The sequence below is a fragment of the Hakea prostrata genome, chromosome 4 (genome assembly GCF_041222555.1).
Source record: "Hakea prostrata isolate BN-2017 chromosome 4, UWA_Hpros_2, whole genome shotgun sequence".
NCBI classification, from domain to species: Eukaryota; Viridiplantae; Streptophyta; class Magnoliopsida; order Proteales; family Proteaceae; genus Hakea; species Hakea prostrata.
In genome coordinates this window covers 42,964,047-43,036,135 of record NC_142603.1, presented here as the reverse complement: position 1 = coordinate 43,036,135, position 72,089 = coordinate 42,964,047, and the positions used below count along the sequence as shown (strand labels likewise).

The following is a 72,089-nucleotide window of genomic DNA, read 5'->3' as shown; positions in this document are numbered from 1 at the left end:
AACCCCCTGCCATGGTTTGTCCTGAGGGATGCCGGACCCACTACCAACAGGAGCCGTACGCGTGACCTACCCAAAGAAGTACGGTGCTATGACTTAAATCATGTTTGCCAATAGAGACCAGCATACATAGAGTTTAGATGCATACATACATTATTTATTTCATATTGCATTGCATCTTTTTATGGTTTGCTTTTATGTTATTTATGTTGTTATGGATTAACTACCTTACTGAGTTTCTTCGAAACTCATTCCTTTTTGTACATTGTTTTGTTAGACTATTCTACATACTGATTACTATGGCGAACAATACGATGAAGCGCAAGCCGATGAAGCGTACTACACGCAAGGTGTTGGCGACAATCAAGATTACTCTAATGATCCTTCAATTGATCAAGTTGCGTACCACGATTAAAGACAACGTGGAGGTGGAACGTCTCAAATGGATTGATGAAGTCCATTATTTTGAAGATGTCATCTATAGGATAGAAAACTCTTATGTTTAGTTATCTTTCTTAGTTCCTTTGATTTAGTTGTTATCTCTTTTAGACTTACATACTGCGTTCCGTTGTATTTTGTGGAGTGAGTTTCTGCCTCTCTCTACTTCTATTGATATCTTTGGATATCTGGTATCATTTTCCGCACTCTGATTATATTGTTTATTCACTTCTTGTTTTGAACCTTATTTATAATATTAAACCTTGATTATTTCCTGTTTATGATTATGTTATTGTATATGTGGGAGGATGATTTCCTCAATACTTGATCTTCGGGGCTGTGGATCACACTCTCGGGTATGCCAGTTAGGGTACCGGCTGGGAGGATGTGACAGGTATAGTTTACCTTAAAATTTGAGTCCTCTAGCATCAGCTGTCGAGCATGCAAAAACTATTTTTTATGCCTTCTGGACTAACTCTCTCTCCTCTTGAATTCCATTAGAGTGGTCGGGTCTTCATCGTGGTGGTTATCCACTTCCATAAGTTCGATTTCTGAACCTTCGGGTTCAATTCTAATGGACCAAAGTTGTCGTCTACTGGAGCTCTAAGTTCACGGTCCTAAAACCAATGGGTTAACAGGTTAGGATTCTAGGGGATTTCACACTAAACCTCTGGAGAGTATTCTGACTAAACACCAAGGAAAACTTCTTGAGATTTATTGCCTAGCCACTAGTTTTGTAGTAGACTTCCACACATTCCTTCAACATGTGCACCTTCTCCAAATTAACCTCGATAGATAAGAAGCAATCATCTGCAAATAATAAATGGGAGATGGGGGGAGCCCTCCGCCCCCCCCCCCCATCCCCTTTTTTTTTTTAACAATAATACCCTATACCAATCTTCCTACCTCAGATGTGGATATGATCGATGTGAGCAAACATAAAATAAAGATAAATGGGGATAGGGGATCAATACTCCTAGATAGAGTAAATGGGGATAGGAATTTTTCTTACCCTTCTTCTTTTTTCCTTTTTTCTTTTTTATTTATTTATTTATTATAAATTTAATGAAACAACTAATGGGCCATGAATATGTTATCAAAGATCAATATATTAGGAACAAAGGCTACTGGTAAGGGGAAAATAATACCTGTAAGTGATCCTATCAACCTTGTTGCCCTGATTTTTGTGATGATCTTCACCGTGATGTTGCATAAGCTAATAGGCCGATATTGATCTGCAGTTTTAGCGGCTTGTGTTTTTGGGATCAAATATATGAAAGTCCTATTAAGGTCCCTGCCAAGTTCATTTGTTTCAAAAAAATTCACCGCAAACCATACTACATCCTCATCCTCCTTCACTGTGGGCCAATAGAGATGATAAAAGGGGGGGGGGGTATCCATCTAGGTCATGGCTCTTCAATGAGCCTATGTCCTTAACAATAGCAATATCTACTCTTCCCTAAGCATAGCGCACAACCAAGCATTAGTTGCATCGTCAACTACAACATGCACATTCTCAAGAGCTAGCACCATGCTTTGGGCATCGCTAACCTCCAAAGTTACTACATCTTGAAAGTGGCAACTTCAAAATAAACTTCATGAATCCATCCCTTGAGTAAACTCTCCATTGCTCAACCGAAGCTTCTAAATTCTATTTTTCTGGCACTGATGGATGGTAGATGCATGAAAAAAATGTAGTATTAGTGTCACATTCATGAAGCCATTACACAAGAAACTTTTGCTTCCACAAAACCTACTCCTATTGCAATTCCTCTAGGATCCTTAGTCAACTTTTCATCAAATTGCTCCTTTCCTTCCCAATTATGTTGAGCTTGCACTTCAATCAATTGATTTTTTAAGCTAATATATTTGGATACGCCTAAATTAAACTTTGTTCCACTACTTTAGTCTCTCTATGCTCTATCAAGTTTGCCACTAAGTTTAACTGTAGCTACAAAACTCCAAATAACCCTGCCAAACTCGAGAAATTACTACATGACGTTGTGGATGCCTAACCCACATTACCTCAAAATGAAAGGGATGTTTCCCCTAGCCACTCCTCCATCCAAATAGATCACGATTGGATTATGATATGAGCTCAACATTGGTTGCACAAAAACTACAGCATTATCATTCTTAATTCTCCATTTCGGATAAGCCAAGGCTTTATCAAGTCAAATTGTGATGTTGAAGGCTCTGATTCATTTGTTGTTCCCAGTGAACACCAACCCTTTAGCCCCTAAGTCCATCAAAAAACACTTATTCACCATCTCTCGAAATGCATCTATATCATGATGTCCTGTCAAATTTCCCCCAAATTTCTTTTGCCAAGTTAAAAAGGAATTGAAATCCCCTGCACATAACCATGATTTTGGGTTGAAGCCCAGTGCAATAATCCATTCCATACCTCCTGTATCTTACCTTTTTCTGGATAAACATGCACACAAGTTAAAAAGAAAAGCTCCCCAGAAGGTCCATTAACCTCACTGTCAATTAGATGATCATCAGTATGCAACACGGTAACTCGATAATTATCCTGCTAGAATAAGCATAATCCACTTGCATTGCCTCTTGAATCAACTGTAACCAAAATTTGAAAACTAATAGGCCTTTTACTTCATCTTTTCTCACCAAAGTGCACTTTGTTTCCATCACAAAAACCAAATCCATGATATAGGAACAAACCAAGTTCCTAAGAGAACGAACCATGCGATTGATTCCCTAAACCATGACAGTTAAAAAATAAGAGCTTCATGGGTACCCGTGGGACTTATATTCCCCCAAGTCACCACAAGTCCAATCTATATATATTTATAATAAAAAAATAAAAAAAAAAAAAAAAAAAAAAAAAAAAAAAACAAACAAACAAACTCCCCTGCATAGCAAATATCATTGATGTCCAATAAAGCCTTTGTTGGTCTCTTCTTAGATCACCCCCTTCTGCTCTTTTTTGAGGCCTTTGCATTCTTAGAGACATTTAAAGCCCCCAAAACTCAGCTCTGTTTGATGTTGTTTGGACACTCCTCCTCTTAACGACTGACCCCCTCTGATAGCAAGTTGCTTGGTTTGGTGTTGCTGCTAAAGCTGGCTTGGAATAACAGTTAATTAGAAATTCAAGCGACTAGGAGTAGGAGACGAAGGTAGAAATTCAAATGAGTGGGAGACGGTGGTAGGGGAAGGGTTTCTTGGGCTTGGACTGCTTTGTGAATATGGTTAAGTGGGTTGTATCAAGAAGGTGTCAGCAAGAGCAGAAATAACGGTTGGGCCTAATTGTGGACTTTGGTTTCGGGGTATTAGTTTATAGTTGGGTTAGGAAGGGTTGTGGTTGACTTAGAAGTTGAACCAATTGGCTCTAGTGAAGGGAAAAAACCAATTTGAAGCTGTTAGGCTAATTTTGCCATGTGTTGAAGTGAGTAACTTTTAAGATACCTCTATTTGTGACCGGATCGGTAGACTTATTTTCCATGCCATGTTCGACCATCTGTGGTGGGAGCATAATCTCAAGCGTTGGTCATCCAAATCCCGTTCTATTGACTTGATTTGGAATGCTATTCACTTTGATGTTTCTGCTAGGATTATCACTATTCTCCATCCCCTGGCTGTTGATTCCTCAAGGAACAGGCTCATTGTTGTCTCCTAGGGGCTCAACTCCCAATTCCATTTCTTTCTCTGATCCTTCTTCCCCTTTTGGATCCTTCTTGTAGTTTGGTGTTTCATTTAATTTGATTATTTATTCACCCAAAAAAAAAATAGTAAGTACTTTAATTATATTTTAACTTGTGTGATAACACTTAAATTTTATATTACAGGGTTACAATCGAGGCTGGTATTCAGAGGCTGGTATGATGAAAGTTTACAATACAAACCAACAGAACAAACATGTAAGGATATTGCAAAACATATAACAATGAAAGATTTAACTGAAGACTCAATAGATCTCTAAGGTAAACTTTTAGTGACCAAATTATTTTTTAAAATTATTTTATTCTTAAATTTGTTATAATATTATATTATAATTTGCATCTTTATATTTATTAGTTCTACTAAAATATATGCATTTACAGGAGGGATGTTATTTGTATATTAAATGCATAATTCAAAATATCCAAAACTAAGAACAATGGTACAATGCTTGCAACTCTTGCAAAAAAAATATACATTTAAAAGCAAAAGAAACAACTTGTGATAAGTGTGGAAACAATAATACAAAATACACACCACAGTAAGATTCTAAACTTCAATTTCTATTAATAAAAATTTATAGTGTGACTTTATTAATTAACAATAAATTATTCATTTGCAGGTCTATGGGAAGATTGAAAGTGTCTGATTCTACAGGGACAGTAACAATTACAATATTCTGACGTTATTCATAGTATTGTTGATTGTTCAGCAACTGAATATGCATCATTGCCAAAAAAGATAAATATAATATATATTTATTAGCATTATAAATAATATATTTATAATACCAATTTAGATAACTCAATTAGAAATAATCTATTTTTTTTTTAAATTGAGTTTTACAGCATAAAAGCAAATTGAATCATTGTTATGGTTAGATGCATTCAAAATACTTCAAATTCGATAGTAGAAACAAATACCACATAAGATCGAAGGTTATTGTTGCAGATATAATAAAATATGAAGATGATAAGCTGAAGCAAGTAGTTGATTTAGACGATATGAAAACGTAAAATGTAAAAAGATCAAAACAGATAAATTAAATATGATAAGTTTAATTAATTTTCTTATGTATTGAATACTAAGATTTCTTTTCTTTTCCTTTCAATATCAATTTTTATCTGAATGTACTATTTAATTTATTTATTTCATTATTATAGCACTATTTGTTTAGCATATAAAACACAACAAGCGACGTGCATTTGCACGCTCAATTTTTTACTAGCATATATATTATTAATAGAAAAACGTGGGTTTAGGGTGGAAGAAGAGGGGAGGAACACCTCACCACTCCCCCCACCTCCCCCACTCACTCTCCTTCTCCCCGTAGAGGAAGTGGAGGGTGAAATATTTGAAACATATTATATTATATTAATAAAAATCATATATTATGAAAATTTAGGAGATGAGAGAGAATCTTCATGGCAAAAGAGAAGGGAGAGAGAGAGAGAGAGAGAGAGGATTTTTTCCATCAACTTAAGGTAAAATCGCATGCCTCTTCTTCTTAATTTTAATTTGAACATATCTAGGTTTTAATTAGAGAAAGCATGCAAGGAATTAGATGATTATCATATTAGATTCTTATAAAAATCTAAAGATACGTATGCTAGAATTGTGTACAATTCGTACAATTCAGCACAGATCATAGAGTTATGTGAATACGGCTTGTTATGTAAACACTCCGATATTACTCTGAAGGATCACCCAAAATTAAGTAATCCAGACCAAGAACCCAAAATTTCAAACTCAAATATGGAATTACGTACAAGCATTATTAGTTTTGGTGACTTTTTGTAAATGAAAGCCTAAATTCAGGACTTCGATATAGACTGAAACCAAATTCTAGGTTGAGTGTAGGATCTGAATGTACAAATTCAGTATGATCATAGACACGCATAACCCACACTCAATAATGGTAAGATATGATCAACTTGAATGACCGAATGAATTTACTGAAATTTTAAAATAGAACCTAGTCTAGCCTTAATGAGCTGTATAAAAAGAAGCCCTAAAGTTTGGATTGAAATAAAGGCTAAATAAAAGACTCTGGCTGATGAGTGTAGGATTCGAGTGTAAGATTCACTTGGGTCAGACAATCACTGTGACTCTACAGTTCTACTTTATAGAATGATAAGATATTGTTAGATGACTGAACCACTTTTAAATAAAGCATAGTCAAAGAAAGGATTAAGTCGAATCATAGAAGATCCTAAAACTCTATCCTAATATATAAAGTGTACAATGGAGAAGTGTAGAATGATCCTGAGTGTAAGGTTAGTCTGATGTTATTCAGAGACTGATCGGATCATGAACAACCTCCAAGCGAAAGGAATACGCTTAGAAATAACAAGTAAATGACCTAATATATAAATAACAGTAGCAATGAAACTTAATGGTTTATGATTTTATGCTATGATGATTACTTCATGTAAACGCATCTTTGAATTTATCGAAGTAAAATGACCTACTTATGATTATGGTAGAAAAAATATATGATTATGTTAAGGAATGGAAATTATATGACATGATGATAATATGGAAGATAAATGATATGATATGGCTATACTTATGAGGCATGAAAGACACGATGATATCACGGCATGAAAATGATATGGCATGACTATGACATGATGATATTAGGACACAGAAATGATATGACATGGTTATGCTTATGAGACATGAATGAACATGATGATATTATGGCATGAAAATTATATGACATGATGATATCATGGCATGGAAATGATATAACATAGTTATACTTGCTATGTGTATGACATGGCATGTAAAAACCATGCTAAAAAGCATAGTAAGATTATATGCTTAAGGAATGGAAATGACATACTTATACCTATGAAATGAAAATGACATATTTATGGATATTATACATACCAGTGGTGATGGAGTGAGGGATATTGTAGACATGTGATGGCCCATTCGGTGGAAGTGTATGATAGATGTTACAATCATGGATCGTACACTCGGCATTCCTACACTCATCACTACCATATTGATGAGGGGTATGAAATGAATGTGTGATGAACGAATCAACGTTAAGCTTATGAGATAATGTAGAGGAACTATAATGAATGTTAAACATGCAACATGCCCATAGGGCTAAAGAATTGAAAATATGATTAGATGATTGTATCACCACCTCAGACTAAAATCAGTCATGTGATGAATAAGGAAAACAAACCCTGACTAGGTTTGTGAAATATCAACCGTCCTTTGTAAGACAGTAACACGTTCCAATACATCGAGATGGCATACTCTTGTGACGGGATCTTTCTGGCTTGAGTTGGGATGAAAAACCTTCAAGGGTTGTTGGTAATGAGATGTAAGTGCAGGATGTGGAAGGTCTCAATCCTCCTTAGTACGACAGTGATTCGTTTTGATACAAGAAAGGAATGGTTATGCAACAGGATACGTTTTGGCATAAACTAAGATCGAAGAAGGATTCAGGTAGAAAGAAGGATAAATGGAAGAAAGATGAAGTCGAAGGTCTCAACCCTTCTTAGTACGATGATGATACGTTCTAGTATAAGAAGGGAATGTGTATGCGACGAGATCTATTTCGGTATAAATCAAGACTAAAGAACTCATGCACTGAAGAATAATAATGGAAGACAATAATAATCATATATGAAAACGAAAAGCAAAGTATGAAAGAGTGTAGTTTTCCCATGACACACTTCCTATAAGATTCTATTTTAGATGGAAGGTCCATATTAGAAGGCCAATAAATAGGAGAAAAAAAAAGAATACAAAACCTACAAGATATTGTGTTTGGAAGTAACTTTTAATGTGTTGTGTACATGTATTTTTTCATGACTAAACTCATGTTGTAATCTAATGTTTCTGTGCATGATCATTGCCACTGTGTGTATGTTTTAGGGATAGTTTAACTCACTAAACTTAGTGCTCATTAAAGTTCATTATTAATCTAGACATAGGTACAAAGAGAAGGATAGAAGATGTCACTAGCACAGGTGAGAACAAATGACCTATGGTGTATTGTTGAGTAAAGTTTAGATGCCAACAGTGTCCCTAGCAATGTGCTTGTGGGGTTTATATATATATATATATATATATATATATATATATATATATATATATAATGGGTATCTGGTCTTTAACCAGAAATATATATGGTCTGTTATTAAGGTTGTTTTGGTTTGATGAATAAAGAAAAAGTTTTATTTATGAATGCCATTAAGGTAAGCTTCTGCATATTATAAAAATAATTTTTAATAAGGAGACAATGGAGTACTTGCATGTGTCTAGTTAGACTATAGTGTCATGCACCCCACTAGGTCTAGGAAACTAGAGCGTGACATCATAACGCGATTAGGGTTGGGTTCAAGCGGATGAAAATACCTCATTCCTTATCAACCATATACTATAACAAGTGAGCATCATAATTGAGAAAATCCAACATAATATTAGTTTATCAAGGTTCGAATGATAGAATAAGAAATAGCATAAATGTAGAAAATCAGTTTGAGGAAGAGATTATGTTCATACCCCTAGTGGTCCAGTCGCCTAAATACATTGAGCCTATTGACAACCCACAAATAGATGCCAATTTGATTCAAAGCTTCCACCACCATAAATCACATAATGGCGTTGAATTGTTGTCCATTTGAATAGCATCTCCTTTACTGGTAGTCCTACATTAATCAACCGCCCAAAAACATTTTAAACTTTGGGTGAATCTCGATCTTCCAAAAGAGAAGCCACCAAGCACAAAAATTATTATTTGCATCAATGGATTGTCCATGACTTTAATTATTTATAAGCAAGCTTTGTAATGAAACATCCATTTGTGGATAGCAAAAAAAACCAAGAGTCATTTTTAGGGGAGAGGGAAATGTTATTGGTTGCCATAGCAACAGGGTTAGTAGAGGTTTGCTGGATATTATGGCTAAATAAGATCAACTTTCCACTACATCAATAAGCTTGGATTTCCTTGGTTGAAAATGGGTATAAACCTCCCCAACTCTATGATTCGAGGTTGATGGGACCCAAGGATCAAACTAGAATGAGGTATCACAACCATTTCCCACTTTTCTGATGACCATACTTGCAAGAAGAGGAAATTTTTGACAAACTATTCCAACAATTCGATCATAAATCAACGTTAGGGAAATATTTTGCTTTAATACATTAAACCCAAATGGAATCAGGCTTGGTTAAGAGTCGCCAACCCAGCTTCAAAAGAAGGGCAATATTCACCTGTTCCGTCTTCTTGAAACCCAAACCTCCCTTTTTATTTTGGTTTACAGCATTTCTCTCAAGCAATAAGAATTAAATGTTTACCTATATCAATATTTTCTAATCAGAAATTCTGGTAGATCCAAACCAATTTCCTGCAAATTATTTTGGGAAAAACGAGTGTACTACATATAATAAATGGGCGAATAGATTGCAATAAGACAACTCTTCTAACATAAGATTGCTAAATGGGTACTCTAATCAACTAAGTTATGTTGGAATCTTTAATGTCATGTTTTCCATGATTATATATGCATTCTCTAAGAGTTGAACTCAAGACCACCCACTTACTAACAGATTTTTATTTGCGGCAGCAGGCAAGACGGCTCTGATGTTGCCACATGAATAAATTTTGATCGAATGGTTGAAAATCAATAGACTGGATTTATTTGTAAATATTTATTTTTTATTTTTACATTTTAAAGGTTTAGAGATTATTAATTTACAAAATGAACCCTCGTATACCCACCCCCAAATCCCATATATCCATTCGGTGAACAGTAACAGAGCGTTGCGTATGTCCATCCATTCTGCAGATCAGTAAACAAGTAGCTCGTCTTCGTTTATTTATGCATTCATTCTTTTTGTGATTTTTTGCTTTTTTGGTTCCTTTGGTTTAAGGGTTCCGCTGTGGTATTGATCTTGTTCCATCTCTTGTGGGTTGGCCATGGCGGACATCTGAAGGAGATCCTTGCGATGCCGATTCAATTGGCGGATCAGGTGATCAAATTCGCCGACGAAGCCCACCATACCTGGAAGGATGACTGTGCATGGTTTAAATCCAAAACGGAGAAATCGCTGCCCTACTCTGTCAGGCTGCCTGTGCTAGCTCCGACTTATACGAGCGCCCAACTTGCCGGATCATCGATGACACAGAGCAGGTACTCGACAAGGCCCTCGCTGTTGTCTTCAAGTGTCTGCCCATGGCCTCATGAAGCTTGTCTACACCATCAACCCCGCCGCTGCTTTCGAGAAGATGGGTTCTCAGCTTGAAAACTCCATCGGTGACGTTTCCTGGTTCCTCTGTGTTTCCGCCTCTGACAACAACCGCGATGATGAGTTCCTTGGTTACTGCTCACTCTTCCTCCCATCCAACGAACCATTCTCTAAATCATTTGGAACCGATCACTACCCTCTACAATGGATCCATCGACGACAGCTTCTTTCATAACTTTTGCCTGCGACAACGATCATCGAAGAAGGTACCGGCGAAGTCTATAGGTGGAGGTGGCGGTGGAACGATGAAGAGGCGAAGCGCACAAAGGGATTTGGGAATTTGGGGATTGGGTTGGTTGGGGGATTGATTTTGTAAATTTCAAGACTTTTAACCTTTTAGATGAAATAATAATTATTTATATTTACATATATATTCTTGCTTTCTATTTTACAACCGTTGGATATAATTTTGATTACGTGGCTGCATCTGAGCCGTCGGCGGCAGCAGGCAACTGCTGCCGCAAATAAAAATCCGGGGTGGGGATGCACTCAAGAAAGATAAAAACGACTAAAGAAAACTCCGTACGCTTTTGTTGACAGTTGAATTCAAGGCCTTCCTTGCCAAAAAAAAGGAATTCAAGCCTTCCACCTACATAACGGGTGCTCTAATCAACCGAACTAGACAGCCATTTATATAAAATTAATTATTAAATATTGATAAGTTATATGTTTATTTTTGTTACTATAAAACGTCTCAAACTTATTATAAAAGATGTCTGGGTGGTGTAGTCGGTTATCACGCTAGTCTCACACACTAGAGGTCCCCGGTTCGAACCCGGGCTCAGACATGTATTCGTATTTTGTTTTATTTCACTTTTCAGATAACATCTTTGGTTGAACTTCTAAATTTTATCTGTCGTTTTTTAAGTCTTGAAGTTATAATTCCAATCTCATTATTCAACAATTTTTCATTTTCGTGTATACTTGGCATCTATTCTAAAGCCTACTTTTACATATATTTTTTTTTTTTGGTAATGAGCCTACTTGTACTTTAGAGAATAGAAAAAATCGAATAACCATAGTGAACTATTATTATGGATTTTGGTCTAAAATTTATTCTTATCATTTTTGTAATAGCTTTAATAGCATGTGCTTCTATGATTGGAAAACAAAGGGTAAGTGTTGTTCCAAAATCTAATTATGGGCTATCTCGCTATTGGACCAAGCCTGACTCCTGAGGAACAAATAATGTAAGTGTGGGCCGTCTCTGAGGATGGGAAGTCACCTCCAATGATTAAGTCAGAATCTAGAAAACATGAATCCTCGTAGAGAGGAGTAAATGCTCCAAGAATACGAAGAAGGAATGTCTCCTTGGGTAGTTGCAAGAAGAGTAAATGACCGAGTTACTGTCCCTGGACTTACCTCCGTATGTACTATGTAAGAGGCTTATATATCAACTACATACCTCAAAGGTGGCCAAGGTGAATCATGACCCTCCAAGTTGTCAGCTCACGATGAAGGGTTGAGATTGCATATAATGGGTTACTTAATCACCAAATTAACCCCAATCTTCCAAGAGAAGCTTCATAATACAGTTACACCTTACCCCTCATTAATTAGAAGATCATAATCACATGGGTGCATATGTGACAACTATCCCTTACTTTGGCAGACAAAACGTAAGGAATAGAACTCGAGGAAGCTCGAGCAAATGAGAAGCTTCCTGATAAGTGTTGGGCATTTATTAAGCCCCAGAGCATTAAATGTTGAATTTAATGTCTTGATTAACGTCCAGATAAAGATATGCCGAATCCTCTTACAACGTTACTTTTTGCCGAGATGTAGCTTCTTGGGTGCTTGACAAAGGTTATCGACAAGTCCACTATGCCAGCTAGCAGTCACCATGAAATGTTCTTCTCGACAAGTGTTCTATCGAGAAGTGCCCTGTTGAGAAGTATCTAATGAGTCCTTTGAACCAAATCTGAACCAAGTGGTCTGGCATGTGTGGCTCACTCCGGTTCAATGCATTGAACCGTAATGTCTATAACAGTAAGAAATACCATCATTTACTCCAAAATTATAAAACATATCCCTTCCCACCTATTTTTCTTCTAAATTCCATTATGTTTTATAGAATTTTTCCAACTTCTTGCTTCTTCTTCTTTTTTTAATGTCTTTTGTATTTTGCATGTTCATCATTTTTCTCTAAGAATTGATACTCTCACAATGTATTGTTTTCAAATCTGACCCTTCAAGTGAACCTTGACTAAACCTAGGGGCAAGTACCAATTCACATAGATAAGATTGCAAGTGGGCCGACTAGGGTAGTTAGGTAGCCGCCTCTAATGATAAAGTTATATTCAAATACAACACGACCTCGAGGATGGGGTTTTAGAGCTCTAGACTAAGTAGCTAGAGAGCAGTGGGAGAGTAAATGAGTATTACAAATTTACAGTTAAAATGAGGTAGGTGAGGGGTATTTATAGTGTAACTTAACCGATTAGGATCATTAGATTGTCCAACTAGCTTGAATCTCCTCTGAGGTCGACAAGTTAAATGTGTGAACTAATCTCCTTGACACATTGGCTCCTACAAGTGTCAATGGGGGGCTTGACAAGCTAAGGCCTACCTACGCTACCAACAATCTGACATGTGCATTTTCCAAGATGGATATGGTGTTAGGTAAACATATCTTCCACTGGAATTGGCTCGGGATTCTTCGAGTCGATCAATCTCCCTTCTGAGCCCTCTCTGCTTTCTGTAAACCCGTCATGAAGGTTATTGTAAAGTCTTGATCATTGGGGGTGATATTCAGGAGGTCAACCTCATGTTCTGAACTAGTCTTTTGCACTATCCAATGAACATATCGAGGTTAAGGTTTGAGCCTCTAGACTTGAGCATCATCGTGATGATTAGCTTGTACCTCGAGATGATCCATGGACCCAAGGTCAAGTCCCCCGGCCCACTCTTGAGATGTTTGAAAGAATGAGGCCAGCCCGGTCCGGTTGTTGATCTGTGACTAAGCTTTATTACTCAATATAAATTGGCCTACCACAAGGTAATAACTCTTAGGTTCTTTATAGAGGAAGAGATTGGTCAATGTTGCGTTAGAGATTCTCAAGAGTTCAAACTCAAGTGGAACCTTTCATTACCAAATTTCTAGATGAAGAAGGGTTTAATAATGCATATGTTCTTTAATCTTATTGTCCTTTCTACCATAGCGTTGAATTTCTTAAGGAAATACTTCCTAGCAGAGTTTCATCAGATGGAGTTGTAGTCTTATTTATCACTTTGTGCAGTTAGCAGCTGGAATCAAAAGATCTAAAGGCTTGTTTCTTAGGACAATAGGCCAATCAAACTAGGCTTCTCCATGAAGCTTGTTTCATCATTATTGACAGTCTTAGGACCCATTTGATCTACTTTGAGAAACACAAAAAATAGTTTTCAGTGTTTTTAGATGTAAATACATGTTTATATGCATTTGATAAAACTTGCTTTTAAAATCAGAAACAGTACCACAAGGCACTAGGGTTGAAGATTCAAAACAAACAATGATCACTCTAATGGATTTCAAAAGAAGAGAGAAGATCAGTATTGAAGGCATAAAAAGGATGTTTTGGCATGTCCACGAACCAATGCCAGAGGACTCAAAATTTAAGGTAAACTGTACCAATGATAAGCCTTTGAAATGACATTTTTACCCTCGAAAGCCTATCGCGATTGGCTTTCTCATGAAGGAGATGTAGGTCTGGTTGGTCGGAGGCGGTTGACTAGCTGGACCAACCGCACCTGCCCAATTTTGGGGAGATTCAGAATTTTGGGTTTAAAACCCTATTTTATGATTCTCTAATCCCATAAATGCATTGTTTATGCAAAAGGGAGGCTGAGAACGTGGGAGCGAAGGAGAGCTCATGATTTTGAAGCTTCTTCACTCCTTGGGTGGTGCTGAAGTGTGAGAAAGAAAGGAAATCACGCAATAAGGCAAGAATACTCGAAAACCCCTTCACAACCTCTCTTTTGAATGCAATTATGATAAAATCTTTTGTATTGTTGAGGTGGTTATCATTGTTGGGTTACATTGAATGCTTCCTATTGTCCCATTAATGCTTCCCAATCTTTGTGAGAGTTAGTTCATATAGTCCTTTGCATTCAAAACCAATTCAAACCTCTTAGAGACGCTCGTAGGCAGACACCGAGACTATAAATTGGGGGTTTCCGTTTGAGAACCAATTGGGGTATTTGAAAGGTAGTTTGGGGCCTCTAATACCGTCAAATTGAAGACCCTATAGTCCGTTTCAAGTTGATTTTGAATTGGGGACAAAATCAAATTTTTTGGCCGGAGCCCTATACTGGGCAGTCGACCAGGACCAATCGACCGGCCCTGTATTTCCCCAACCCCCTGCCCTCTATTTGGGTGTGTTTTACCCCTCTTTGATTCTGGACGATTTCCAATCATTGCACATTTAATTTCTTATGTTTCTAGGGTTATTTTCTGTCAATTACACTCTTTTTTTGGTGGATTACTTTGGGATTTGGAGATTTATATAAGCTTGAAAGGTGATGAATATACTGAACCATATCTTGTATGAATGATGAGTTATTTAAACCTTCTATACTTTGATATCTTGTAATCTCTTATAAATTTTGTGTGACTTTGCGCGAATGGAAGGTAATGTTATTTTATATTTGATTCTATTTCAAATTTCATAAATTGTTATATGTGAGAATGGTATGAATGTGTGGGAATGATTTTGGGACTATGTCCTTTTATACTTATATACGAACTAGGGTTGTGGGTTCTCCCATTACCCTAGTTACCTTATATATATATGCACTTAGACCTAAGTACATGAATGCTAGGTGTCTAGAAGTGTTTGGCTAGGAAACCCCATGAGTACTATTACCCTTTCGGTAGGGGTATTGAGCAAGTTAAACCATGGTGTCAATGGCTGGGTCTTGTGAGCATCAGGCAAGCCCAATATCATCATTAGATAGTAAGGTTGCATATAATAGACATGGGCTCATGAGCGCCTAAGACCGGTAGCCAACGTGTGAGAGGGCGTGAGAGCTTCATGTCCATTATATGTGGATGACCATAAGGTTGAAATGGACTCCAACATATGCCTCCCGTTGAGGAATGATATCCAGACTATATGTAGTATGAGACCGTGTGACTAGGCAATGGGTTGTGCTTGACACAAACTAGTTCTTGTGTCAAATGGTGATGTGAGAGAGTGGTAACTTATATTCCCAGCCATGGATTGATGTGACTTGACCCAACAACTACGGAGAACCCAATAGATGTCTATTGTTGAGGGAGAGTGATTGAGACCGCCCAGAGGAGACTGGTATATAGCTTAAAGTGTGTCTACCATAGAGACCTCATGATAGTGTTAGGAGCATAATATCATATTCATTCATTAGTCATATTATTGTCATTATACATATTATCATTATTAATCTTATATGTGTGATGTGAGAAATTTTGTGGATGAAGGCTTGATATGTTGTTGAGTTGATATCACTGAGTTTTGTTGAACTCATTCCTTTTATATGTTTGTTCTGTTAGAACTTACTGTAGGTTATGAGGACACCATTCAAATGGAGGATCCATCGTCAACAAACTATTTTGAAGGAGTGACTTGCGAGGAGGTAGACTCGCATGGAGCTTCATGCCGTGCCAGGACTGTTCCTATGGAGCTGGATATTTGTGGAGAGTCGACGATACCTTCTGAAATGATAATGTCCCTCGTACAATTATGTTTGATTTTCAGTCTTAAACCTTTAGAGAAAGGCAATGTCGTCTTCTACCAAAACAATTAGATTATTCTCTGCTGCAACAAACCATTCTTTCCTCTAAACTTTGATATTCAATTTTGATTAACTTTAGTTTATGTTTTAGCTTTAGTTAATGGATAATTATAACCTCATTGATAATTTAGATTTTGTAACTTTAATTAATGATCTTAATTTATTATTGTCCTTTGATTACACTATATCATGTGATTGTATGGGTTTGTCACTGAACTATGGTCCTGTAGTATATCACCCCCAAGGGTATTCAGATATGACTGGATCCGGTTGGGTGGGGTGTGACAGACATAGAGTCACATTACTACCATCACGGGTCTCTCGACTTAAATACATCTGCCAAAAGGGTAGTACCATGTATGGGTACCTAACCATGCAATCTAGACCTCCTAGTCATAAAAGACAACAACTATGGTGGTACTGGGGGCATCAAAGGACAGTGTCCCATACCACAACCCTTGATATCCCAAGCTAGGAATACCAAGTCTGGTAATCCCCAACTCATAGTTACAACATTCAACCACATCATATCATGAAAGAAGTAGAAGTACAATATATATCATCTACAATTCATTATCAACAAGTAAACTAATATGACAACAACTACAACAAGTTATAAGAATCAATAACATGCCTAGAATAATCATCGAGTCATCATATTAAGCAATTCAGTCATATATGCAATTGTCCCTTACCTGACTTAGTGGAGAAGTATTGAAAAACGTGGTAAATCCCTTAAGCAAACACCCTAGCAGATCCCAGAAAACCCCTAGATCAAAATTATGAAGTTATATTAGGGGTCTAGGAGTCAAACTGGGCAAGACAACATCAATACAACCTCTGGGACCTAACCAGTTGATTAAGGCGATTGGTCAATTGATCAACTGCCCTACTCTTGGGCAGAATTCCAAGTTCATAATTTAGACTTTTGATCACCCATCCTCAATCTAATTTTGGGTTAATCAAAGTTTAAATCACGTCTTTAAAATTCCAAAGAGGTCACTTAGACTACAGATCACAGAAGGGAACAATTTAAATTCACATAATCTTCTTCGATACGATCTGCCATTAAATCGAATATAAAATCCATCCTCTTTGCATGATCCAAGGTCCCTGACACATGCAAGTACTCATACCAATTGTGATTTCTAACCCTTTAACCAATGGTTTTAGGACCGCGAACCTGGAACTTGAGTCGGCGACAACTGTGGGCCATTTGAGTCAAGCACAAAGATTTAGAAGTGGACCCAATGTTAGTGGATGACCCTAGTGATGACTCGAGCTCTCTCCCAGAGTTTAAGAGGAGAGAGAAGGACAATCATGAAGGCATTAAAAGGCAATTTTGGCACTTCCAAAAATTGATGATGGAGAATCCAAATGACGAGGTAAATATACCCAAATGTAGATACTTAAAAGACCTTTCATTCAAACCTAAAATCACTGGAATCAGACCTTGGTTGAGGGGTCGACCAAGGGCCGGTCGATTGGACCGGTTTCCGGTCTGGGTTGACCGCCCATCGCCAGATTCAGGGTAGTTTCAAGAATTTGGGTTTAAGAATCCTATTTTAGGTCTCCACTCACCTTTAAACACATTTTCTAATGCTAGAGTGAGGTTGAGGCTTGGAGAGGAAGAGAAACCAATAAGGATTCCAGATTCCATTCACGTGACGACACTTTGAGACATGAATCATCACGAAAACGTTGAGAAAGGTGAGTGTTCTTCAACCTCCCTTCTCTAAACCTAGAATAATGATGTTTTCTTCATAATGAATGTTAGATTTTGATAATTGGGGTATATTGAATGGATTGAATGCCTTCCATTAGTTCTCTTTATGTTTCCTTTTTGTTTTGGGAGTTGTTTATGTGATTCATTGTGAACAATTTCGCGTTGAACCTCTCAAAGATTCCCGCAGGCACTTGCGAGAGCCAAAATTGGGGCTTTTCGTTTGAGGCCTAGTTGGGATGAATTGTTGGTACTTTTAAGACCCTATTACTATTATAAAAGACACCAAGGTCTCGCTTTGATACGATTTCGAATAGGAGTTGAAATATGGATTTTTGCCCAAAACTAGGTGGACCGGGGGGTTGAATCCGTTCAACCAGTCCTGTAAGCCTATGCAACCGGCCATTCAACCGGACCTGTCTGGGAAGAGTATTTTGGACCTCTTTTGAACCTCAATTAATATTTACTCTCTATTATGCAACTAGGGTTATTTTGGGTCTAATTACATACACTTGGGTGTGATTTGAGGAACTTTGGAGAACTTATACTAACTTGAAAGGTGAGGAATATACTTAACCTTATCTTGCATGTTTAATGATGTTAATTAAATTTCATTATTGATATCTTACCTTGCTTTAGTATTTATTATCTTGTGATTATGTATGTGACTTTGTGCGAAAAAGGTAAGAAAGTATGTTTGTTTCAAATTTTCAGTGTCTTTGAATGATGATGTGAGAATGTGTGTGGGGATTGGTTTTGAGACTTAGATTCTCTTATATCTATTTATCAACTAGGGTTGTAGGTTCACCCATTACCCTAGTGAACTTACATGAGTATGCATTTAGACCTAAGTACATGAATGCTAGGTGTCTAGAAGTGTTTGGCTAAATAACCTCATGAGTACTACTACCCTTCCGGTAGGGATATTGAAACTGGTTAACTCATGATGTCAGTGGATGGGTCCTGTGAGCATCAAGCAGACCCACTGCCATCATGAGATGGTTAGGGTTGCATATGATAGATAAGGGCTTATGGGCACTCAAGATCGATAACTAACCCGTGAGAGGACATGGAGAGCATCATGTCCATTATATGTGGATGACCATAGGGTTGAGAAATGGAATACAACAGATGCCTCCTGTTGATGATCCCATTTATAGGTGGAAAATGATACTGAACTGAGATGGTTGGTACCATAAGGGAAGTATCTAGACCATATGTAGTACGAGACCGTATGACTATGCATTGGGCTTAGAGTAATCCTTGACACACGCAAGTTCTCATGCCAAACGGTGATGTGAGAGAGTGGTGACTTATATCCCCAGCCACAGATTAATGTGACTTGACCCAACAACCGTGGAGAATCCAATAAACGTTTCTTATTGAGGGAGAGTGAATGAGATTGTCCAAAAGAGGCTGGTGTACGACTTAATGCGTGTCTACCATAGAGACTTCATGATAGAGTTAGGAGTAAAATATCATAATCATTCATATATCTTATCATTATTAGTAATTACATTATCGATATTAATGTTATATGTGTTGTGTGGGATTTTTTGAACTAATGCATGATATGACGTTGAGTTGAACTCACTGGGTTCTATGGAACTCATTCATTTTATATGTCTATTGTTGTTATAATATAATGTAGGTTATGAAGACTCCTTCCAAATGGAGGATTCATCGCCAACAGACTTTCTTGAAGGAATGATCGAAAATGTTTTAGACTTGCATAGAGCTTTGTGCCCGTGCCAGGACTATTCTTATGGGGCAAGATTCTATTAGAGGATTATCTTAGTTAAATTCCCCTGCAAACATACTATTTTCCCTTTAAACTCTGATTTTCATTTGATTTACTTCAGTTAGTGGATGGTTGTAACCTATTGATAATTCAAATTTGATAACTTGTTATTTACACTTGATTTATTCTTGTCCTTAGATTATGCTATATTATGTAACTGTATAGGTTTGTCACTGAACCGAGATCCTGTAGTGTATCACCCCCACAGGTATTCGGATATGATTGGATCCGACTGGGTGGGGTGTGACACCAATGGTGGTTAGAGAGTGATGACCTAAACCTCAACCAGGGTGATATTTCGAGAGGGATGCCTTGAACCCTTACCCCGGATCTCGAGGCTGATAACCAACCCGTGAGAGATCATAGTGACAAGACCTACCCAGAGGAGGCTGGTGTTCTATCTTAATGCGTGTCTGCCATTAGAGACTAGCATCTATTAGCATACAGTTGCATGCTTGCATTTTGCCTCATGTCATATTACACCATGTGTTGTATTGGTTTAGACTACAATATTGTTATTTGTTTGTGAACTACTCGCTAAGTTCTTTTGAGCTCACCCTTCAGGGAAATTTGTATCTTTAGACTTTGTTGCAAATATGGATGTTACTGAAATTCAAGAATACAAGACACCAACGATCGATCCATTTGGTATACAAGATTGTGGCGACTGTGACATTCACGGTGAAGAATGTTCATGTCTCGACTGCACGTGAATTAGCTAAACTCATGAGCTGATCTATACCGTTCGTGATACGGAGATTTTTTAATTTAAGAACTATATTTTACTTAAGGATACATACCTAATGTAATGCTTTGGGAAACTTTGATCTTTCTTTATTCATTCCAGTTGTATACTTTAGATTTGACATCACTTCTGCACTCTAATTATTTGACATCATTTTTGCACTCTGATTTTGTTTTGAGATCCTTCTGAGATCCTTAACAATTGATTTATTCTTGCTTATGATTGGACTATTGTGTGGAATGGTTGGTGATTGTCTAAGACCTGATCTGTGGGGCTGTGGATCACACCTCTGGGTATTCGGGTAAATGGGTACCAACTGGGGGGATATGACAGTTAGAAAGTACAAGACATACGTTTTATGTCGAAAAACACTTTAAATAGGGGTCCGAAACTTGAAATCTTGAAATTACCCCTTTTGACTCGCAGGCACCAGGTAGGGTCGCCCAAGGAGACCCATACCCAAGAGACCCCACCCCTAGAACTTAATTCAGGAGTGAGTTTCAAGGGTGGGAGACCTATGGTTCTGCTTCAACACTTAACCCATATTAAGGGGGGGGGGTTCTTACCTGATCTTTGGGACATTCTAAACGTGTCATTAATGAACTCTTGATCCACTTCCTAAATCCATCAACATTCGAGTAAGATCTTCTTCCAAACTTTAACAAAATTCCAGTTTTATCATCATCACCATCCACTTCCATTGATTCAGGTTCCAATCCAACGGTCTCTATCAAGATGGCCCACAGTTTCCTTCTACTTGCATTCTGGGTTCTCGGACCCACAATATGGATTTTAGGTTAGGATCATAGGGATTTCACACTAATATCTAGCCTAGAGATGGTCATGTTCTTTGCGTGGAATCTTCTTCTTTTTCATGGATGATCTTGGCAGAATCTTTTTAATCAAAGGAATAGTGATTGTCGAAGTATAATTGCCCTCGTCCTCAATGCAGTCAAGACATTCATAAACATCAAAGAACTGATGTCCAGAAGGAGAACTGAATGCATATATAGGGGATCCATTGGTTGAGAATGCCAAATGGGCACTTAGGAAAGTTGTTCCTTTTGTGGTGAAATTAATGGGATGATCATGAAGGTCGCTGGCTTGGTGAACTTGATTTCAATTTGGCCATCTTTTAACTTCTTGTAAGTTGGATTTGCAGAAGTTAGGGCTGGAGTCTATTCTGGTTCTACATGCATGGCTTCATAATAAGTTATCCATGAATCTAGGAGGAGCTAAGCAAGCTCTTCATGACGTATCTCTGTCAAGGAACTTGAGTGGCAGTGACAGACTTATTTGCATCCACTTTGATGAAGAGAGAATCTTTAGTGTGACCAGTGTCTAGGTCAAGGGAATGATTCTGGAGTCGATAATGCATATGAGAGTATAATGTGGTTGCAATAGATCCCATTTCTTAAGAGGCAGTAGTGATATGGACCAGTAACTTCAAAACTTGTGGGAGATGCGAGTCTGCTAGAGGTATGTTGTAATTAGGAAAAATGGTGAAGAATACTGTGCTAGCATTCAAGGTGGTTTAAAGATGACTGATAGTAGCATGTTGGTACTTAAGAAAACGTGAATCAAGGAGATCCACTCGCGAGACTATAGGAATGCATCATTTGCCATGAAAAGTGAGGGAAAGGCGTATCGCTCCTAGATGAGTATAACCTTGGACGATCCATTGGTTGATAGTTCCTATGCTAGATCAAGGGCGAAGTACTATTCTTTTTTGGAGAAGTCCACATTTCTTTAATGGTAGGAGTCTTCTGAGGTTTGAGTAAAGAATTGATGATTTTGGTATTTGTGATCTTAGGAAAAATAGAGTATGGGTTCAGCAGGGGGAAATTGGTAGGATGTATCTGATTTGCCGAAGAAATCTTTTCTTAGTTTGGGACATAGTTGATTTTGTAGAGGAGATCAACTTTAGAGCTCTGAGAAGTGGTAAAGGGTGTAGTGCTAGTAGAGTAAGAGGATAAGGTAGACAAGCAAAGAGGTTGGAGAAGGCTCATAATGGAATGGTTGCAGTCTTAGGGGTGTGTCGTAGAAGTTGGATCTGGAGCATGGATGTACTTTGAGGAGTGATAAAGTTTCTAGATGTGATGCTAATGCAGGATCTACAATGTTGTGCCTATAATCACTGAGAATACACTTCATCCAAGCTAAATTGGGCCAACAATGATCTTCTAACATAAGCCCATCGACGCTCAAGGACCTTTCGTTGCTTTAACTTAGGGAGAATAACAAACATTGGAACCACAAGAAACATAAAAGTAACTCTAACAACCAAGGAGATCATCATTTGCTACAGAACTAAGCTCTACAACCCCAACTCTAAGAGCTACAAAGAGAGAGTTAGAACATGATAATAAGGATAATAATAAGAGTATTTATAGCACCCGTCACCATGTGAGGAAGCACGACTATAGGCTATCACAATATGCTCCCAATGGATTAATTAAAAAGAGACTTAAATAGAAAGAAAAAATGAAAGGACAAAGAGATCACTGTGATACCAAATATACAATGAAAGTCGCTTATCAACATTTCTTAGAACTCTTACAAGCATGGGTTTCTTTTTATTGACAAAGGAACCTTAGAAATGAAATTCAAATGAAACGTAAACATCAATGAAATGTAAATAAAAGCAAATCTAATGATGCAATTATGACGTCATCACTTATGTCACTTGCATCATGGGCACACCACATCTTCTAGTACTCATACACTCATACAATACATTATGCAATACTATATACACATACAAATACAAAGTTTAATTAGAATCCAAGTCTTATTCTAAATCAAAGTCATCCCTATCTTCGAGATGGTAAAATCATATACTCGCGCCATACAATGAGAATGCATGAAACTTCAAGATCTTGGAGTGCTGGGAATACATCAAAAGTAATTCAATTCAATTAATTGATGGGGAAAAGATTCCTTACCTGGATTCGCTTTCCCTTACTTGAAGTATTCGCAGCGGAAGTCTAGATCCACGTTCTCGTTCCACCACCAAAGATTTACCGGTGAGATTCCACAATCACAGGGAAAGGGAATAATATCCACAACCCAAATGCCGTGGATTAATGGAATGAAGATCAAATTCTAGGAAAGAAGAATTTCTAAGCCTGCGATTCTAAGAGAGAGGGAGAGAGAGATGGAGCCGCCGTTTCTCAGAGATTCGCTCGTGCGAATGAATCACTCAGTTACTTACTCACTAATGCGGTGGTTACCAAAATATATAACCCTATTTTGTAACCGCCCTAATAGTGAGTTTCCAATATTGCCCTTGGGCATTTAATTTATTAATCAAATTAATAAATTCCAACAGCTCCCACTTGCACAAGGGCAAGTGTTAATCTTTCAATGTGTCCCAGACACACTTGTATATCCCAGATATACACATTCAATCTCTCTACTATGTATCCCAGATACATAGACCTCTTGTGTCCCAGACACACATGCATATCCCAGATATACATATATACTGATCTCTTCACTATGTATCCCAGATACATAGACCACCTGTGTCTCAGACACTAATATCCACAAGTCATACTGGCAAAATGGGTTGTGCGACCGGTGATATAACTGCACACGTGAGCCCCAAACTAGAAACATTCCCAGAAGGCCAAAATGGCACATCACTCATAGAAACGAATCAAATAAGCATTAGTATAACACAGTGTCCTAGGTTTATTCAAACTCACCAGACTAAAGGTATCTCGATCCCTCTGAGAGATTACCTTCTTGTCCTTAAAATGTTCACTACTGTATAACACATACGGTTGGCGCCAAAGAAACACTTTTTAGGGTGCAGTTGAATCAAACCTTTCCTTTCGCCCCAGACCATCACTACACTTAGGATTGACTCCTTTCCCGGTAGTGCCCCTTTAGGTCGAATTAATCATGATCATAGGTAACACCCCAAAGTAGCCACATCAACCCTTTGTTTTATGATGTCGTCGAAAGTCACTAAGAACACTAATGGACCATAAGGTCCAGGACTCACACAATGAGAGGAGCAGGGATCCATCCTCTTATTTCCAATGATCGCTAAGCACACATAGTATGATATATGTGCTGTGGTGGAGCATTCTATATACAATAGAACGTATGTCCATCTCAACACCATACAGGTCTTAGTCTAGTCGCAACCTCTTGCGCCTAACCCGAGTTTCTTTATTGTCGCCACCCTAGCGCCACATAAAGTACTCGCACTTGGCTCCTATAGGCAACATGAATAGTGGGGACATTCATGTCGATTCTCTTCACAATAGAGAAACTCATCTTGATTCCAAATCAAGGCGACATCATGATTATGAATTGACCTACACAAAGTCATTCACAATCTATCTCATCTCTGCTCGCCTCCAAGGCGCCAGAGGCGAATGCTCGTGTGAGTGAGCCATTCTCTTGCCTATTGACATATCTTGTTTTATGCTATCAAAACACAATCACACAGAAAGTGAATAAAAAAAATTGCTGGAATGAACTCATATTACTCATTAATAAGAAAGTCTCAGTACAAAAATAAGTCACAATCTACGCAAGCCCAAGGATTTTACATGAGAAATAAAAACATCCTTGGCTATAGGTTTGGTAAGAGGGTCAGCTACCATCAAACTAGTAGATATGTGCTTAAGTACAACTTTCTTTCTTGATGTAATGTCTCTAACAAAGTGATATCTCAACTGTATATGTTTGGTCTTCCCATGATACTTGGGGTCCTTGACATAGCTAAGAGTTGCTGTACTATCACAGTAGACAAGGGCAGCCTCTTTGGATGTCATCACAATCCCAGATGTCGAACGAATCTCCTTAACCAAACAGCCTCTTGAACCGCAGCTGAGCATGCCACATACTCGCTTCCATGGTCGAGAGGGATATACAAGCCTCGCTTCTTGCTACACCACGAAATGGCCCCGCCATTCAGCAAGAAAGCATATCCAGAGGTTGATTTGCGCTCATCGATGTCTCCAGCCCGTCGGCATCACTATAGCCAACTAACCGCAAATCCGATCCTTGGTAACACAACATGTAGTTACTCATTCCTCTCGAGATATCTCAATATCCTCTTGATCGCTTTCCAGTGCTCTATGCCCGGGTTTGATTGGTATCGACTAACCAAACCCACCGCATAACAAATATCCGGCCTAGTACACATCATAGCGTACATTAGGCTACCCACCGCACCGGAATATGGAACTCTTTCCATCTTGGTTTTCTCCTCTCGGAGTCTTAGGACCCATATCAAGGCTCAAATGCAAACCCTTCTCCACTGGAGTATCAATTGGTTTGCAGTTGTGCATTTGGTATCTCGTCAAGACATTGTCAATATAGGTCTCTTGAGATAAACCTAGTAATCTCTTTTGCCTATTTCTGACAATCTTGACACCAAGCACATAGCTTGCTTCACCCATGTCCTTCATATCAAATACGGAGGACAACCATTTTTGAATGGTTCCCAATAGCTCCTTGCTATTGCTAGCCATAAGTATGTCATCTACGTACGGTGTCGAATGACATAATTATTATCGATCTCTTGGTGTAAACACAAGTGGTCTTCCTCAAGCATGGAAAAACCATTTTCCATCATAGCTTGGTGGAAGCGCACATTCCACTGTCTAGATGCTTGCTTTAAGCCATATATGGACTTCTTAAGCTTGCACACTTTGCGCTCAAGTCCATGTGCTTCAAAGCCTTGAGGTTGATCCATATAGATCTCTTCCTCAAGTTCTCCATTAAGAAAAGCAGTTTTTACATCCATCTGATAAAGCTCCAAGTCCAACTGAGCAACAATGGCTAGTATGAGGCGAATTGAGGCAAACCTAACCACAGGGGAAAAAGTTTCCCCATAATCAACGCCCTCTCGTTGGGTGTAGCCCTTAGCCACTAAACGAGCCTTGAATCTCTCAATAGATCCATCCGCCTTTCTTTTGATCTTGAGAACCCACTTGTTCCCAATCGCCTTTCGGCCCGGCGGCAAGTCAACCAAGTCCCGGACATGATTAACTTTCATCGACTCCAACTCTTCCTTTATTGCTTTTAACCATTCCTTTGAGCTTGACCCCGCAAGAGCTTCCCGCACGCTCTTTGGTTCATGCTCATCGACTGAAATCAGCTCACAGTCGATCTCTTCAGGAGTTACCATGTAGGCTTCATCCTCTATGTCGAAACCTCGACGATGAACTAGCCCGCGCCCGCTACGGCACAAGTGCATGTCAGATTGCTCACCATCTAAGGTAGCTATCACATCTGCACTCCCACTCCCACTCCCACTAGGATCTTCTAGATGAACCCCAGGTTCATTATCCGAGAATCCGAATCCTTGGAGTGACAAGACCACTATCTTGTATCTCAAAGAATTCCGATGATTCTTTGTTAACTCCCGAAAGAGATGGAAAATCATTCTCCAAGAATGTTGCATCCCTAGACTCAAGTTCCGTTCTCCTCTCACTCTCATCTAGTCCAATGAAGACATGGCCCTTTGAGGGTTTAGAATATCTCACAAAGATACACTTTCTTCCTCTGGGTCCAAGCTTTCCATATTGGTGAGAAGTAGAGTGAACATATGCTGCACATCCCCATGCGCGCAAGTAACTCAAATCTGCTTCCTTCCGGTCCACAACTCATATGGTGTGGAAGGAACCGATTTGGTTGGAACTCTGTTGAGGATATAGGCCGCGATCAAAGCAAAGCATCTCCCCAATAAGAGATGGGTAGATTTGCCTGCGCCATCATGGATCTCACCATGTCTAGCAAGGTTCTATTCCTCCTCTCAAGCAACCCCATTTTGCTGTGGAGTCCTTGGAATAGTAAGTTGTCTAGATATCCCCTTTTCATCACATAACCCTTTGAACATATCGGAGAGATACTCTCTTCCTCTATCCGTTCTAAGAGTTTTAATCCTTTTATCTAACCGATTCTCAACCAAGCTCATGAATTTCTTAAAACATTCCGGAGCTTCGACTTATGAGAAATTAGATAAATGTGACCATACCTTGTATAGTCATCTATGAATGTGATGAAATAAGACTGTCCTTTTCTAGTATGCACATTCATGGGTCCACACACATCCGAATGGATAAGTTCTAAAGGAAGAGAGGCTCTCAAAGCCTTTTTAAATGGTTTTCTAGTTGCTTTTCTCGCTAGACATGACTCACGAAAGTTGGCAAATCGGATAGTGAACCTTGGCCTAAGAGACCTTCTCTTGCCAACCTGTTCATCCTATCTAAGCCAATATGTCCTAGTCTAGCATGCCACAAATTAGAATCAATACACACAGATATTTTGGCAAACAAAAGCATTACTAGAATTAAATGAATAATCAATTGTATCCAATACAATGAAACCATTATCAAGAAAACCATAACCATAAACCGTATCACCCAGATATACAAAACCAAAGAATTTTTTTCAAATCCAACTCTAAAACCATGTCTTAAAAGATAAATAACAGAAACAAGATTTCGCCGAATGTCTGGAGCATACAACACATCATGGAGTAACAACGTCTGGCCACCTCGCAAAACTAATTTGCATGTGCCTATGCCATGAACCTCCACGCTTGAGCTGTTCCCCATCGTTATTCTTTTGCTTCCTCTTGGAATACGACGGTATTCCACGAAGCGGTATTCCACGAAGCTCGAGCGTTCCCTTGTTATGTGTTCTGTCGCACCTGAATCAACAATCCACAAAGGATTTAGTTCAGCAAGCATAGTAGAACTTGTTACATAACAAGATGAGGTATAACACACAAGACATACCTCTTGCTCGGTGCAATCACGAGCAAAATGACCAAAGCTTTCGGCACTTGAAGCAAATCAAAGCTGATTTCTTCTTGCCAAAGCACTAGTCCCCCTTGAACGCTTGGGCCCACTCTTGTTTTTGTTCCCACCCCGGTTACTTTGTTTGGACCGCTGAGGTTGAGCTTTCTCTCTCTTGCGCTTGAAGCCTGCACCCTTACTAGTGCTAGCTTCAGCAGCAAATACATTAGTTTGAGGGGTATCGGCCAACATCCGATCCTCATCAAGCTCAAGGTGCTTGGCAGCTTGATCGAAAGTCTTGACCTCATCAGCATGAGTCAAGAAGATCTTCATATGCTCCCAAGTCTTTGGCAATGACCTGATGACCGTGGAGACTTGCTCCTCATCGCCTTCCGGCGCCCACATGCGCTCAACTCACTGATCATGTTAGACATGATGGTTATATGCTGCCTCATGGTGTGACCCTGGCGCATCTTATAACCGTCAAAAGTGAGTCCGAGCTGGCGGCCTCTTGTGGTGGAAGTCCCTCCATACTGGAACTTCACAGCCTCCCACAAAGACTTTGCAGTCCTATGCTTCTCATAACAAAGCATCAGGTCATCCCTCATGGAGCTCAGGATTGTAATCCTGGCTACCCGGTCTTTCCTCTTCCAAGCATTGTATATATCAAGGTCCCTGCGATGTTGTGCAGTGGTACCTTCCTCAGGTGAGTTCATGGTCTGGTTTATGGTCTCCAGCATATCCTGCTCTTCCAGGAGATATTGCACCTTTCGGTGCCAGAGGTCATAATTCCTCTCATTCAGCTTATCTCCTTTAGTGAGGTCAGCAACAATGCTCTTGGTAGCAGCCATTTTTCTAGAGATATTACATACAAGAATGAGTTCAATAAATCTAGCATAAAACACAACTCATGCAACAAAAAATCACACTAGCATAGTCAACCTATGGGATAAGCACTTAAACCAAAAGAGATGCTATAAAAACATTCAATCAAATTCTCATGCAAACCCACATAGACTTATACACTAGCTTCATTCTGAGCAAGAAACATGATTGATAGACCCATAAATAAAAAATAGTTTTATTAAAATAAAACGTGCAATCATGTTAAAGCTATGAGGTGGTTCACACAGAACACTTCTACCTCATTAGCTCCCACTAGGCCCCAATAGGCCCTCAATGCCCAAACATCACACAGATTGTCGGGCCATTGGTGTCCAGTAAGTTAGAAACACATTCTCGAATCGACAGACCAATATCCAAAAAAATCCATCTCCCAGACGGACTGTCGTCTGCCCAGACGGAATTCCGTCTGCCTTTTATGCCCAGACGGATGACCGTCTGGCATTCTGTGACCAGACGGAAATTCCATCTGGGTCACTGTGACCACTCTGATAATAAACGGACGATCGTCTAGTCAGACGGTCGTCCGTCTGGTCCACAGTGACCAAAAACGGCGATTTTTCATTTTTTCTTGAACGAAAAAAAAATGTAAAACTCGTTTTTTCACTCAAAAAAAAATCCAAAAACACATGGAAAAATCCAACAATAAATTCTAAACAAAAAATTATCATCATGGATTATCAATTCATGCAAATCTTTATTAGGGAAATTCACAAGGATCTCCCACTCGGATCTAAATCAAAATTAAGGGTTTCCAAAAAACCCTATCAATTCTCCCATGGGTTTTGTATTAAACCCTTGATCCTCCCATTGGATCCATACAATAAAATTAAACAATGGGGATGAACAATAAAAGTGGGAACCAATGGCTCTGATACCAATGTTGGGAATACATCAAAAGTAATTCAATTCAATTAATTGATGGGGAAAAGATTCCTTACCTGGATTCGCTTTCCCTTACTTGAAGTATTCGCAGCGGAAGTCTAGATTCACGTTCTCGTTCCACCACCAAAGATTTACCGACGAGATTCCACAATCACAGGGAAAGGGAATAATATCCACAACCCAAATGCCGTGGATTAATGGAATGAAGATCAAATTCTAGGAAAGAAGAATTTCTAAGCCTGCGATTCTAAGAGAGAGGGAGAGAGAGATGGAGCCGCCGTTTTTCAGAGATTCGCTCGTGCGAATGAATCACTCAGTTACTTACTCACTAATGCGGTGGTTACCAAAATATATAACCCTATTTTGTAACCGCCCTAATAGTGAGTTTCCAATATTGCCCTTGGGCATTTAATTTATTAATCAAATTAATAAATTCCAACATGGAGAATATGATTTTCTTCTCGTGCAACTTTGATTCCCGTCAAGCCATCTGGAATGCTGTTGAAATCCACGTCATTAACTTCAACCATGCTATGCTGGAATGGTTGCCATTCTTCATTTTGATCAACATGAGAAATGTGGGTGAATGAGTTGACTCATCAGGTTGTGTTGTACTATACCACTGGGACTATGCTCCTGCACCCCAATTAAGAAGGTGATCAATGATGGGCTCCGAGATTCTGCTTCCATCATAGATATAAAAAAACAAGTCATTTGGGTTGTCCATCGAAACATCTTCAAAGCGAAGTATAAGAGTTCAGGTCACGCATAAAATTTTCTATTTGAGAGTCTGATTGTTGCTAGCATCACATGTGCCTATCTCTTTGCTTAGAAAAATAGCTTTCAGATAAATTTGTTAAATTTTCTTTTTGATTAACATAAATTTGTTAAATTACTGTCTTAGTTATATTCCAAGATAAAGTTCTTCTCCCAAAGTTTTTCAAACCTCGAAATCACAAAGGTTTAGAGGTTGGGCTGAGTTAGACTCTAGAGAGCATGAAAACCTCGAGAGAACCCCTGGGGATTCTTTTCTATCTAATATTTAATTTCTTTAATTTTTCCCCTTAATATTTTCCCTTTTAAGTTTTAACTCCCCATGAGAGAACGCCTGGGGATGCTTTTCCGAGCTGGCCGCGTATGGATATCCCTTTTTATTACATTCGTCGCAGCTCTTCCTTACCGTAACATCTATTGACAGTATCAGATCGCTTCTCAATAAGGTTCTTGTTTCTTGTTCTTGTTTCTACTTTCTAGTGTCGAAAAATATTCAGCAGACCACGTGTTTATCATTTCTGATTTCTGATGCCCAGCCGAAGAACTGCCATGGTGAATCTCTGATAATTCACCATTGCAGGCCACTCACGCCTTTTAATCTCCTTCTCAGATCGTTTCTTTTTTCCAAATTTGTCTCCAAATCTCCTCCGTTCGTAGAACCGATCTTGTGTGTTGGTTTCGTATTGCAGATCGATCTCTGCAATTCGAGCCGGCGGTGGCAATTGTAGCTTTTTCATGTTGATTTACTGCTCTGAAACTCTTCACTCGTCAAGCTGGAGCAGTTGAAGACTATCGGTAGGGAGCTCGCTATGGGCTCCCAAGGTGGATGGGGCCAACCCAAGGAGTTCTTGGATCTTGTCAAGTCGATTGGCGAAGCTCGATCTAAGGCAGAAGAGGATCGAATCGTCATGAACGAGATCGAAATTTTGAAGCGGCGAATCACGGAGCCTGATATTCCGAAGCGGAAGATGAAGGAATATATTATCCGTCTCGTCTATGTTGAGATGTTAGGGCATGATGCGTCGTTTGGTTACATCCATGCGGTAAAGATGACACATGATGATTCTTTGCTGCTCAAGAGGACTGGATACTTGGCTGTTACATTGTTCCTCAATGAAGATCATGATCTCATTATTCTCATTGTCAATACTATTCAAAAAGATTTGAAGTCGGATAATTATCTAGTTGTTTGTGCCGCATTAACGGCGGTGTGCAAGCTGATCAATGAAGAGACAATTCCTGCGGTTCTTCCGCAGGTTGTCGAGCTTCTTGGGCACCCCAAGGAGGCGGTGAGGAAGAAGGCAGTCATGGCTCTTCATCGATTTTATCAGCGAGCACCTTCATCTGTTACTCATCTACTGCCCAATTTCAGGAAGGTATGCCTATGCTTGCACGGAATTCGCCACCTGACATTGAAATAATTCAGGTTTATTTGGTAACTTGGTACATTTTGCATCAAGCCATTTCTTAGTTTAATATTCCGTGCCTGACTTGTTTCCGGTTGTCTTCGAGTTGCTGCAGACATAAATTCAGTGCATGAAGGCCAATTTACACTTTATTTTAGTATAAAAGTTTACACTGTTACACTGTAGAAAACAAATGCTAAATTTATCTTCTACCTGGGACTTTGTGGGTTAAATACTAATGCCTCAGATGACAAAGTCTTAATGAAAGTTTTACTGATGCATTGTTGTTGATGTTGACCTTTCTTGTACGTATTACTCGACCATCCTCTTGATTTTGAAACCAGGTTACACAAATTTTGCTGGGATCTCTGAGAAATATGTCATACAACTGCTGAGGCTGATTCTTGTTGAGACTTCAGAAATTTTGTGCCCACAAGTGGAGAACATAAGTTATTAGTTTTGTTAGAGGGCTTTTAGTTTAATATTTATATGGAGATGGTCATCAGCTACAACTAGAGATGATGTTCTAGTGGTTGTCAACTATGTAATACCAGATGTCCCTGAGAATTCTTAGAATTAAAGGAGGAAGTAGCGCTTTTGTAGGTGTAGTGGAAGGTGCCTTCCCAGCTATCCTATGTCTGGCCAAGTGATGATGAGGACCTACATTTTGACCATTCTTCTCTTGGAAAAGCTAAATAATTGGCTGCTGCGCTGCACGTATTTCATTTGTCTGAGGGTTTGTGCTACAAATCTTTCACATCTCCTCCTCTGCCTGAGCTTGAGATTTGTAGGCAATGGAAAATACTTCCTTATTAATCATAATGTAAAGATGTCATGTTCCAAAGTTGAAATTGTTGTTAGGACTTAGGACCATATAAAGTTTGACAAAAAGAAATCTCTCTACCTTTTCTATTGTTCCTTGCTGCTGCTGTGTTGTGGACATGTTGCTTTGGTCCATGTAAGATGTGCTGGAAACTCAAAGTTACTCTATCTGTATGGTCACAGGGTATCTTGGATGGGAGAAAAATATATTCCATCTAGTCATAAACAGTGCATTACTTCTCTGCTAGTCTGGATAACTTTGGAATTTCAATGTTGTAGACAATTTACTTTTGTTCTTGGTCCCAAGTTTCATGGTGAGGGTGGTGCACTTTCCCTTTCTCTTGCTACTGGTCATTGGTCTCTCAACCTCCTGGTTCCCTAAAAAAGAGTTCCCAATTTTTCTACACAAACAAAAGTCCTTATATATGCTAATCAGAGCTTTATATTCAAATGAAGGGAGTGGGGTTGATTAGTTGGATGTCATACATTTGGTATCTGTCACACTTCCCATTTGTTAGATCTGGATGGATGTAGATGGGCCCATGTGGTAACCTCCCATCCAACTCACTAGTCAAGTTTCATCTCAAAACAAGAAGGAAATGTGATCTAAGTGTGTTCATTGCCCCCCCCCCCCCCAAAAAAAAAAAAAAAAAAAAAAAAAAATCATAGAAATGCTGCTAGGTTCTATTTTGGTGAAACATATTCTTGTATTCTATTTGAAACTTTAGGCTTAATTTTCGGCTGCTACATTGTATATTCTTGTTATAATTCTTATCATCACAAATGTAATCACCATTAACCTGAAGGAAGAGCGATATGATGTGAGTAGACTGCGTGTTTACCATTATTTTTTTATTTTTGTTGATTATGTAGTTTAGTTAATTTTTAATGCATTGTTCTAGGGAGTATTTGGAAGCATAATATTATCATTTTCATGCTTCCGATTTATTGGACATGGACCTGGGTTGGTGCATTGACGAAAATGACAGTTGTATCCATGAGTTACTGGAGTACTACCAATCCTTGTTACAATTTATCATCATGCACAGCTGATTTTGTCATGATTATTGTACTTGAATTTTCTGTGATATAAATCTATATGCTACAGAATAGATTCTTGACATGTTCATCAATGTGCGGGTGTTCCATATTTCACATGTTGACTTTTATTTTATATTTTATTATTTAGAAAGAACAATATGATTTATAATACTCAATTAAGCTGCTGATTTCTCCTGTCTCTCACTTAAAAGTTTTATTTTATTGTCTTTGTTTCAGAGGCTCTGCGATAACGATCCTGGGGTCATGGGTTCAACACTTTGCCCGCTTTTTGATCTTATTACAGCTGATGCAAATTCTTACAAGGATTTAGTTATCAGCTTTGTCAGTATTCTCAAGCAAGTAACAGAACGCAGATTGCCAAAGAGTTATGAGTACCATCAGATGCCTGCCCCATTTATTCAGGTAATCACTACTTGTTGAATGTGTTTGTCTGTGAGGTTTTAGTGGCCTGTTGGTTGAAGTTATAAGCAATATCTAGCTTCTGTATAAGGTATATTTTTGTTGCGTATATGGGACACTTCTCTAAAAACAATCAATCAATAGTTGCTGATTGCAAAGGAAGGGTGGTTAGATGCCTTTTCCCCCTGCATCTCATGAGCGACAGCCCTGTTTATCTTGCATCAAGATGATTAAATGTAAAGCTAAGGTCGCCCTTTGGGAGGTGGTTACCTAATATCAAGGATGATTTAGCCCCAGTCAACCCACAAAATGAGCGAATCAGAAACTAAGACAGAAATTACTAACTTGAGGTCTGAAACAGACCAGGTACCTATACTATAGTCAGCCTTGGTATGAATGAAGCTTGCATGGTAGGGGAATGACTGCTGCAATAGTCGGATTGAAAGTTATAATGGCGGTCATCAAAATAGAAACTAATCTCCAAATTAGTCACTTTTTTAAGTGCTGGAGACCAAGCCGGCCAACTGATTGGCTCCCAACTGGATTGAATGGAGTTCCATGCGAGGGGGATGTTATGTGGCATATTCAAATTTTTTGGGAACAGAGCAAACTCGTATTGAAAGTGATGGTTGGGTTCTCAGATATGAGGTGGACTCAAAATAGAAGTTCAGGTTGAATGCTGGAATATGATGGATGGACTGAATAAATGGGAATGTGATGGAATGGAGAGGTAGTAAACCCAACAGGGTTTGTGAGGAGGGGGAAGATGAGGGTTCACTCAATTACTTATTCAGCCACATATCTGATCTGAATGGAGAAGCAGCAGGCTAGCACAGTAATTCGTGAAGTAGTCTTAGTCAATACCAGGAAGACTAGTAGTTTGATGGTTGTCAAGGATAATCCCCAGAAGCAGTGGCAGTGCTCAAATCCAACTAGTGTAACTCAAACAAGAGAAGAAAAGGAGGGTAGATGGATATAGCCTCTCAGCAAGATTCGTTTAGCTGTAGGATTTTGTGCTCAACAAGAAGGTTTTGTAGAGTTTTCTTTTCACCCACTTAGGACAGGACAATAGGACTCAGCTAGAGCAATAATTTCATTAAATCATCTTTTTTTTTTTTTTTTTTTGGGGGGGGGGGGGGGGGGGGGGGGAATCTTACAGTCTATTAAAATATACATAAAGCATAGGCTGCTGGACAAAGATTTTGAACTGCTAATTCTAAGGACAGAACTTAACTCTACTGAGAAATAAAACTGATTCTCCGCTCAAAAATAATAACAACTTAGTAGCGACTAGGACTCGATAAAAACAGTACCTTCTACTAAAAAAATAAAATAGAAACAGAAACCAATGTATTCCTGACTCTGCTGCACATAGATGTATTTGACCCTTCTAAAATCTTCACAATATCTTGTCTTGGCCCAAAGAATGTTCTAAAAATATTCCACCATGGTCGAAAATGGTTGTGACACTGTTAGTGTTAACAGTGTTTAGGGCTCCTGTTGGCCTTTCTAGAAGACTAGCTGGGCTGATTTGACCTGGTCCAGTTGGTCCAATTGAAACCATTCTGCCCAGTTTCTAAGTCATGTTTGCTGCAGGTTGGTGGAAGTTGAAACGGAAAGAAAATGAAAATCCTATGTTCTAATCAAATAGCAAACTTACTGAATATGGAGTGCTTTACTAAATAATGGTACATTTCAAAAAGAATCAATGCATCATGCATTCCTCAGGCACTTGCTTTAGGCAGTGAGGTTCAATGGCCGCACCCATCCTGATGTTGAATGCATGTCTCAGACATTGCAAATATTGATTTCTGCAAAATTATCATAGTTTAGTTATAAGGTGAAGACCTGTTTTAACCCCGAACTTGTCAGCACTGTGTACCATCAAATGTGATGGCTTCTAAACTGATGGCAGAAATAACTGGACTGCAGGAACAGCTCCAGTTCTCTCTGTGAGGTTCCAAATGGTCCCAGATTGCTTTTCTGGACATAATTTGAATAACTGGATTTTGACCTCCTTTTCTAAGATACTTAGTGGAAGTATAGGAGTGTGGGAGCTGACTGACTCTACTGTTTAGGGTACTTCTATGCCAATTTAAGTTCCTTTGTATACCATAGTTCTCACGGCGACAAGGCGATGTGAGGCGGTTTTAGCTAGTTGAGGTGATGAGTTGACGAGGTGCCCTTCGAGGTGCTTTTGAGGCGGTTGAGGCATTTTTAGTGAAATTTTTACTTTTTAGTGTACATCTCATACACTAATTCATTATAAACCTATCATATCTTATATAATAAAAAAACTAATATTAGCCATTTAGCCTACCTCAAGACTCAAGTCATCCAATATACTTCAAACCACACATAGTAGGTCCTAAATAAATTCCAAGTATCATACTATCATTAACAAGAATCAAGATATGATAAAATGTGACTAAATAGTAAACACATAGATGCATGAACAAAACAAATAGACACTAGACAACATACTTTCATTAAATGTCACTAACATTAGCACCACCTACAACTCCACAGCTCCACCTCCACCAGCACGTACAACTCCACCTCTTCTACATTGTTGAGCTGTAGCCAAATATCCCCACAAGTAAAAGAAGAAAATGAAACAAGCATATAGCCAAATATTAAATAGAAAGTTGTAAATATTTAAGCAAACAATCCCACTTATATCTTAAATCTAAAGTCCAAATCCCAAATGTAACAACACATCCATATCCAAAATTACCAATAGGAAAGTATAAGTCAGCTAGTTATAATCATCATCAAGCAAATTGGTAGCAAGTGGGAGATCTTTTCGAAGTTGTTGTTGCTCCAAAGAGGTAGACCTCAAACCAAAATCATCTACAATGTTCTCATCATCATGCAAATCTTCCACTTCTTCAATGTCTCCATCAGACTCAGAGTCATGTTCATCAACCACCCTCTCCGAAGACCTGCGATGTGAGTAACATATATTAACTCTAGTAGATGTTGATTCACTTGGTTGACATCTCCTCGGTCTGTTATGGCCCTAAAGTGATGTAGATGCCCTTATAGCTCTATCAACAGTGCTCTAAGTAAGATCACCCTCAGGATGGACTAAGTCATCAGGCTGATTAACCATCCACTCACAGCTCCAGTCAAGCTCATCAAGTAGTAGTGGATCATAATTTCTACTCTTTAATCGCCTTTCATTGAACCTTTCTTGAAGACGACGATTGTACTGAATAAAAACTAGATCGTTCAACCTCTCATGTTCCAGCCTATTCCTCTTCTTGGTGTGAATTTGAATTCATAAGCAATTGAAAAGAATCCCAAGTCATTCTTCTAAATTTAAATTTAAAAGTTTTTTAAATACTTGAATCACTTAATATTTACAAACTTAAATGTGCTCCAATTCCATTCACAACCAAAGGAAGAACAACAAAGGCCTAGTATCCTCCATGCAATCCTTGTAAGCTCAAAAGCATTTCCTCCATGTGTATCCCACCATGTAACTATAATATATATATATATATATATATATATACATATATAGCTATAGATGTATACCAAATAAGTATAAATATATATATATATTATATATATATATATATATATATATACATATATGTATATACTTAAAAGATTAACATAAAAGCTAGAGTTATAAACCAAATAAGTATAACTAAACATAAAAAACATACAAGTAAAAACTTACGAGGACTCATAGTTGTACGCTGTCTGATAGCCATAGCTGTGGTGGAGAAATGACCTCTACCTTGCTTGTATTCACTTGCCCATGACAATATCTTATCTTATAGATGTGCATCAGGCACTAGTTTTCCAACAACTTCATTGAAAGAAGTTTGGAGAGAACTAATCAACTCACAATCATCTACAATATTTAAGTTGTAGTACTTCCCAGGATTCTAAAATAAGGCTGTACCATATAAAGGTCTCTTCATCTGACACTTCCATCACCTATCAATTATTTGTATGACTTTTTTCCAAAGTCATTGTTGCCTCCAAAATTGTCCTTTATTCTTCTTTTAGCCTCTTGCATGGCTACAAACACTTCAGGCAATGCGGGTCTTTCATCAGCATCCACAATCCTCAATACAATCATAAGAGGTTGTGATGCTCTAATACAATCCTCCACACCATGCCAAAATGCTGTAGAAAAAGTTGTTTTAGCTACTTTCTTCCCTGCTTCTATCTTGGACAAATTGGATTTTGTCCACTCCTCAGAAATGAATAAGTGCCTTAAATCATCCTTGTGTTTCAATAAGCTTTGCAATGTCAAGAATGAAGTGGCAAACCTAGTCACTGCAGCCCTCACAAGATCCCTGCCATTTGTCTTTTGTCTCAAGGCCTCCAACAATCTTGTGTGCCCATGGAACTTTTTTTCGCCGAAATATTGCCGAAATTCGGTGATTTCGCCCCTCGGCGAACCGAAACCAGGGGGCTAAACGAAATCTGCGGGATATCGCCGCTCGACTATCCCGCCCTTTATCGTCAAATTGACGAACTTTTAAGGAATCTCGCCGGAATTGCTAACAGAGGTAGAAATCGAAGAAGGAAAAAAAAAAAAAAACGATCTTCAGCACTATCTTCAGTCTTCAACTCCGTTTTCCTTCGCCAGAACCACCATTGAAGCTTCAGCCTTCATCTTGCAACCACCTTCGAAACTTCCGCCTTCATCCTGCAAGCAAGGAATGAAATCTCGGTTTGATTCGCTGGTTCGCTCCGAGATTTCGCCGATTAATGGATGAAAAAAATACTCAAAATCGATACATGGATGAAAAGTTGATTTAAAATTTAAAACTGCCAAACGTCTGACAATGACTGATACATCAATCAGTTAAAGTAAAACGTCGGTTAAAATAAAGTTTTAAAAAATGTAAAACAACCTAAATCCTGCAAAACGTCAAATATAAAGCTTAAAAAATTATAAATACCTGACATCTTCTTGCAAAATGTTAGATATAAAATAAAAAAATAATAAAACAATCTTGACTTTTCAAATCTATACTCATGTTTAGCCTTTTAGGTTTAGTGTTTTTTTTATAATAATTCCATGGTTATAAAAGAACCACGTGTGTGGTTCAAAGCCCAAACCATAACTCTGTCAGAGACTTAAAAACTATCAAAATACATTTAATAATAAGTCATCTTCAATTCTTCATCTTCTTCACTTGACGAGTTCGGCGTCGGCCCGCGGGATGAAGACGGCCAACGAAGACGATTAGAATAGAACGAAATTTTTTAACAACTAAGAACAGTTAGAATGCTTCTCCAGAAACCCTGTCTCACGTACTTTGATAAATCTGATCAGAGTTGAGTGATTACTTGCAGGATGAAGGTGGAAGTTTCAAAGGTGGTTGCAAGATGAAGGTTGAAGCTTCAACGGTGGTTCTGGAAAAGGAAAACGGAGTTGAAGACTGAAGACAGTGCTGAAGATCGTTTGTTTTTTCTTCTTCTGATTTCTACCTCTGTTAGCGATTCCGGCGAGATTCCTTAAAAGTTCGTCAATTTGACGATAAAGGGCGAGATATCGCCGACTTCTCGGCGATATCCCGCAGATCTCGTTTCGCCCCCTGGTTTCGGTTCTCTCGGGGGGCTAAATTCGGCGAAAAAAAGTTCCATGCCTGCAAGTAATCACTCAACTCTGATCAGATTTATCAAAGTACACGAGACAGGGTTTCTGGAGAAGCATTCTAATTGTTCTTAGTTGTTAAAAAATTTCGTTCTATTCTAATCGTCTTCGTTGGCCGTCTTCATCCCGCTGGCCGACGCCGAACTCGTCAAGTGAAGAAGACGAAGAACAGAAGAAGATGAAGAATTGAAGATGACTTATTATTAAATGTATTTTGATAGTTCTTTAAGTCTCTGACAGAGTTATGGTTTGGGCTTTGAACCACACATGTGGTTCTTTTATAACCATGGAATTATTATAAAAAAAAACACTAAACCTAAACGGCTAAACATGAGTATATATTTGAAAAGTCAAGATTGTTTTATTATTTTATTATTTTATATCTAACGTTTTGCAGGAAGATGTCAGGTATTTATAATTTTTTAAGCTTTATATTTGACGTTTTGCAGGATTTAGGTTGTTTTACATTTTTTAAAACTTTATTTTAACGACGTTTTACTTTAACTGATTGATGTATCAGTCATTGTCAGACGTTTTGCAGTTTTAAATTTTAAATCAACTTTTCATCCATGTATCGATTTTGATTATTTTTTTCATCCATTTATCAACGAAATCTCGGCGAGATTTCGCTGGTTCGCCAGGCAGCAAACCAGCGAATCAAACCGAGATTTCGTTCCTTGTGTGTGCCTATAAATGAAAGTGGTTATTCTTTTCCCCTGAATTATCACTTTCTTATATTGTTTCAAATTCCCAATGTCATTTAGCATCAAATCAAGACAATGGGCTGCACATGGAGTCCAATATAATGTAGTCCTCTTCTCCATTAATAATGCCCTTGTTGTTTTGTAATTTGAGGCATTATTAGTGACCACTTGAATTACATGCTCTTCCCCAATTTCTTCAACTTTGTTATCCAATAACTGATCTTGGATGGTAAATTGAAGGTTACTCTTGACAAGACAGAGGAGATAATATATGCCATGGGATGGATTTGGGAGGATTCTAAAGGTTCTTTAAGAGCTGGTTAGGCAGTAGCACCGATAAATGATAAGCTAAGAGAAAGTCGATTGAGGCGGCATGACCACATTCAATGGAGGCCTTTCAATGTCCTGTATGAAGAGGTAATTTAGTCCAAATCAAAGGAATTGGAAGAACTAGGTGCAGACCTAAGATAACTTCAGGAGAAGTAGTGAGAAAGAATATACATAGCGTAGGCCTTGTATCTAATGACCTCAAATAGAGTTAATTGGAAAGATCCATGTAGCCGACCCCATTAGTTGGGATAGTGCTTCTTCTTCTTCGTGTTGTTGGATTCCTGAAACAAAAAGTAGAGGTTAAAGGGGAAAGAAAGGGGATTTGGGGGGTAGTTCACCTTACCAAGTAAGTATTTGCCAATCTGCGGTTTGTAATGGCAAATCACCTTTGAAGGCTGATTCCATAACCAAGGAAGGAACGAGGATTCAAGCATATAGCACCTAAGCTCCCCCAAGACTCTTACCACCCAGGAACTGACACTTGGATTTTAAACACCGAGCACAATCAGCTGCTAGGACTTTAAACACCATAGAATATCTCTCACAGAAATGGGAGGCAGTCAGGCAGCATGCCAGGTTGCTCTATGCAAAAATTGTCTTCTCAAGTCTTAGTTTCTATTCCTCTATAATAAGGTTTAGTCAGCATTTTACATACTTGAAAATTAAATAAAAAGCTAAAGACTAATGTAATTTCTTGTTGGAATTGATCCCCTAAAACAAAGCTAATTAGTAGATGTTCAAAACTAATTACTAGCTAACCATGTAGCTTTAAACAACTTAGTAGATGTAATTGCCTTAACTTGAAATAAACTAGTTAGTTACCTGTTTCAGAATTTGGGCTTGTGTGAAGCTATTGAACCTACTGGAACTGTAAATTCCTATTGCTGCAATTTGCTGTTATTTTGATTCCTTTTCCCTATGGGATGTGACAAAGTGCTCCTCTGATCAAATCATCAAATGCTTCAAGCATTACTATACGGTACATTCATTCAATGCTCTACTCTTAATTTTGCAGATCAGATTGTTAAAAATTTTGGCATTGCTCGGTAATGGAGACAAACAAGCAAGTGAACATATGTATACTGTTCTGGGGGACATTTTTAGAAAGTGTGATTCATCAACCAACATTGGGAATGCTGTTTTGTATGAGTGCATATGTTGTGTTTCTTCCATTCATTGCAGCCCCAAACTGCTTGAGTCTGCTGCAGAAGTAACTTCTCGGTTTCTGAAGGTTCATCCTGCCATTTGCACTTGGTGTTTTGAAACATTAAAGATTATTATTTTGTGTGTATATGTAAATTGTCTTCAAATTGGTAACCCAGGATTCTGTTTTATTTTCTACCTATAACAGAGTGAGAGTCATAATCTTAAGTACATGGGCATTGATGCCCTTGGTAGGCTTATTAAGATACACCCAGAGATCGCAGAGGAACACCAGCTTGCTGTGATTGATTGCTTAGAGGTGAATACTAAGTTGCATTAATCTGATATTCTGTTATGGTCTATATGGCTTCTTGGAATTCATCATAATATCTCAATGGTAGCACTAATAGCACTTCCTTTTCTCCTACAAGTGATTTCATTATATTTTCCTGCTTGTGTTGCATTTTAGAGAATTGAGGTATGATTTCACCAGAATAATGTATCTTCCATGTTTGCATCTGCTTTGAGTCTGATAACGTATTTTCTGTAGGAAGCTGTGTGTGGCTTCAGGGAATATTGATTAACTGGTTTATTCTTTTTGGCAGTGAAAAAAATTTCATTGCCAAGCCTCAAGAAAAGAAAAGAGAGATGGGGGGGGGGGGCATAAAGAGAAACTAAGGTCCAAGTAACGACAACATGCCTGTTCTTTGGGGTATCCTTCATGTAAAATTATATGGCTTTCCAAATCAAGTCCATGGTCCTAGAGTTGGTGTCCATGTCCAAAAATTTTGCTCCATCCAAATGTGCAAGAGTGACACCCCTTAAACCAACTTGCCAAGGATATCACAAATAAATTTACCTCCAAAGAATCTGAGAATTCACAAAGAACAGCGGCGATGTCCAAGGTGGGATTGAATTGAAGCCAGGGGTTTCAACCTTACAGAATGGTTAAGGGCAAGAGAGAGAGAAAAAGGTGATCAATGTCTTCAGCACCATTCCAGCAAAGGATGCAATTGGGGAGGTAGGGTTGACAATGCCAGGGGAAAGGATTGGTAGGAAGGCAGGGGTTAAAAGATCTCCAAACTATGAAAGCATGACGGAAGATGTTGAACTAAACTAGCATGTGCTAAGGTATGGTGGGACTAGATTCGAAGTGGAGTAGGTGCTAAAGCTTCCATGTGGGAAGCCAGCGAGGTGGTTGTGGTTAGGGAGAATAAGTGGAAGGGGTGCTTGGACCCAGGTGAGATCTGAGAGGGGGGATCCAGCCTCCAGAGTAATGATGGAGAAGTAGGTAGCTTTGGGTATGGGATTCACAGGCTCTATGATATTAGTTAGGATACTTGTGGATGCCAAGGATCCAGCCAAAAGGAGATGCAGGACCCATTAGAGATGATTGAGGAGTTGGAGAGAAGAAGGTGGAGGAGAACACTTTTCCTGTAAAGAGGGTTTACTGGGCAATTTGATCTGACCAGATGGAGGCACTCTTAAGGAGATAGGAGTAGACCTGAGAGAGAGGGGGAGATCCAGACTCAAGAGTAATGTTGGAGAGGTGGGTAGCTTTGGGGCTATGAGAGTCACAGGCTCTATGATAGTATATAGGATACTTGCGGATGCCAAGGCTCCAGCCAAAAGGAGATGCAGGACCCATTAGAGATGATCGAGGAATTGGAGGAGAAGGCGGTGGAGGAGAACACTTTTCCTTCAAAGAGGGTTCACTGGGCAATTTGTTCTGACCAGATGGAGCCAGTCTTAAGAAGATAGGAGTAGACCCAATTGACCTTGACAGGGTCCTCTTTGGAAGAGATTTTCTGGATAAGCTTGAACAGATTGCAGTACTTGTAGTCTTGGATTCTATGAATACCAAGGCCCTTCTCAGATTTGGGGAGATCAATGAAAGATCAACTCAGTGGATGGAGGAATCCGGAGGCCTCCTTGCCTTCCCAGAGGAAAGAATAGAGGAGAGATTCCATTGATTTGGCCTTAGAGAAGGCAAGGATCCACACCAATAAATATAAAAAGATTGGAGGACCAATTTGTCATGACAGTTCTATTCCAGAATTGGAGTTTCTTACAAATGAGATTATGCATGGAGGTGCAATGTCATCTAGTAAGCCTACTAGGATAAGAGGCTCAAGTAGACCATGGGGAACAAACCAAGGAAGAACCCTATAAAATGGAGAATGGTGGCCTTGACAGAATCAGAGACACTAGCTAGGAAGAGATGAGATTTCTGGAGGTTGGTGCAGAGTTGGAGAGGAATTCAAAGAGCTGGAGAGAGGAAAGAATAGAAGAGATTGAGGAAGCAGAGGCCTTAGAGAAAATCATGAGGTTGTTGGCAAAGGCAAGGTGGGTGAGAATGAGGGCTTTGCACTTGGGAATGGGGGAAATGAGGGGCTGATTGGTTCTGGCCTATATGTTGTGGGAGAGCACTTCAAGGGTCAGGTAGAAGAGGAAGGGAGAAAGGGGACAGCCTTGGTGGATACCGACTGTGGAGGGAAGAACCAAGGTGGGGAGCTATTGACAATAATAGAGGAGGGTGAGGAGATGCAGGAATGGATCTGTTGAACAGAATTGGGAAAAGGCCATTTGGATCATGACATAAACAATCAAATCTCACTGGAGGGAGCCAAAGGCTTTACAGGTTCCATTTCTCATAAGGGCAGCTAGAGATGATACTTCTTCAGCTTACCTCTCCCTCCCCTGATGCCCTCCCGTGGTCACTTTGGCTAAGGTTAGCATGAAACATGGCATGAATCAGAGTTAGAAGGAAAAGCAGAATTTGCGACTAGTGTAGCTGACTGCATCTAGTTGGGATAACAGGCTGAGTTAAGTTGGGGGAGAGTATTAGTATTGTTGTCTTTCATAAAAGACTACAAATGTTAAAGCAGTGCATAGGAAGGCCACCAGCTCAGCTACCCTAAATTCTAAAAGACTGCAATCATCCCCTTGCTGTACTGCCATAGTGTTTGGATATTGGCTAACTGCTTTTCAGATGCTTTGCAAGAAAGAAGCAAAATCATAATCCAAGTGTGTCATGATTCAACCTAGTGGATTCCTCTAAACGGTTTACTATTTATTTTCTTTGAGTTCAACTAATGTAATTTTTTCAATCCATTCTTCCTGTGTGATCTACATTCTTCATTAGTCTTGTTGCCGAGGCCATGATTTTTGGAGCTTTGGCATAGTTAGAAGTTATAAGCAGAGGTCGTACTAAAAAGATGGAAAGGATTGATTTCCTTTGGGATCCTCTCAAGAACTTCTTTAGTTCATGACTCAGGTAGCATTGAAATGGATAAAAACAGTTTTATCGGGATGGCTGGATTTGCTGGCTGATGGAGGATGAATTGATTTGTAATAAGAAGAGTGCATGCCACATACAAGAAAGCTTTAATGAAGCTCGCATACCATTGGGCCATAGTAGGACTTGTCTTATTGGATACATCTGGGCATACAAGACCCATCTTCTCCCTTTCCAGCTCCACCTTTTTCAAGCTCATATTAAAGGAATTGCTAGATGTGGCGTCCTAATGGAATATGGAATAAACATTTCTGTTCTTCATAATCTGGTGAATCTCCTAATGACCTCAACGGGTTCAAGGAGTTGGAATGGATACTGGTCTAGAGCGACAGGTGACCTATGTTCGAATAGCCTTAGATACTTGAATACTTGATACGACTTCCCTTGGATTTAATGATAAGTCATTAAGTCCTTGAATGATCCAGTCCTGTGATTGTTGGGCTTGCATGGGCCTAGGGAGAATTAGCCAGACCCAAGGCATGACAGGCCCAAAGGGCTCCCCCCAAAAAAAATAGTAAATAAATAGAAAAATAAAAGAAAGAGAGAGAAAGGTTCTTGACCCTGTTAGACCTGATGATCACTTCATACCTAGGGGGAGAGAGAGCAATGTAACCCAATTCTAGGGTTAAGGATCCTTTGATATAATTCCCTAGAATTTAGGGTTGGCCCAGAATATTTCTTTATTGAACCAGAAGTTGGATACCCTAGTGTAGGGTTAACAAAATCTAATGGGTTGAATTTAGGATTACAAGGATCCCATGAAAAGAGCTAGGGTAGTGTTTGTGAGATGCTAGGGTTTTTAACAAGCTCCTATGGGACAATTTTGAGATACGAAAAACCACCCTAGGGTTGTAAGAAAATAGAGGGGAACGATTTTGGGAAGAAAGGGTTTAACAAAATAAATATGGAGAGACCAGGGGGTTACCCAAACTTACCCCTTGGGTGACCAAGGAAGCTTGCGGTTGTGTATGGGGGGTTTTTAGGGATAATGAAAAGGGGACGCATAAAGAGATGGGAAGATTTCTTGGATTCTTGGGTAGTCTTTCTTGATTCTTGGCTTCTTTTCTTTTCTTTGTTTTGTTTTCTTTTCTGTTTTCAGAACTGTTGCAAGTCAGAGAAGGGGAAAGAGGGAAGGCCAAGTGAGAAGAAAAGGGGAGGGGTTGCTGCAGGGTTTTGGGAAGGTGGGGGAGGGGTTTCAGGAATATCACAGTGGTGGGGGGAGGGTTTCTAAGGGGCTCTGAACGGTGGGGGAAGGATTCTAGAGGGTTGCGATGGGTGCTGAGGGGGGGGGTTTCCTAGGGCTGCGATAGCAGGGGAGGGGTAGAGGAGGGCTGCTAGTGAGAGGGGATGAAGGGGAAAGGAATGGGGGCTGTTGTATTTGTGAGAATGCTGGTCCTATTGAACTGATGCTGGAGATTGGAAGAAGAAAATTGGACTTGAAGAATTCTCTCAAAATACTTCGCCTTCGCCTTCCTATCCTTTCCCTCTAATCTCAGATTACTGTATTCAATTCAACATGTCTTGACAATGAGAGGGGTGGGCTATTTATTACACAAGGAGGAAAGACTTAGACTCTAACTGGGAAATAAAGACCGACTCAACTAGGTTTTCCTTTATAGACTAGGATCCCCTTTACAATTAGGTAAATAACAACCACCCAAATTAGAGAATTTAATTTGCAATAAAAGACCTATTTATCAACCAGGAATCTTTATTTAAAATAGATTTTCAGTGGTACTAGAACTCACTTGACTGACTCAAATGAGGAAATAAAAACTGATTTGGACTCCAAAAATTAACCTAAAATTAACATAATCAACTAAGAGGGGAAAATGACCAAACTGCTCCTAAAGGGGTTCAGCTAGCCCGTACTTGCACCATCTTGATTTGGCCTTGGGGCCAAAATTAGGGTTTCGGCCAGGGGACAATTTTTGTGCTTACATCAGAGGGGCCACTTCATACCAAGGAGGAGATGCAAACTATGACAGTAGAGGATATTGATCCTCTTATATCTTGATGACCACTTCATCCCAGATTATGGTTGAAGTCTTGATCATAGTAGAGCATTATTATACCATGAGGCCCAGAGAGAGGAAGAATTTGATTATTCAATTCCTTAGTAAATCAGAGGCCCTAAGACTTGATAGACGCATAATGGATTTCGCATTAACAGTTTCAGTGTGTAATTAGTTTCACTGCTAAAAGAGAGGTGTAGTGTTTACGCTTTACTGTTTTTGCATAGAAACAAAGTGCAAATTCCATCTTTGTTAATTTTTAAATGCCTATACATTCCCCATATATGGCAAGATATTTCAACATGAACATGAGCTTCATTTCCATGTTCCTAGCATGGGTTTAAAGTGTCACCTTGCCAAGGTGACGCCTTGGTGACAAGGTGTTTTAGGAGGCCAAGGTGATGGCCTGCTTTTGTGCGTGCAAAAAATGTACACTTTGTTTCCTTCAGCAATGACAAGGCAACACCATGTACTCCATATGATGCCTTATGGGTTGAGCACTTGCTGTTTTGACATTTTGCATTTAGCATTTTTTTTGGGTTTATTTTTAAATAATCAAAAGTTATTCCACAGGGTTACATAATTCTTATCTTCACAGAACTTCATCATTTTTTTATGGGATTTAGGTTTTTTGAGGTAAAATGCCCAATTTTGTTACAAATAAAACATCTATATTGGTTTTGGATCGTTTAGTTTTCTTTGTGGATTTCGGTTGAAAATATTTTTGTGAGGACTTGGTTGGTCCTCTTTTGCAAAGTTTTTCACCTTTTAGGATTCCTAACTAATTACAAAACCACATCATCTAAAGGAAATTTTTTTAAGACCGGTTCAATTTGTTACCATGAAACGAGAAGCATGAGATCATTTTAAGATTAAGGAAAAAAAAGGGTCAAATGAGGGTTTGTCATCTGTAGGATACTTTCATAGAATCATATTTACATAAATCATGGGGAAAATTTCAGACACCCTAATTTGCAAAAAGCATATACCCAAAAACTTGTCAAATTGGCAACGACCCCCAAATTGTCTATTAAATTTGCACAATAGTACCCTCTATTAGCAATTCCATTATGTTATAAAAGATGAATAATTCCTAAATTGCCCTTAATCTCTTGTGACTTTATAGTGTTGCCCGTAGTAAAATAGAATCTTAAATTTCCTATTCCTTCATCCTCTATGAATTCCTTCTTTTTCCTATGCTCGTCATTTTATATTATATATAAAATGATACAATTTAGGGTATATTTATCACTCCTCTAACCAATTGACCGTTCTAACAGAAAAAGGGTGACTGCTAATTTCACATGATTTTGGAGTGTTTATGCTTTTTGACAATTATATTGAGTTGTCCTTGAAATTTTCCCTAAATCATAATCAGTTGTTATTGTGCTATGTTGCTATTGTATTATGATCAAAATGAATCTTCTTCTTCTTCTCTTTTTATTTTTTTATTTTTTTATTTTTTTATTTGTATTTAATTTTTTTTTTTATAATTTAGTTTTTATGATAATTGCAACCTTTAATATTTGTTTAGCTTATAAGCATGGTACTAAATTTCATAAGAATCTCGCCGAAATTTTGGCCGTCGTGATCCTACTGATTTGAAAATTTTAGTTGACTGAATTTTGACGAAATTTTGGTATTTTGGTGGAATTTCAATGAAAGATTGTAGATTGTAAGTTGTAAATTGAAATTTGATTGTTCCTCACTAATTATTCTTGCAATTTAATGGAAGTTTTAATATTTTCTTGTGTATCCATGTTTAGATTTGTGAAAATATATGATCTAGTTTCGTCTGTATACCGTCAGGCATGTCTGAATCAAGAAGATCAGTTTATGTTAGGTTTTAATAGAAAAAACTGTTGCTGCTGTGTTTATTGGCCCTAAATTAGTTTGCACATGAAAACTCAGGTGAAAAAAACCACCTGAAACCCTCCGAAACCATCCTTTGAAACATGGTGATTTGAGCAAGGTTTTGGCCCCTCTATAATTGGGTCCAAAAACCTAGGCCCAATTGGCGCACCAAAGGACTGTCTGATTTGTCATTTTGACATAGTTTGGGTGTCTTAGGTCGAGGTCCCATTGAGTCCAGTGTGTCATCTGGACCCTACATCTTTTTTTTATATTTTATTTTTCTGTTTATTTTTTTGCAAGTTATCCGAGAGTCCTTGAGTTGGTGAGATTCCCAGTTAGGTTGGGATCCCACAACTTGGGTCCACTTTAATCTCCTATCCATATCTACTCTTAAAATTTGGATTGGACTTGTGTAGAGTTAGTTATTGAGTTTTTAGTTTCTTTTTGTTTGGTGTGTGGGGGGGGGGGGGGAGTGTTCAAAATACTTAATCAAGATTACAGTTAAAAGATGGAGCCCAAATGGAATTTATTTTAACTTCAGATTCCTTTGGATAATTAGGTTTTATTTTACAAGATAGTTTCTTTCGTCGTTGTTATTGAGTTGTAAAGGGGGTCCAAGTCTATAAGGGATTCCTTGGTTGAGTTAAGTTAGGTTTCCTTATTAGAGTTCAAGTCTTTTTGCTTCACTTGTAAGGCTATAAATAGCCCAACCTATTTCATTGTAATACAAGTTGAATTTGATGAATAAAATTATGAATTTGGAGGCAAGTAAAGTATTGGTCTTCATGGGAAGGCCACGCCAGATTTGAGTGATCTTTTTCTTCTTTGAGTTCAGCCATTCTTCTTCAATTTCATCAATCAATCTTCAAGTCCAGCTGCAGTCCAACCCTAACTGGAGCCTACTTTCAACTCCAGGTAAGTATACAGCAACCCCAGCCCCTTCCTAACCCTCTTCCCCTTTCTCTCTTTCATCCACAGGCCTCCCCTTCCCTTCCAGCGTAGCAGCCCACCCCTTCCCCTTGAAACTCCATTAAATCTAGCCCTTAGCCCCTCCTTTCACCCCTAGAAGGATTGCACTCCTACCCTTAGGATCCCCATTAGACCCTTTCACATTAGATTGCAGAGTTTTCTGCAATTCAGTCTCTTCCTTGAAACCCTAAAACCCTAATTGACTTAGAATTCCTATATCTCTCTAATCCCAACTCCAATCACCCTGCCCTTTTAGGATTATCCTTCCCACCCTTTCTTAACACTTGATCCTCTAGTCGTATCCAAGAATCCCGAACCCATTAGGACCCTTAAATTCAATCCTAAATGAACTAGGACTGTCCTAAACCTATTGGACTAACCTGAAACTATAAAACAGCAACATCGGCCCTTTCCCAAGGCCAACCTGAAGCTATCTAACCCCATTCCTAAGACCAAAACCCTTGAAACCCTGACCTGGAAATACACTACACAAACTGTCAAACCCTAATTTCTTTATTCTTCAAGTCTAAACCCTCCTAAAACAAATCCCAATCAATTCCTAGGTCTGAAACCTAATTACAGCGAAAGTGCGAAACATTGATCCTTAAAACCTTCATTCTTTCAATTCCCAGCCTGGCGGAACCATGCTGTTAGTTAGTTAATTTCTCCGAGAAATCTCCTGTACGACTGCTGGTTCACAGATAGCGGATCCTAGAGTAAACCCAATTCGAAGGCAATAATCCTACTACTCGGACCCAAGAATTTTAGTTTTCATCACATGGTACACCATTTTATCATGCTTCACCGAGATTTTAGTTGAAATTTTAGTAATTCCAGTTGAAACACCAGTTGAAACAAAATTTCAAACCTTGTTAGTCAAATTATATATGTTTTACTATGCCATTTATGCCACAAAATGGTCTTATAAAAAATTGTATGCTAGAACGGTTTGTTCGCCAAGGCGATGCCTTATGGCCACCTATTGCCTCTTTGATAACTATGGCTTGTGGGGACTCATAAGGTGTTGAATGCTAGTGTATTACTGATGGTTATAATACATGCAACGGTTACTGGATATACATTTTCAAATTCTCCTGATACCTGAGCACCTGTAGTTTATTTTTCTCTTTGTCACTGTGTCAAACATGAGATGTCAAGGATATGGATGGGAGTTGTGTTTAATCCTCTAAATTCATACTCGTTTTATCTTCTGATTTGTTGGATGGAGCATGTACCTTACCTGAAAGCACACAACACAGAATATGGATGGCTGCCTGCAAGTTTATGTTTAGTGAACCATATGCATAGTTGTCAAGGCGTGGCCTATGCACCATCGTTTGTGAATGCCAAGATGTCGGTCAGACGGTCACCTTATTGTCAAGGCACCTTGGAAGGTCTCAGGAAGCAGGCTATAAAATAGAAACTCCAGATTCCCAGAAGGGACAGAAACAGGAAGTGGGGGAGAAAGAAAAGAGCAAAGAAGAAGTGTCATGAAAGACAAGATGAAGCAGCAGATGTTTCTGCTGGAGAAGGCTGTAGCAATGGCAGCTTTGTTGTTTCCACTGAAGAAGAAGGGGCTGCACCAGCTCCCACAGAAAGAAGATTGTAGCCACTTCGGCTGGTGCAGTGCCATTGAAGATGGACGAGGAGGAACAGCAGTAACAGAAACGGCCAAAAGAGGAGGATATTGCTGCAGCTACCGCTGCTGCACTGCCATGGAGGAGGAGAGAGTAGTAGTAGTTTTAGTAACAAACAGCAGTTAGCAGGGAAGACTAGGCAGGGTAATAGGACATGGGCCTGGTGTAAATACTCCCAGTTAATCTGTATACAGCAATAAGATGTTCATGCCAATGCCTGGTGGGTTTAGGCAGTGCTTTGAAAATAAAGGATTTTAAATACTTTTACTGGTATAAGTAAGAATAATTGGGCAATTGGACTTTTGGACAGGTTTGGGTTAGCTAAGCTGGTTCAGGCTGGTTTGGGGGTGGGATTTGAGGGTTCAGACATCAGCTTCAGCACCCATAACTATGCATGGCACACTTAATAATTTTCTTTGCAGTGCTTATTAGTTGGTTCAGTTGGTGGGTTAGGAAAGGCAGTAAACAATTTGGGTTGAGAAGTGAGATTCATCATCCTTCTTTGACATCCTAAGACTTAACTGTCTGATGGGTAGGATCCCTGGATACAAATGCTTGCCTAAGAAATGTTCCTGAACTCATGAAATGTGCATGCTCTCTGTGGAGAATTGAGATCTAGCTCTTCTTCCCTTGAGTCCTTATAAGGTTTTCATGGAGTTGATGGAGGAGTAACAAAATAGAATAAGGCAAGATACATATATGGCTCGTAGACCTTTATTGTTTATTTTGTGTTATTTACATATTCAGAAAAAAGAAAAGAAAAAAAGAAAAGAAAAGATGTTTTCATCTTATCTTCCTCGTATACAATGCTTGCTTTCTGAATATTGACCATTTTCTTATGTATGGGTTGAGTACTATTTCAGTGTCATTTTCTCACTGTTTGCAGTTGGATTCCTATTTTTTATGTCAATATATACCATGTGGTGTCTTTTATTTGCTAATTCATGCTTTCTGGCTGCAGGATCCAGATGATACTCTAAAGAGAAGGACTTTTGATCTGCTTTATAAAATGACCAAGTCTTCCAATGTGGAAGTGATAGTTGATCGAATGATTGATTATATGGTTGACATTAATGATAATCACTACAAAACAGAAATAGCATCACGATGTGTAGAACTCGCGGAGCAGTATGCACCCAGTAACCAATGGTTCATTCAGGTGTTTTTGTTGTTGCTTTTGCTTTCCCGTCTTGTTGATCTGCTTTAATTGTGGTATGATGTAACGTTGTGGCTCTTTAATGTGTCCTATTTATTGCTTTTGCTTTCCCATCTTGTTGATCTGCTTTAATTGTGGTATGATGTAACTTTGTGGCCCTTTAATGTGTCCTATTTAGTCATCTAATGCGCTTTTTTCCACAGACCATGAATAAGGTCTTTGAGCATGCAGGCGATCTTGTCAATGTTAAGGTGGCACATAATTTAATGCGGTTAATTTCTGAAGGTTTTGGGGAGGATGATGAAGGTGCAGATAGTCAACTGCGATCCTCTGCTGTATGTAAATCCATTTGATTTATCTAGACACTCAGTGGTTTATTTTTCCTACTCAATGGTTTATTTTTCCTACTAGAAACCTTAAATCTGAATTACGATTTCTTTCTGAATATCTTGTGTATGAAATAGGCAAATGTTTGTTCAAATAAAAAAAAATATGGATTCATGCTTTTTCCCATCTATTTTATGATAAGCAAGTTCTGGCATACAGTATCTTTTAGCCCCTCCTGCCGTTAAGGTGATGTACAGAATTCCAGTGGAAGTGCTCAACGCTTCTAGGTTTCCTTGTTAGAGTCCATCTCTAGCACTAGAACTTAAATCAGGACTTATTTTTATGTTGATGAGCAAATTCCATTATTTTTGTCCATCATAATGGTTTCTTCCATAGAAACGTAGTTCTCATGTTGTCAAGAGACTCAAGACATCCCCAGGTAACATCTAGCATGGCCTAGGCCTCACCTAGGTAGAGCATCACATATATCTAATAGATTCCTTTATGAGTTATCATTGGTTTTAGATGTTCTTGTACACCATATTACACTGCATTGTGTTATATTAATATTATGATGTCAACAATTAATGAAGTAAATTGTGAATTATAATCCTTAAGATTCAAATGTTAAACGTGTGTTTGTTGTGCCAACTTAGGTTTCTTGGGTGGATGCACAAGCAACAGAGGCCTGGCAACCTCTTTGGTTCCTAGACAACTTTTCTCTTGTTAGCACCAAGGCTTCAAAATTTTACGAGTTTCTATGATTTTCTTTTTCCTGGTATTTCAAGTTATCCAGGATATTCAGTGTCTTGTATGACTAGGTTGGTGTAAAACCAGGGTCAAGAACCTGGCTTACCACTTTTTTAAATGGTTTGTCTCCAGCAGTCTTTCCATTAGAGTTCACCCACGTTAGAGAGATTTTAATGGTAAGATTTCTAAAGTGAAATCAGTTTGAGATTGAGTTGCTTGTTACAAAATTCGATAAGTTACTTATGTCAATCAGTCTACTCCTTTTAATATTCGTCTCCCTAAGTTTCTGGTCATTAGCATTTCTGTATGTCTTTTTTTTTTGAGCGCCATCCTCATCTGTCAGTTTGAATTGCCATTTTAGTATCCAACTATCCATCAAGGACCTAAAATTAAGATGCCAACCTAATGTGAATGATGTAGGACTAGGACCCACTGCTACCCTGGGAAGACCCAGGGAAGGTCTCGGGTGGCTGCGCAACACCCCCTGTGGCTCCGCCAATGACATGAAGGGCATTTTTGGTAATTTGGCAGTCCTAAGCAAGTCCAATAAGGTCTAGTTAGAATCAGAATTTTATTTGGAGTCCAACGATGTTCTTATTTTGTTATTCAAGTCAGCCTATGACAAGTTAAGTAAGAGTCCTATTTAAAACAGAATTCCTTTAGTTGCTGTCCTAATTTCATTAGTAGTCTAGTCCTACTTTTGTTTTGTAATTTGAGTCAGTCTGGATTGAGACAGGAAGGAGTCCTAATTTGGATAGGAGTTCTTAATAAAGTAGAAGTTCATCTTTGTTTTGGTTTCAAAGTTGAGTCCAAGTTTGAGTCCTTTAACATAGGCATAAAACAGCCTTATACATGTAGCCAAGACAGTTTTTGATGAATAAAAATTTCGCAAAGGAGTTACAGTCAACAGAGAGGTGCGATTGAGGTGCCTAAGGTTTCGAAGTGGGGAGAAATCTTGCGGCAGCTTGGGTGGTGTGTTCTTCTTCAACAGCTCATCAATCCTCGACCTTCTACAACAAGTGACCTTCCTACTCCTTCCCATCTCCTAACCCCATCAAAGGCCTAGACTTCCTCCTCCTCTCTTCTTCCCCAAACCCTAGTTCTAAGATCTCTCTATCCCCTCCACCAAATCCCACCCCCTCCCCTACCTTAACACTTGATCCCTAGATGCAGCCCTATTCATCCCCCAAAACTCAGCTTCCTTAAATCCTAGACTTCTGAAAATTTTAATCTGAAACCAAAACATCAGGGTTCAGATCTAGGCTTTCATCAGTCCTAAACTTCTACACCATGACCAAATCCTGCATCCCTCCCCCTACAACCCTAAAACCCCCTAGAACCCTAGAAAATCCTAGCCTCAGGGTTTAGAAACCCCAATGACCTGCTGATTCTCCTTATTAGATCCTGGATTCTGGCCTTACCAGTGAGGTTACATCAGCAAGCCTTCACTGTACCAGTTATATGGATGACCCGCTACAGTATGTGACATTAGTGTCCTTGCAACTAATCCATATTGGGTGATTGAGTTAGTCGCATATGCTCTTTTAATGTAGGAATTGGCCACGTCTATTTTTCCCCTTCTGGTGGGGCGGGTGGTAATTTGAAATAATATATGTATTTTGTAATTTTACAAGATCTATCTGGAAGTCTTTACTATAATAAATTAAAGGAGGTTCCTCTCCTTTATAAGAAATAATAGAAAAGTAGTTCTATTTTTTTATTTAGGGAAAAAAAAATCTGATATAGTATTTTGCTTATAAATCATGTGTCACCTGCCCTTGTTATTATAATTATTTCTTTTGGGGCATCAGATGCTCTTTTTGCTTAGCATATTACTATAACTAAGAATTATAAGAGCCCCAATACTACTATTTGAGCAATCAATCTAGTGTTTGTGCCATTTCTCCTCCTTTGATTCATCTGCTCCTCAATGAGTTTTTTTTTCTTCTCTAATTTACTTTATTTAGTCTGTTCTCCCCTTTTTGAAATTTTATTTGTTATCTAACTTGTACCTTCTGTTGCTTTTGGTACAGGTAGAATCTTATCTGCGCATTATTGGAGAGCCGAAGCTGCCATCTTTGTTTTTGCAAGTACTAAAGTTCTTTCCTTTGTGTTGTCATATTACTCATCCTTGGATACTTCTTTGGCTTTTCTGTTAATTCTGCTGAGTTTCAGGTGATCTGTTGGGTCCTGGGGGAATATGGAACTGCAGATGGAAAGCACACTGCTTCCTATATCACTGGGAAGTTATGTGATGTGGCAGAGGCTCATCCAAGTGATGACATTGTCAAGGTACTTCTTAGTTTTTCTTTATTTACCAACAATTTGCTTGAATTCTCTCCTCTTCTTTGGGTTGCAGGGGGGGGGATTGGGAGAGGATGTGGAATGATTTGTATCTGCAAACTTAATTACAGTGACTGTAATAATTATGCTTGTTTGTGAACATCAAAAAGAAAAAAACTGATGAGAACAGGAGTTTTACGCTCTCCAAATCATGTTATTCCAAGTATCACAAACCACAGTGTCTTATGCTTCCCATACAATGCTATACCAATTATTGCAAACATTAATATGGTCATCCTTCTAATGACTCCTCCTTGGCTTCAGCCTATTCTGTAAGTGAGCTTTCAATTAAGGAAGTGAATCTTATATCCCCCTCGATGCGTTCTATAGGATTTTCCAATCCATCCTGTCCAGATGTTTATAAATGATAGCATGTGGCTTGCTCCATGATATTTTACTTTCCCTTCCAAATTAGATTGTAGGCCTCTTTAGGGGTACTATCTTTATGTGCATTTTTGTTAGTGCCGTAAACGTCAAGGTGGGGAAAGAAAAAGACCAAATAACTGGTGTTGCCCCAGACAATGAATAAATCAGTTGATTTTCTCTTTGTTTTAGACAAACGATGCATCTGCTTTCTTGGTGGGCCCCTTTTCTTTCAAGTAACCAATCAAAATATATAGGCCAAGATGTTTATTCATGTAGGTGCCGTTGATCTCTGGATGTGGTCATGAATGTAGTTAGATTCTTCTTTACTGTGTGTCTGTTTGTTGAGATTCATGTGTCAACAATGAGATGAAGTAAGTTTTAAACTTCTACAAACAATATTTTTTATACAGAATCTGATAAACCCTGATTAGGACTTCACTGAGCCTTGTACCTTGTGGCAGAATATGCTGTTGTGAAAATTTACCCCCTTGTGATGCTTGGGACAATGAATACAATGAGTATCTGCTTTGATCAACTGAAGGGTATTATTAGAGATGATCTGTCTTTTTGATGCTTAAGATGGTTGTTCATTTTCTTTTCTTTCCTTTGCTGAGATAGCTAATTCATATTAAGAGCAACCTTCGCTAGTACCAGCAATACATGCATCCTTAAAATGTCATATTTCTGCTAAAGTTCTTGAAATTTCTGACGTCTCCTGCCCTTTTTTAGGCATATGCAGTGACGGCGATTATGAAGATATGTGCTTTTGAAATTGCTGCTGGAAGGAAAGTGGAGTTGTTGCCTGAGGTATGTTTTCTACAGCTATATCAATTGAATATCTCTTTCCTGCTCTAGGAATCTGTTCTTGAAAATATTTCGAAGCCTCTAATTTTGACGAAAAGCTGTTCTACTCAACTTTAAAGCTTGAATTATTAGCTATTGCTTCCTCTAAGGGTCAGATTACTAGGGAAGGGTGGCATAAATGATATATCAGCACTTAGCTGGATCTGTACCAAGATAATAGATTCACATAGTCCAGAGCCACGATGTCACCTCCGTTGGTCAAGAACTCAAGGCCTCTCCAGAAGACGATAAACCACATACTCAGCCAGCTACAAAAGTTGAACCTTCCTTATGAGAAAGGAAAGGATCAACCTTGGACACAGTTGATTATGTTGCTAATGGAGAATGTCTAGTTTAATTTCAACTTCTCAAGGTACTTTCCCACTGTCAAGGAGTTGACTTGTAACAGATCGATAGTCAAGATGTAGGCTGGTTACAAACTCATCAACATGGGGAATCAACCCGCTGGAGCCTTTAGTGCTCTGAATCAGTAGTGAGAGATTCGTGAATTGTAAGTTCTTCAATAATGCCCTTGTAACTGCTGAAGTATTCATTCAGCAAAAAGGCCATCTGCAATCTTGAGGAAGTCAAAGCGCTTCTTTAGTGAGTAAGTAGGACGAAGTGGACACCTGCCCTGAATGGAGCGCAGGACTTGTCTCCTTATTTAAATTGGAAAACTTCTCATGAGGCTCACCAGTCTGGGAAATATTCTTCTCCTGAGGGGAAATTCCTTCCATATCATTTGAAAACCCCTGTGGTAGCATGAGACCTTGACTCAGGCGGCAGTTACAGAATTCGAAACCATATCTTTATGGTGGAACTTTTCACGCATCCAATCCTTGTATACATGAGAGATGCTGGTTCTTCAGAATCAACAGGAGGCGCATCCTTGGAGTTATTTTTTCTGGTCTTTAGCACTAATCCAGACCAGGATAGTATTAACAAACTGGTTGCGAAAGAGAAGAAAGGGGAAAGCTAGGGCCTTGGGGTTTTCTTTGAGGGGGGTTTAATTGTAATTGTAGGAGAAATAGGTTGAAGGAAATTCAGCAAATCAGCTCTTGTCCTTTCCCTAACCCCCCCCCCCCCCCGATGACCCTGTTGAACCCCTCTCCACCCCTGTCCTTGCCCTACCCTCCCAACCCTCTCACTCTCAGTCTCTCTTTCTTGCAGAGCAGAAAAAAGAAAAGAAAAGCAGAAAAGAAAAAGAAGAAACAGAAAAGAGAGCAAAGAAAGAAAAGAAAAGACAAGAGAGCAAGAAGAAAAGAAAAGAAAAGAGAGTAAGATGAAAAGATCCAAGATTCTTTCAAGAATCCAGCAAGATCTCCCCCTCCTCTTGCCACTATTCTTAAACCCCTCCCTCTCTTTATCATAGGATTGCCTACGCCTCCCTCCTTTTCCAAGATACTTCCCATCCCACTTAAAACACTTAATTGACCTCTATTAATTTTTCTTAAACAGCCCAAATCCTTCCCATACCCAATCTCAGGTTTCATTTTCTTTCCCTTCCCTTTTCCCAAAAATTATCCGTTAACCCTTCCACACCCCAGCCGCAGGTTTCTTTTACCTTCGCTAGTTTCCCTAATATTATTTTGGCTACCCTACTACCTAGTAAACTATTCCCATCTTGGGTTTGATCAAACCCAACTTTTCCCTTCCTCCAACGGCCTTCCCACATAATTTTGGATTTGACCAATTGCCATCCTTTCAACCATCCAAAATTATTTAGTTTCTTTCTACCAACCCTAGGTAAGCCATAAAATTTTTGCCTTTTAACTGCTGGAATTTCCTTGGCAAACCCTAAGTTTAGGGAAATTACTAAAACACCCCTAGGCCTAGATCTGGTTTACATCTAATGGTCACACCAGGGATTCATTATATGACTACCGCATGTATGAAAGGTATGATATAAATGAGAGACCACAATGCCGACAAAATGCAGTCCCAACCACTTTGGAGGAGCACATAAGATTTTGTTCCACTGGAGGTCAAGATTAAAGAAGAGGTGTAACCCACCGCAAGGTAAAATTAGAATTGAAAGAATTCAATGGCTCCTCATACATTCAAGTTTTTTGATGATTGGAGAGTTGCCCTAGACGATTATTTTGATTGGTATGACCTATCAGAAGATAGCAAGATGAGGTTAGCTAAGATCAAACTTGTAGGGCCTGCTAGGGATTGGTGGAGTACTATGGAAATGGTATTGTACTATGAGGGTAGAGAACTGACCACCTGGAGTTAGATGAGAGAAGAATGGACTAGGAGATACCTACTCAAGCATTACAAAACCAGACTCTGGCAGCGATTCCATACACTCAAATGGGGGACCATGTTAGTGGCTGATTACATTCAGCAATTTGATTATCTAGCTTCTAGAACATGTACAAGAGAAAGTAAATTACAGACCATGACATGATTCAAGCTTGGTTTGAAGCTTGAAATTTAGGTGGCTCTAGGCCATGGAACAAAATTTGATCGATATGGTCGAAATATCAATCGAAATGTCTGCAAATTTTGAAATAACGAAATACAGTTGTAGGAACAAAAAGTGTCCATATCGTTTCGTATCGACCGATATATTGGTGGATACGAGTCAAAATATCAGCCCAATACCATATCGGGCCGAAATGTTACTTACGCAGGTTATAAAGTATCCAAACCGATGCATTTTTCGACCTACCGAGAACATATCGTGATTTCAAGCCATATCGCCAGAGATATTTCGACTTCATTTTGAAATTTTTGCTGATTTGTCTTGCTTTCATCCCCTTCTACACCTAATTTCTAGTATTCCATTTCCTTCAAACACTTGATTTGCACCTCCATTTGTGCATTTTCTCAAATCTTGCAAGGTGAGTAACCAACTTCCTCATTTTTTTTATTTTTGTTTCATTTGTGCCTTAAATCATGTCAGATTGTTTCCAAATTTATGTATGTTTACTTTAGAGTGTTGATCTATGAATTTGTAGTGTCAAAATTATTTTTTGATTCTCCCTCCCACTGTCGATTATCGGAGTCAGCCACTTGGACCTTATCAGTATCCTTATCCTTCTCCTAGTCTTGAGAGCCAGGGTGCTCTTTCATTTGTTGAGCAGATCTTCAACACTATTCCACATCCACAAGGCCCACCACCATCAGTTCCTTTGGAGATTCACAACTTCCCACCGTCAGGAAATCTTATGCATGTGGATGAGGCCACGTACAAAGATGCAGTTGTTGACTATGTCCAAAACTATATGGGGCAAACATCATGGGAGTTGTATTGTCATTTGTATGGGGTGCAGACGGAAGAGGGAGACCTTGAGGCTTGAATAGAATAGACTTGTGACTTGTAAGTAATAACATTCCCGCTTCTTCTCTAATTCATGTACTCTATACTTGGAATGTTGGATGTTACATTTTCAGTAGTTTTTTAGTAAACTATTAGTTCTATAGTGTTTATTATGCTTGAAATAGATAGGTAGTACGCGAAAATCCAAATCAATTTGAGTGCATTTGAGGCTCGAAATTGACTTTTCAAGAGTCAGATAAAAAGTATCCAATTTCGGTCGAAATTTCGACCGAAACATGGAAATTTTGACCTTTTGCAAGGTCGAAATTATCATATCGATCGATATTTTTTCCTTGCTCTAGGCATTGACAGATACTCTAGATCTTCAAGATCTATTTTGCAAAGCCCTACTTGCGGAGACTCTCCTTTCCTAGAAGAAGCAACCCAGTCAAGGCTCTGGCCACTCCGGGGTCTCGGGACCATCATAATTTATGCTGCCTTACTCCCGCTATTGCAGAGAGGTTATTTCAAGACTTAAAATGCATGATCACTTGGTCTTAATGGAGTAATCTTACTGTTGTACTGTCTACCAATAAGAGCATCAAAGCCTCTAGAGTGATTTTACTGTTGCACCAAGGCCATCTTCTACCAATAAGAGAATCAAAGCATCTGAAATATGACCAGAAACTGTGTATTGCAGGTCTATGTGAGAAATCTGATATTAAAAAATCACACCAGCAGCTGATCATAAAGCAAAGTGTATAACCTCCAAAGTACACAAAAATTCTTTACACACCATTGGCTGGCTGGAGGAGAAATGATCACAGATCCAGGCAATATTTAGAAAACTTTCAAAACTAAAAACAGCAACCGTCAGATGCATATGTAGTTTATTTCAGAAGAAAATATAATGGGAACAGAATAGGGGGAACCCTGAGAAGAAATCAGAGTTGTAGGGGAAGACAGAAAAGAAAGTTCACACGAAGAGGGGGGGGGGGGTGCACACGCAAAGCTAAAGCTTTGATTCATCTTTTCTGATCTGTAATCAAGAGACTAGTTTACAAGCACAGTTGAGAATTTCGTCTTGTCTCGAGACACCTAAATATCGAAATTTCGACCAGAATTTTGGCAAAACATGGTATATCATCATATCATGTTTCGGTTGCATGATTCGGTGGTTTTTTGGTCTACAACCTAATTTGAGTTAAAGAAGCACAATAGCAATGTTAATTTTTATTGAAGCCTAATACAAACTGGTTTTCTTAATTCATGAATGCCTGATTGTATGCGGACAAAACTGGATCATGTATTTTCACAAATCTAAAAATGGATATACAAGAAAACATTGAAGCTTTCATTATAATGCATGAATAAATATTAACAAGTACTCAAATCTTAGTTACAAAGTACAAATTACGATTACAACCCCTTGAAATTCTTGAAATAGCGTTGAAATACTGAACTTTAAATGATTTTTTGTCGAAATTCAGTCAATTGACTCAATTTCATCTTGCACAATGTTTCATATTGGTAGGCTTGGGATGACCCAAATTTCCGAGATTTTTGCGAAATTTAGTGCCATGTTTACAAGCATCTAAAGAACAAAGGAAACAAAATAAAAGAAACAAACTTCAATTCATAAAATATATAATTATCCCAATAAAATAAATAATAGAATCCCAAGTATCTAATATAATACCACTTGAAATATTGTTCTTGCCACTGTAACATGAACAGAATCCAAGGTACCTTTCACCAACCAGCTTCAATCTTGGCCACAAGCTAGCTGGCTGTAGACCCAAATGATCAGTTCTCTCCTACAATTCAGCAATCCATTAGTAGATAATTCTGGGAAATATTCTCCCTTTAGATTAGCTAACTTGATGGAAATTAAATTCCACAAATATAAAATTAGGCCAAAAGTCGAGCCAAGATATGTTGGTTTGATGTATTTAACTCAATCCAGGATATAGGCTGAAATAAAACCATGCAATTTATCATATTGTGTCAAGGTATCTTTAATAGAACTATTAGACTGGAAGTAGTATTAGAATCCCCAAGTTTAACTTCATATCATGATTAGCTAGGGCAATACATAGTGGATGGGTGGCATAGGCTGCTCCAATCAGAATTGAGGATAATTCTTAAATGTACAACTGTAAATAAATAACAGGAACCACACAAGGGAAGGAGAGAAAGATCAGAAGAAGATAGAGGACGAACAGAGAAGTGAGACTGCTAAGGGTGCAGAATGGATACCCAGACAGTCCCTGATGTATCCAGGATTGCCACCCATAGAGCAAGGCAGAAATTGGGCCCAAATCAGGCTTTAAGTGGCAGCCTCATTGGGTGGCCGAGCCCTATAGTGCGCAAAAAGGTCATTTCTCACCCCCTTTGTGGCTACAAATGGCTGAGGAAAATCCAAGATATGTTTAGGAGCCATTATCTGCTTTTCGTTTTTATTCAAGTGGTTAGAGTCATGGTCTGATTAGGAGAAGTTGAACTCGTATTTTCAAGTTAAATTTCTTCTTTAAGTAGGTATCTTTAATTCAGTAATTATATGTTTAAGAAATCTTTAAAACAAGAGTCATTTTCTTGTTAAGTCCAACTGTAATAGGCAATCCTTTCCTAAATAGAATTCCCTTGTTAAGTCCCGGTAGGTTTCTTATTTGAGTCCCAGTATGATTTTCTTTCAGTTGTATGGCCATAAATAGAGCCACCCCCTTGTAAACAGAACAGTTTTGAATGAATAGAGAATGGAATTGAAGGAAGATTTGAGTGGAGTCATGGGTTCCGAAGGAGGGAAGCCACAGCTGGTATTGTTTCTTGTTTTCTGCAAATTCCTATTTCGTCTCCTCCTTCAGCTTGTGGCAGCTTAGAGGCATTCAAATTCCGGAGACCATCAAGCATCCCTTTGCCCCCAACCCTACCATACCCTAATCCCTTCCCAAACCCTTGTGCAACAACCCCTCTCCTCATTCTTCCTTACAGCAGCAGCGTCTATTGTCAACCCCAAACCCTAGTAGTCCTCCCCCCCCCCCCCCCCCTGGGTGGATGGCACTCATTCTCGCCCTCTAATTATCCTTCTAAACACATCACAGCCCCAGCCTTCATTAGTTTAGTAAAAACCTGCAATTCATCTTCTTCCATTATACCTTAGAAGCCCTAATTAATTCAAACCCCTATATTTTCTTAACCATTCACCCAAACCCAACCCTTATAGGACAACCTTTTCCTACCCCCTTTCTACTTTCGGCCTTAACCCTAACCCTGTCCTAGAAACCCTAGAAAGTACAGAACCCTAATTTTAGGAACCCTATAAGAATTCTGTTAAACCAGAATTGTTTCTTCAATTATCAGATCCAATTCTAGCCTGGCTGAAACCTAAAACCTTCTCACACTTAACCCTAGACTTCCCTATTCATATCTCCAGGGCTTGGAAGCCAAAGCTTTCTTAGCAGCAGGTAACAATTGACCATACAGCTGCTGTTCACATCAGAAGACTTAGTTGCAGAAGTTCAAAACCCTAATTCAGTCAAATGCCCTAAGCCGCAGGGGACGTTGGTGCATAATTAGTTGCTGTCCACTGAAATGACCTATAAATTTAGCCTAACACAGCAAGGAAAAATCCCTAAATTACTGCTGGTTCTCTAAAAGAGGATCCTGAAGACTGGCCCTTTGACCTGGGGTTACATCAGTCACCTTCCTGCACAGTTGTTTAATCAAGTAGTGTTACTTATATTGAGGAAAGATATTCCTTGGTAACCTAGAAAAAGAAAAATGGTAGCCTAAGCTAATTAGAAAACAAGAGATCTGTCCTATCTAGGAAACAAATAAAGCTCAAAGGAAGAAACAGAAATGACCGCCATAGGAACACTTGTCTCATGGTGCACTCTAATGACTACCATGGTACACAAAACTATAAAATTATACCCCCATGTGACCACAGGTCCAATGGCAATGTTTGGCAGCATCCATGTTCCAAATTTCCCTCCCACCCTAACTGTTAGACCCTTACATCCTATCACAGTATAATGCTGTCTGAGTGGTCATTATATGGCTACATGGTATCTCCGTAGCACCTTGGTTCCTATAGGTGCCATGAAGTGCTTAAAAAAAAAAGAAAAATAGATGTGTACTTTGTAGCAGATGAAAGGAGAATTAGCAATTACTGTTACGGTTAGTGATTACTGATGCAAAACTAAATCAAATAGAATGCAGACTTCCCTAAGCCATGATTTTGGGTGTATGTATGGTTATTTGACATACTTCTTTCTACCTATTCAAAGAAAAAACAGTTATGATACAACAACTGAGTCTTATTCCAATAAATTTGGGTCAGTTACATGGATCCAAGCTAAGACAAAGACATCAATTAGAAACAGAAGAGGAACATTGACAATACTCTACATAACCCACCTAATTGATGCCCTCCAACAGATCTATAGGAGGCCATACATGGGGCAGATATAACCATGCAGAAATTGAAAGTAAGGTCAAAGCTGAAATAAGTATAAGTAATCAAACTAGCTAATAACCAATGCTAATGCATTTCTAACTCCATTTTAACTGTTTAAGAGATGGACAAAAGGAAATGAACTAAATTCGCATCTTGAAAGTCCACTCAAATTTTTCCCAACAGAACATATACCAACCAAATGACGAAATCTTATCTCAATATGAAATTGGACAGCTTTCTTTCCTCTTGTATGCAAGAATGTGACTCAGAGAAGCCTGGCCTTCTGTCCTGACTTGGCAAGTAAACTCCCTCTCACCCCCTTTTTCTTTATTTCATGAAGTTCATCACTTGTCTGCTAGTAACAAGATCCATGTCCATGCTTGTTGATTCATACTGACATTGGAAGGTTAATGTAAGTTTCCTATGGTTTGCCTATAGCTTGGAAGCTCATCTCAAAGTGACTGTATTATTATTTCCTATTCATTATTGTTACTGTATTGGTCAAATGGTATTGTATGAACCACCTTCTAGGTCAAAGTTTCTGTATGATGTAGATATGGCCTGGATTTTAGACCTCTCTGAGTGAGGGCTGCTGTTCTTTTCTTCGTAGTGGTCCTGTTTGGAATATTCTGAACCCTTTAGGAATAGAACATGCCACTGTTTAATTGCATTTTATATTTTCTTCCAGCATCCATCACTATATTGTAATTATTGTTCTTCCAAGAGTTGTAATCTGGGTTTCCTTTCCTGTTGAGCATTCAAAATTACTCTTAAAAGTTAGTGACATATATTTTTTCTTGTTGCAGTGTCAGTCACTGGTTGATGAATTATCAGCATCTCATTCAACAGACTTACAGCAACGTGCATATGAACTACAAGCTGTCTTGAGTTTAGATGCTCGTGCTGTTGAGAGTATAATGCCATCTGATGCAAGTTGTGAGGACATTGAGGTCAATTTTTCGTACTCTGGTGGCATGTTTGACTGGGAATCAAACATTATTTTGCGATTGTTTATGTGATTCCTTGCTATGCATGTTGTCTTTCTATTGTATTTCCTTCAGTGTTCCGTTGATTAAAATCTGTTCCCTGTATTTGCATGTGTTATATTTCAAGCTGCTATCAGTTTTCTGCATTCAATTGGCTCTTGCCCTATTTACATCATGAATTTGTGCACATTCACTTTCGCATCATGGTTCTGCTGATTGCAGCTAAAAAGAAAATCTGGATATTGCATTGGTAGAACCATGAACAATTGAAATTTAGTGTCCCATTCCATTTGTAGGTAGTTGACAAAACATTTTCTGCTTCTCTACTATTTCGATATCTAACATTTACGAGCACAACACTGTTTAGTAGTTGATGTAGAACTTGGTAAAAACCAAACAAGCTTCATATGGGCTGGAACTGGATCAGGTCAAACCAGTGCTGCAGATCTTCTAGAAGGACCAACAAGAGGCCAAAATGCTGCTCATGTCAACAGTCACAGACAGTTTTACAGTCCTTATTTTCCTTTGTGTGAATGACTACAGGATCTTGTGGGGCCCAAGACCACATGATGAACCCAAGACCTAGGGTTAGGGTTTCTTGGTAATCCCCCAAAATTAGGGTTAGGCCAGGAAATGTTAAGCCACAGGGTTTTGGGATCCAAACGAAGGCTGAAATTGGGGTTCTAGGACTGATTTAGGCCAATTAGGGTTTTGAGAAAATTCTGCAATTTCAATTGAAGAAGAGTTGCAGATTTTTTTCCAGTACTCTAGTTAGGGACTTAGGGTTAATTGGGCAATGGAAGGTGGGAATGGGTTCTAGACTTAGAGGCGATGCTAGGGAAGGGTAATGGGGTTTCAAAAGGGGCTGTGAATGATGGTTGAATGGGGGAGGGAAATGCTGTGATGCAGGAAAGGGGAAGAGAGAGCAGAAGTCTCAGTGGTGGAAAGAGCTGCAACTGTAGGGGATGGGGTCGGGCTTCTAAACTTACTTGGAATTGAGGAAGCTTGCTGGAATTCACAGATGAAAGCTTGAAGATGTTAAAGGAGCTCTCAAACTGGAAGAACAAAACACAAAAAGCCAGCTGCAGGGTACCCAAGAGGGATCCCACGACTTTACGAAGCCAATTCTCAAACTCAATTCATTCAGTAATCAATTACTGAAGGATTATATCAAAGACTAAGCTATTTGTGGCCTTCACAAACCTTCCTAGATTCAACTAATGAATCCCCCTACCAAATTGGGATCCAAATACTTACTAAAATAGGACTTGATTAAAAATAGAAGTACTTTAAGATAAGGTTCCTAAAATTAGGGAGCCCTTATCCTAACCAACTAACAACTCCTACTAACAATCAAATACTAAAATTAACTCAACTAGGACTTTAAAATAGAAATAAAAACAGAATTAGTTTTCCTAAATTACAATGGACTTGGTCAACCAAAATTGCCATTCTATACCTGGACAGATTCTGCTCCCCCTGGGTGGGCTTGGATCATCTTTGGGTGCTGTCTAGGGCTTGTTACATTAGTTACATCACGTGAAGAACTTTCATAATGCCTAGTAGTTTCTAATTTCAGAACTAGCAAGTTTGCATGTTCTTGCTGCTGACAATATAAGCTAAATAACTCTGCAAAGTCTGGTTTCTATGTTAGTAAGTAGGAGGTCCTTTTTTCAGTAGAGCAAACCTTTCTCCATAAGTATCTAATTTGCTTTTCTTAGCCTCCCAGACTTTAATGACCCGATTGCTTTGCTTGAGTTATTCTCCATCTCATCCATGAGGGACAAGTAAGGGCTGGGGCCTTGCTGTGAGAGCTGTACACCAGCATAAGGAACCTTGCTATGGATTGGTAAATCCTAGAGCTGAAGGTTCTTGCTGTTGAGGGCTAAATCCACCTATTGTTACCTCTTCTTTTGTTTAAAGTCTGTTATTACTGCTCTTGAACTGAACTGCAACTGCTGCTGCTGCCGTTGAAGTTGACCAACCGTAGAAAAACTTTACTCCCAGGTAACCTATTACAAGCTTGCTGCTGCTCATCCAACTGCAGTATGTTGGTGACTGATTTAATTGGTCGAAACATCCATCTTCCATCCACTCACTTGATATCCTCCATAAACCACCGAGTTTCTAATTTCTCTGACTATAACTGAAGTTCCAGTCATCAAAGTTACATCATAATCTTGTCTGCTACACAATCTCTCCAAATCCAAGCTCATTCTGTTGGGTATTTAGGCCTAAAGCATTTATTTACTAGTTTGTTTCTCTCTTTAATAGTTTGGTGTTTTGGTTGTATTTCACGATCAAGCCATCGGTATCTTATGAAACTTACAACAATTGTTTTACTACCATACAAGCTTCATTCCAACCTAGGTTGGTCATAATTTTTGGTGGCTACTTTATTCTGGACCTTAAAGCTAATCTAATAAAAGGGCATACCCAGTGTCCTAGTGCCGAAGCTCCCACACTGTGGGGTCTGGGGAAGGGACTTTCTAGGCAGCCTTACCCCTGCTTTTTGCAGAGAGGCTGATTCGAACCCGCAACCTCCAGCGCACAATGGAGAGACTCCACCATTGCGCCAGGCCCGCCCTTCTTAAAGCTAATCTAATAGTGTGTGAAAATACACCAGGGCATAAACCAAGATGAATCCAGGAATTTATCTATGTTAGAACAAACACTAAGAAATCAAGAACAGAAACGTAAATTAATTGAAGCAACACATAGATTTAACGCGGGCCACACACTAACGTGGTGTGCTCATCCACAGGCAAAGAACTCTCACTTTGTAGGAAGAAGATTACAATGGAGATTTCTCAACCAATCGGCATTACAAAAACTCTCGAAACCCGAAGGTGAAAATCCCAAATCTGATTTTGACTTCATAAGAGAACATAAGGTACATATTTGTAAAATTTAATCAGGTAAACGGGTCTACCAATCGGGTCGGGTCATCCGGGTTGCCCACCAAAATATGTCGGCATGGGTCAATCTTCATTGCCGGGTACAAGAATTTGGGTCTCACATAAAAATCTAAATTATTGTTTGATATGGTTTCAATCTTTGTCATATGTAATACTGTATATAGAACCCTTTGGGTTCAATTGAATGTTAGGATATAATATTTTTCTTTCCAGTCTTAATCTTGTTCAATTCTCCCCGTTATTTTGTTTTGCTTGCTTAAACATTAAATTCAAGATTCTGTCTAACATGTTCATAACCTTCCTGCAGGTGGATAAAAGCCTTTCATTTCTTAATGGTTATGTTCAGGAAGCATTGGTAAAAGGAGCGAGGCCTTACATCCCTGAGAGTGAGCGATCTGGTGTGACTAATATTGATAATTTTAGAGGTCAAGGCCATCATGACTCTTCCACTCATGGTCTGAGGTTTGAGGCTTATGAACTTCCAAAACCTTCTGTGGCAGCAAGACCTCAACCAGTTCCACTTGCAGCCTCAAAGGAACTTGTTCCAGTTCCTGAACCAATGTATACTCAAGAAATTGCTCAAGCTGCATCTGTTTCATCTGTCTCTGAAACTGAATCAGCTGAACTCAAGCTTCGACTTGATGGGGTTCAAAAGAAGTGGGGTAGGCCCACTTATTCTCCGACTGCAGCATCAACCTCGAATTCTAGTTCCCAGAAGACAGTGAATGGGGTCACACAACTCGTTGTTCAGGGTGGAGGTAGCTCACAAACTCGTGATGCATCTAATGATTCAAGGAAATCGAAGGTTGAAATTTCTGCTGAAAAGCAGAAACTTGCTGCCTCCTTATTTGGGGGTTCATCGTCAAGGACTGAGAAAAGATCAACATCTACCACCCATAAGACCACTAGAGTCCACAGCACTTCGGAGAAGACACATACGCCACCTGCAACGGATGCATCGACTGAACATCCTGCAGAAAAGAAGATTTCTCAACCGCCTCCACAGAACTTTATTGATTTGGGTGACCCAACTCCAGCTGATAAAACACCAACCATAGATCCATTTAAGCAACTGGAAGGACTTCTTGGGCCTTCGGATGTCCCTGCAGTTGGTGCTCCCGAGTCTCCTGATATTATGTCACTTTATGCAGAAAGCCCTGCCAGTGGGCTTGGTGGTACTGCAGCAAATTATGCACCAACTACCATGGATTCTATCAATCTCATGCCAGGCTTGTCCAATGAAGCCAATAGAAATGTTCAAGGAGGATCTGCAGCTACTCAGGTGCCACCTGTGAAAAAAGGCCCAAATCCTCGAGACTCCTTGGAAAAGGATGCACTTGCAAGGCAGGTAGGTGTAACACCTTCAGGTACAAACCCAAACTTGTTCAGCGACCTGCTTGGCTAGAGTACATGAGCACATGGAGTTGATCATGCAGTTCATCTGAGTTACAAAAGCTTTTATTTCGAGTAGTTGCTTCCTGATTCTGGTGTGGATTGTTCGCACGGCTCATCTTGGGGAAAGCAGAGTGTTTTGTTGGTATAGCTACTGAGGCATGAGCACAGGTGCAGAAGGATTTCGTTCGGATGTAGAAGAGAGGAGATAGCTGATGCAAGCTGGTTTTGTATTTTTACACAATTATGTAGTTTTGTAGTAACAAAGTGATTGATAATGGGTGGATGTACATTGTTTATCATCTAGAATGTCAATTGCGTTTAGTGATACGGGACTGTGAATGCATCTTTGGAGTTATAGGGCACTTTTGCAGCATTACGGAAACAGGACTGGTGGAATGGTCTGTTTTACTGCTTAGAACGCTTCATTTTTATTTTCGCTGTCACAATAATGATGTATCACTACATCTTTCTGGTTTCTATTCATTGGAAATCCCGCTAGACTACCAAAATTTGTTTTGCTCCTGCTTAACTTGTAGTTGTCTCCAGACGCGTGATTCCAGTAATTTTTATACTTAAATTTTCTTTTGATTCTACTTTCGGTGAATAATCTGAGGGGCCTTGAATTGAGAATGAAGTGCTACAGTGTTTTTGGTTTGGCAGTCTCAAAATTTAATTAGAAAAATCCTTTCCTCTTTTTTTTGAGTGAGTTGGAGCAAGAGTTATGCTTTGCAAGCGTGTCCTCACTCCTCGGTGTCTTGTTCATGTCTTGCTTTTGGGGAAAGAATCCTCTTCTTTTGATGTTGGCAGCAAGAAATTTCTCTTTGGCTCTAGATGCTTCTGCTACCATCTCTTCTTGGGTCCAATCCTTTTATTTTTTTCTTTTTCTAATGCCTTTTCATTCCTTGCCCTCCACAGAAACCACCATGGAAAGGAAACAAAAATGATTTGTCTCCTTTCCCTCCTTTCCCAGTGATTCAAATAAGGACCATGACTGCACCAACATAGAGAATTCTAAATTGGGATCTCTTGACAACCTGAAAGAGAGGCAAAGCGAACAAAACCCCTTCACAATACGAAAAAAATGTGTTCCACCGATTCAGACACCTCACCGCACCTGCAACACTCCGGATTGACTATGAAGTTGCCACCCACTTAAGCAATTCTCTCTAGAGGCCACTGCGTTGGCGCATCCTCTCGACAACAAAGATCGGATCTTAGGCAATGTACATGTGCTCCATACTTGCATGTGGTTGAGAAACTGATGCCC

The 72,089-nt window shown here is 39.0% G+C and overlaps 1 protein-coding gene and 1 non-coding gene across 2 annotated transcripts; both read left to right on the top strand.

The window, feature by feature from the left end:
- Positions 1-11,106: 11,106 nt before the first annotated feature.
- On the top strand, positions 11,107-11,180 carry TRNAV-CAC (transfer RNA valine (anticodon CAC)). The gene has a single exon. It is a non-coding gene; the product is annotated as a tRNA-Val (tRNA).
- Positions 11,181-31,500: 20,320 nt separating this feature from the next.
- LOC149018973 (Adaptin family protein) lies at positions 31,501-71,481 on the top strand. Its single transcript, XM_089153072.1, has 11 exons — positions 31,501-32,119; positions 34,250-34,435; positions 42,111-42,326; positions 42,447-42,557; positions 52,973-53,170; positions 53,371-53,502; positions 56,278-56,334; positions 56,420-56,536; positions 57,683-57,760; positions 66,330-66,473; positions 69,735-71,481. The coding sequence occupies exons 1-11, from the start codon at positions 31,553-31,555 to the stop codon at positions 70,830-70,832; spliced, it is 2,904 nt and encodes a 967-aa protein (XP_089009198.1). The 5' UTR covers positions 31,501-31,552; the 3' UTR covers positions 70,833-71,481.
- Positions 71,482-72,089: the final 608 nt, after the last annotated feature.

Bases quoted from the DNA above. Each gene is read 5' to 3' on its own strand.
- LOC149018973 (XM_089153072.1), top strand. From the start codon at position 31,553: ATGGGCTCCCAAGGTGGATGGGGCCAACCCAAGGAGTTCTTGGATCTT. The intron at 42,558-52,972 runs GTGAATACTAAG...TTCTGGCTGCAG, and splicing joins CTGTGATTGATTGCTTAGAG to GATCCAGATGATACTCTAAA. The intron at 56,537-57,682 runs GTACTTCTTAGT...GCCCTTTTTTAG, and splicing joins CAAGTGATGACATTGTCAAG to GCATATGCAGTGACGGCGAT.